This window comes from Alligator mississippiensis, chromosome 15 (genome assembly GCF_030867095.1).
Source record: "Alligator mississippiensis isolate rAllMis1 chromosome 15, rAllMis1, whole genome shotgun sequence".
NCBI lineage: Eukaryota > Metazoa > Chordata > Crocodylia > Alligatoridae > Alligator > Alligator mississippiensis.
In genome coordinates this window covers 8,999,785-9,055,833 of record NC_081838.1, presented here as the reverse complement: position 1 = coordinate 9,055,833, position 56,049 = coordinate 8,999,785, and the positions used below count along the sequence as shown (strand labels likewise).

Genomic DNA, 56,049 nt, shown 5'->3' with positions numbered 1-56,049 from the left:
ATTCACAATTAGGCGGGGAAGGAGGGCTGCGGTACCAGAGACCCTTTAAAGCAGTGGTTCTCAACCCTTTTTTGTACCAGGACCCGTTTGTAAACCTCGATGGCCAGTCCCGACCCGGTGCCCCTCGCTCCTGTTCTGCTTCATTCTGCGCTCGCGCCCTGTGCCTGTCAGGAGCAACCGTGCACCCTCGCAGAGAGCCCCGTTGGATGTCATTCCTTCCACCCTCGCTGCCTGAAATCCCAGAGCCAGCTGGTAACGCGCGGTGTGACCCTCCCCAAAGAGGCACCTCCAGTTCCCCTTCCTGGCTCTGATTACCTTTCCAGATCCCTGCCTGCCCTGCCGGAGGAGAGACAGGCGCTGCAGTGGCCGCACAAAGCAGCTTCTTCCCCTCCCTTCTGAGACACCCTTTTTCTTTCATCGTATTTTTTCCCCCCTTCCTTGGGTTATATTTGCCTGAACCGTGTTAAATAGGACGCAACGGCCTTTGGAAGCCGGCCCTTTCTGCTCCCCGCACCCTCCCCCTGCCTTTCCCAGAAGAGAGAGAGAGATCAGATCTGGGAAGTGGCACTGAAAGGCCCTAAATGCACACGCTATTTGGATGTGCAAAGGGCTGGAGCCCAAATCAGGGCTAGTGAGGAGCCAGCTGCAGCATGCAAGGCTTGCAAAGAGGCTGGGGAACTTAGGGCTGGGTTGCAGGGAGGAGATGGTTCCCGTTGCCTTCCATAGCATTAATCCTGGGTGGCAGTGTCCTGGCAGGCTCAAAGTCACCCTGCCAGTGTGGTACTGGGAACAGCCAGCTGCTAAGGGATATTCTTGCAGGCTGTCTTGTGTAAGGGGCTCTGTAGCCTGGAAGCTGGACTGGCTCCGATGACGGCCTGACAGCCAGGGCTGTAGCTAGACCCCATACCATCCATCCCCTTGTTCACTTTCCGGAGTCCCCGTGTCTCCACGGCTAGGGACAGGATGCACGGGCAGAGGGCAGCTTGTATCCACGTGTGCCCATGTGAGTCAGCATTCGTATTTGGGAGGCTGTTAGGTTGCAGCGCTGGACCACAGGGTTTCACTGGCCGACGGGCGGCATGCGAGCAGATGCGATGGAGAGGAAAGGGTGTGTGGAGGTGACTTAAATGCCCAAATTGAAACAACTGGGCTTTTTCTTAAGAAGGGTTTGCTGGGCTTGATCCCATCAGTGCAACTCCAAGCTGGGTGCCGTCGTTCTGCTCAAACATCTCCCGCGTATGGAGACCGCGTCACCACCCAGCCCGTGGGGAGCCCGTTGGTGCACGAGGAGAGGAACCTCAATCAGAGACTGGCTGTGAAAATCAGTTTTTGGCATTCATTGCTGCGTCATCAGCACAAAGGGAACAAGGGGGTTGGGTCTCCAGAGGACACTGGGCTGTGGTTTTGCGTGGCCAGTCTGCCAATGGATTTTGCATGCAGGTATCAGAGATCTCGGTGTCCTTCAGGCTTTCCAGCTTGATGACAAGCTCAGGATAATAACCGTGGATTCCTTCTGGCCGACTCTCCATTTCAGTCTTGCAAGACCTTGATGTCCTATTCATCAGACCGGTCTTTTCTCCCTTCCTCGGGCCGCGGGCTCAGTCGGTGTCAACCAGCCTGGCTGACCCCGACTACAGCAGACCTTCACCTGTTGGCACCAGCTGGGATCTGGTACAATATCCCCGTTACCATGAGCCCAGGCACTTGAATCAGCCGCCTCCATGCGAAGCCCAAGGAATTTCTCCTGTTTAGCAACTTCAAGGGTCTCTCCTTTCCCACCAAGAGTTGCATGATCCCAACGGGGATCTGGCATTTGGGGAATGCCTGGGAAGCCTCCGCTATCTCCCCTCTTAGGGTGATGTGCTCCAGCCTCATTCAGAGCCGGGTTTCAGATTAGCTTTGGAGCTGTTTTTGTCCTAAAGGCAGGTGGAAGCTTGTTAACTTGAGCTTCCTTCAGCACCAGAGGAAGGAAGGATGCCTGGAGCCTTGCAGCTCATGTGAGATAAGATCAAGAGGGCAGATTGGATTTGGCGCCTTGGCTGCTGGATGGCTCTTATTTGCATCTCTCTGAGGCCGACGCTCGCGTTCAGAAATGTTCTTTGTCCATTCCCTCACCCCGACCTATCCCAGATGCACTTATGAAGCAAGAGTCATTGCACCTAAGGTGATAGGCAATAATGTTCTTGATGACCACCGGCACAGAAACCCCCTTGCCCGCACATCTCAGTTTATTTCCTACCTATGGGGACTTTTTACCATCTTGTACCACCTATACTTTCCCCAGAGCTGGCCAAGGGACTTTGATCCCAAAAGTTTGCAGAAAAGGACAATTTTCTTGCAATCTCCCAGTTGGTCTAATAAAAGGTATCATTTTGGAACCAGGAGTTCTAGTTTTTTGTATGTCTTCTGATTTCTAATAGACCCTTTTTGGGGGATAAGATGTGTTCCTGTTGGAGTCTTTGCTTTGGTCGAAAACCCAGTTTTTCCAGCACAAAAGCAGTGGTTTCAACTGGTGTTTTTCAAGCAACCTCAGCAAGGCAGCTCGTTCCTGATTGCAGAAAAGAAAAGGAGAGAAGAAAAATCTTTTTTTTTTTGGATGTTTTTTCCCTCTGCTTTTTATTTTTCCTTTTCATGTTTTAAACCCCGTTTTTGACCAAGAAAAGCTTTTCAGCAATCAAAATCTGTGGCATTGTGGTTGTCCATAGCAATGTAACTGCACAACCGGATAAACCAACCCCCAACACACACACACACACACACACACACACACACACACACTACGTGTGGACCAGCCCCAGGACACGCATAGCGCAACCCTGCACTGTGTCCCGCTTGCCCTCCAGAAGCTTTCCAAGAACCCCGCTCCTTGCCAAAGGGTGTCCACTGCCCGGCTGCCCTGGCACGTTCTTTGATCACCACCCCTGGGTCTCACACAACCTCAGGCCTAGGAAAGCATCCTGCAGGGGAGCCAGGCTCACTGCAAACCACGCATGCACCACGCCACTGGCATCATGGTGCCTGCAGATGGAGCGGTAGCCCTGTGGTATGCCTGTAGCTGGTAGCTGCCAGCGCCAGGCCTCTCCGTGCATAAGAACGTAGAGAACTGCCATTTACTGGGTCACACCCTAGGTCCATCTTGCCCGGTCTCTTGTGTCACACCATGGCCACACCACACTAGAGTTTTGTAAACCCTTCTCCTGTCCCCTCTCAGGTCTCTTTTCTAAGCTGAACAGGCCTGGCCTCTTCACTCTTTCCTCATATGGAAGCCCCTCCATAACGCTCATCATCCTTGTTGCCCTTCTCTGCATCTTTCCTAGTTCTTCTATATCATTTTGAAGGTGCGAGGACCAGGACTGGGCGCAGCATTCAAGGTGTGGATGCTCCATGGATTGATAAAGGGGCATTAATAATTGGCAGCTAGTATCAAGCGGAGTTGCCCAGGTCCTGGGGCTGGTTTTGTTCAATATCTTTATCAAAAATCTGGAAGACAGGATGAAGTGCACTCTCAGCAAGTCTGCAGGTGACACCAAGCTGGGGGTGTAGTAAATAGGCTGGAGGGTAGAGCTAGGATTCAGAGAGACCTCGACAAATTGGAGGATTGGAGCAAAAGAAATCTCGTGAGGGTCAACAAGGACAAGTGCAAAGTCCTGCACTTAGGACGGAGTAATCCCATGCACCAGTGCAGGCTGGGGGTGACTGGGTGGGCAGTAGCTCTGCAGAAAAGCACCTGGGGGTGACAGCGGGCAATAAACTGAATATAAACCAGCAGTGTGCCCTTGTTGCCAAGAAGGCTAATGGCATCCTGGGCTGCATTGGTAGGTGTGTTGCCAGTAGGTCCAGGGAAGCGATTCTTCCCCTCTATTTGGCACTGGTAAGGCCACATCTGGAGTCCTGTGTCCAGTTTTGGGCCCCCCACTACAGAAAGGATGTGGACACATTGGAGAGAGTTCAGCAAAGGGCAATAAAAATGGTTAGAGGCTGTGAGAAGAGGCTGAGGGAAGTGGGCTTATTTAGTCTGGAGAAGAGAAGACCAAGGTGGGATTTAATAGCAACCTTCAACTCCCTGCGGGGGGGCCCAAAGAGGACGGAGCTGGACTGTTCTCAGTGGCAGCAGATGACAGAACAAGGAGCAATGGGCTCCAGTTGCAGCAAGGGAAGTTGAGGTTAGATATTAGGAAAAACTTCCTCACTAGGAGGGTAGTAAAGCGCTGGAACAGGTGACCCAGAGAGGTGGTGGACTCTCCATCCTTGCAGGGTTTTAAGACCCGAGTAGACAAAGCCTTGGCTGGGATGATGTAGTTGGGGCTGGTTCTGTGCTGAGCAGGGGGTTGGACTAGATGTGACCCGCTGAGATCTCTTCCCACCCTCGTCTTCTCTGACTCTACAGTTTCTAAAGGGGCTTTCTTCGGGATGCTGGGCTCTGTGGGCCTGATGGTGTGATCCCGGGTGTGTATGCTGGGGGGGTTGTGATCTGTCTTGGGCCATAATCTCACTCCAGCCACCTCCGCCTAGGAGCCCTGGCCAACGATTGGCTGTCGCTGCACCCAAAATGCCCATGGAGCATTGCTGTACCTCAGCCTCAGTGGCGATTTCCAACCACTAGAGGTCACTGCTGCACTGGGGGTCATGACTGCTTGCAAGGACAGTGGGGGGGGGGGAGATTAAGTGACTTGACGGAGGTCCCACTGGACATCAGTGGCAGGGCAAAGTCTCCTAAGCTCCAACCCGCACTTTTACCCCTGAGCCGTGCTCCTTGCCCACAGAGGTTACCATGGACCCTCCGGACCCAGAGCAAGCCTTGATGCCAGGTGTTGATAAGCCCCATCTGCACCAAGGTGAAGCTTATAAAACCCCGGGGAGGAGAGGAAATGGACCCTGAAGCTTCAATGAGATGGGAAGTGTGTTGTGCTATAGGCAGGAAGATACAACCCCAATCAGGAGTGGTAGGAAGGGAAACTGAGGCACAAAGAGAAGTGACTTGCCATAGCTGGCCTTGTATAGCCCCTGCTACCTCATTAGGGAGAGCTTTCCAGAGGCTTACGTTGGGCTGCAATCCCCTGTTCGCTTCTGCAGGGTGGAGGGAAGGACCACGGGAAAGCCGTGTTCATCATCGGTTCCAGTGGCAGCCTCCGGGGACTGGACCCTTGGGGGGGAAACGAGCTGATGGACCAAGCCCGGTTCTCCCAGCCGTCTGAGAGCGAACCCCGGGCTGCACCCAGCAGCACACCTGCCCTCATCCGGACTCCAGCCTCCTCCAGCAAAGCATTTCCCTGCCGGACCCTGCCGCTGCGGGAAAATGCACGTGCCCCGGACCTTTGCCCTCGAGATGAAAGGCAGCAGAGTGGATTACAGTCCCCGGCTCCCGCTCCCCCGTGGGGCTGCTCCACTTTGGTGTATACGCATCTCTGGGGCTGCAGGAGCCGGCAGTATGGTGCATATGGATCATGCAGGCGATATGAGATGGCCGGGGCAGGCGGCACGCTGAATTCGGCCCATCCTCCCTCGAGCGCCTAGTGATGGCTCAGGAATGCACAGCCCACGTGGGGCTGCTTAGCTCCTCCAGAGCGCAACACCCTGGGGAAACCCGCTGCCTCTCCCTAGCCAGGGATGGGGGCAAGGGGGAGACCGCTGGGGCTAGCAAGGGGGTCCAGGTGCAGGACGCAAGGTTGTCCTTTGGGAAGCTTTTGGTGGACCAGGATGGAAATGCAGAGACTCTTTCATCCCGTGAGCTTTGCAGCTGCAGCTGGCCTAGAAGAGAGAAAGGCAGGGGTAAACAGAGGCCTGGGGAAAAGAGCGGAGGATTATTATTATTATTATTATTCTGAATTATTCCAGCCATCGAGTGAAGGCTGGTGTCCCACCGTGCCGGGCACTTTGCAGACACAGTAAGACACAGGCCGTGCCCCTGCTGGGAACAGTGAGATTTTACCTTGTGTCACACATTAAATCAGCAAGTTTTCCTTCCTGCCTGTTGTCTGGCTGGTTGCTTGTCTCTTATTCTGTGTCTGCGCAGAGCCCAACAATGCAGGGCCTTGGTCCTGGCAGAGACCTGAAGAAGCTGCTGTTAATATTGCTACTGCTAGCTCACCCTAAATGCTGTGTGTCTCCCAAAAGCCATTTTTCATTGAGATACCATTGCCGCGGCTTTAATGAGCACCTGCAGGCTCCCAGCCGTGTGCATATTCCCCTAAACCAGTGTTTCCCAACCTTTGATACCTGGGGCATACTTTTTTTCTGGATTAAAATCAGCAGCACACTTCCCTCTTGCGTCTGAAGAGGTGTGTGTGTGTGTGTGTGTCTCTGTGCATGTGAGGGAGTGGTGGCACTGTTAATTGCCACCCCCGCCCCACCACCACATTTCCAGACCTGCGAGGACCCCCATGGACCAAACAACATGGTTCAGGGGCCATTTCTAAAGGGATGTGGCTGGCATCTGCCTCTCTGCACGCGGCTTAGAAGCAGGCGCAGCACCTCTGGCAGAGGAGCGTGGCCTGCCGGGGCCAGCCCTCCATGGAGAGCACAGCCCTTTATGGCACAACGGAGGTCACGTCAGCTGAGATCAAGGCTGGGCGATGTGCCCGCACTGAATGCAAGACCAGCCCTGTCCCAGAGCGATTGCAAACGTGACCACGAGTAGCACCATTTACTCCCATTTTCCAGAAGAAAAACCGAGGCACAGGCAGAGGTTAAGACTGTGCTTTGTAAAGCTGTCTAGGAGATTTAGGTGCCTGCTTTCCAATATTTTATTGGGGGCAGGGAAGGGGAGGAAATGATCCAATCCAAAGCATTTTGTCCAACAGGAGTGTCCGGAAGCTCCCTGGCTGACAGCAGGAGATCAGAGCAACCTTCTCAAACTGCACGATAACCATCCCCTCCCTCATCCCCAGTGCCCCAGAACCAGCTTAATCCTCTTCTGCTGCAGAACGAAGCCAGAAGCCGCAGCGGAGATGGCCCGGCCTGCCTGGAGCCAGGAGAACCAGATGCACAGGTGGAGGCAATGAAGCAAAGCAAAAAGCAAGCACCTCGGAGCCATCCGGGGCACCAGCAAGCCTCCATCCCCAGAGGCCAAACGGATCTAGGTAGCTCCCAACGATGGGCTGGAGGGGGGCGGGGGGGAAACAGCAAGTGCTTAGGGCACTATCCAGTCCAGCAGTGCTGAGCCAGCTGCACGGTTATCCTGAGCAGGGCGCTGGGCTCGGAGTGCAGGCACTTCCATGAGCACTAAGGAAATCACTTTGCTGCTGAATGGATCAGGTGGTATTAGCACAGCTGGGGGAAGCCCATTACTGTGAGGCCCTGGGGTCCTTTTTGGCCACGTGGAGATGCTTTGGGCAGTCTCTGATGCATGGCTCTGCTGCTATGCCAGGCAGAGACTGAGCTGACCTGAAGGGACGGCATCCGTCTGAGAGGAGCCGATGCAGAACAGCGGTCCCATCTCTTGTCTCACGTGGGTCCCATATCTCTTCCCCTCACTTGAGCTGAGCGGCCCCATTGGGATGGCATATTGAAGGCATGCCCTTGCCTGGTCATGAAACTCAAATGTTCCTCTCCAAAGCCATAGCGAGACACCTGAACTCCCTGCCGCTGAGTCTAGGATCCCGGTGCTCGGTGCTGTACAAATCCAGACAAACAACACAGTCCCGGTTCAAGTGAGCATCCTGAGAGGTTCTGTCCTAACTGCAAATACAGGCTGCTTTCCTGATTTTATTGGAGATCTTGTGCTATTTGGTGCTGGATCCAGAAAGCCCCCAGTGGCTAGATCTATGGGGGTGGGCTGAGACTGTCTGCTTTCATTTCAGAACGGCAGCCAGCTCTCAGGGGTTGCAAAGCAGCTTGCAGAGGGGACAGGGACACTCCTGGGAGACTGGAAAGCCAGCAGGTAAATACCTTATTTATCCACATACTGCTGGCGACTTTCCCCTGAAAATTAGCTATTGAAAATCGGAGCGTGCATTTCAAGCAAGGAAACGGATTCTGAGCAGTTGGGTTGCAAGAAAAAATCTCTCTTTTTTTCTTTCTTCTGCTTCTCAAAACAAGCTACGTGCCTTAGGGGGCTTGTGGTAGGCTGATAAATACAGTAACAAGCTGGCCTTTTCTTTGAACCTGGTTTTAAAGCCAATGTCATGATTTTTTTTGGGGGGGGGGGTGGTATCTTCAACATCTGAGTTTGGCAGCAGTGCTAGTATTTAGAGGTCCCCTAAGCCCTGAAGCAGGAAATGCCTTGTATTATCAAAAACCATTAAGCCCCCAGATTGCATTATTTTCCCAGTCCCACTGAGAACCATACATAGCGCCCGACTTTGGTGACATCCTGTGACCAGGACATCTTCAGCCCGGTCCTGTGCTGTGTCAAAAACCAGATTCTTGTGATCCATCTGAAATCCACTGCCTTTCAGGCCCGCCTTGGTAACACCCCACCTGCTCCCATCTACCTGCTGAATTCAATGGGAGGCTCCCTTTGGCTTTCTCTCCTTTCCCTACCATTCATTTATATTGCAGCGGCACCTAACAGCCGCAGCCTACAGTTCCCTTGTGTCAGGTGCTGTACAAATGCTCGGCAAATGCGGGTCCCGTGAGTGTACAGCCTGAACGCTAGGGCACTGCAGAGAGATGAGGCTCAGGCATCGGTGTATCGTTGTCTCCCTGTTGTGGCTCTCATGTGAGCCCTCTCTAGGGGCTCGTTGAAGCAAGAGGAGAAGGGAAGCCCCAGGGTGCATCAGCTGCAGAGGATGTGTTCACATTCCCAGGCTTGAAAAACATTTGCTGGAGGGCTCTGTGCTCTGCTAGGATCAGAAGTGGCCCAAGACTTTTTACGTGGGGCTGCTAACAGCCCCACTGAGCGGGGATAGATAACCCCAAGAACTCAGGGCAGGCCCCTTGCACAGAGCAGCCCCCGCACCAGAAAGCAACTCCCACACCTCGCCAGCAAGCATCACCCCCCATTTCCACTGCTGTCAACAGGCAGTGGATCAGCCCCAGGGCCCCTCCTGAGGTTGAAAGACAAGCTTAGCATGTGCCAGTGAGGCATGACAGAGGGAGAGGAGCCCCCCACCCCCGGACAGCCCTTCCCATCCCAGGAGCAAACTCCACTCCTGCATCTTCCTGCTCAGCAGCACCCCTGCCCCTTCCAAACCCCGTGTTCTGCGCAAGGGACGTTTAGCCATCAAGGTCAGGCCAGATCCTGAAGGATGGCAGCAAAACTAACCATGATTGTATTTAGTGGCAGCTACGTAACTACACCTTGTTGGCTCTTAACATCTAAAGCCCGGGTGGGTTTCCCTTTGCCCTGGTCCCATCCCTCTCAACGCAGGCCTCAGGAATGCAACCAGAACCCCTTCCTCCAGCTGTGCAGAGGGCATGGCAGCAAGCTGCGCTGCTGTGGGCATCAGCTGCCTGTCAGCAGGAGCCTGGCGTCTGGGTGCTAGGGGCTGCCCCTGGCTCTGCTGCTTGCTTTGTGCTTTGTCATTTTGAAGTGCAAGCTATTTGGACATGGGAGGGAGGGTGGGGGGGGGTGTAAGCTCTTTGGACGGGGGGTGTATGTGTAAACTCTTTGGGCATGTGTGTGCGTGTAAGCTCTTTGGATAGGGGTGTGTGTGTTTCTGTGTGTGTGTAAGCTCTTTGAGCAGGGGTGTGTGTGCATGTGTAAGCTCTTTGGGTAGGGGTGCATGTGCGTGCGTGTGTGTGTGAGCCCTTTGGGTGGGTGTGCATGTGTGTGTGTGTGTGCATGTATGTGTGTGTGAGCCCTTTGGGCAGGGGGGGTGTTTCTGTGTGTGTGTAAGCTCTTTGAGCAGGGGTGTGTGTGCATGTGTAAGCTCTTTGGGTAGGGGTGCATGTGCGTGCATGTGTGTGTGAGCCCTTTGGGTGGGTGTGCATGTGTGTGTGTGTGTGTGCATGCATGTGTGTGTGAACCCTTTGGGCAGGGGGGGTGTAAGCTCTTTGGGCAGGTGTGTGTGTGTAAGCTCTTTGCATAGGGGTGTGTGTGTGTTTCTGTGCGTGTGTAAGCTCTTTGAGCAGGGGTGTGTGTGCATATGTAAGCTCTTTGGGTAGGGGTGCGTGTGTGAGCCCTTTGGGTGTGTGTGTGTGCATGCATGTGTGCATGTGCATGCATGTGTGTGTGACCCCTTTGGGCAGGGTGTGTGTGTGTGTGTGTAAGCTCTTTGGGCAGGAGGGAGTGTGTGTGCGTGTGCATGTGAGCGCTTTAGGCAGGGAAGGCTATGCGTGTGTGTGCGTGTATGTGTAGCTGCATGTACACACATGGGCAGTGCCTGGCACATGGAGGCCCTGATCTCTGCCAGAGCCTTTAGCCACCAGTGACCCTAGCCATGAGGATCGTCCTGGAGGGGAGTGTGGCAGGCGGCTGCTCACACGATTTTGGGGTGAAATCCCTGTAGCGGGGCTGAGCGCGCTGCACAGCCCTTCCTGTTCTTCCCAGGGCAGCATCCGTGCCCAGGGCTGGTGCAGCTCTCTCGTGTCAGGGCTCTGGGGCGGTTTTCTCCCTCTATGACGATTCCTCCCGGGTCCTGGTTTGCTGGGGACGAGGACCCAGCTCTCAGGGACTCTCCTCCATCTGAGAAGCTGTGGCCCATCAGGCCAGGACAGCTTTGACAGGGCTTATTTTCAAAGCTTTCCCACATCCACGTCTGCCAAGCTTGGGAAATTCATCTATGTGCTGGCTCCTGTCACCATTTAGGTCCTCGCTCCGTACAGCTGCCAGGTCTGCCCGGGCTTTTTGGAGCGCCTACAATAAGCTAAGGCAAGTCCTGAGTGGAGACAGCTCCGCATGCATGGTACTGGAGTAGGGGTTTTAAGGACCTGCGTGGGGAAGGAAAGGAAAGCCCGTGAGATTTCTCTGCCCCGTTATGGTCTCCTGGAAGTGGGTCCCAGTGTCCAGAAGTGGGTCCCGGCATCCAGCAACACCGAGCTCAGGGCATGACCAGCGACTCCATGTGGCTACTGCTGTCAGGACCGGCTTAGCCTGGAGGTGGAAGCAAACTTTCAACAAGTCATTTCTGCCAGGGTCTGCTCTGGATTAGAAATCCTGCTCCTTTCTTTCCCCCTTCTCTGCTGCTGTTGCTTCCCCCAGGGGTTACCCAGATCTTTCCACCTCCCCAGCTGCTGCTCCCAAGCCTGCACCCAGGACAAGAGATCTCTGTTGCCTCTTTGGCAAGAAGGAGCCAGGTTAGGCTGGGACTGTCAGGGGGTGGGATCGTTCCCTTTTCAGCACATCCCAGACAAACCTGGCAGATGAGCAGGGCATCTCCCAGGTCCTGCCCGTGTGGCCACTCTGGCTCTCAGCACCCCATGTACCCCACAGGGGACCTTTTGGGGGGGTTATGCAAATGCAATGCAAATTAGGCACTGCATGGGATTTGCATGGGAGCTCCCCCAAGCTCGGGCCATGGGGATGTGGGCTCCAGGGGCGGCAGGAGCCGCAGAGGCGGAGGCTCTGCCAGTTTGGCTTGGGGGTGGTGCAATGCCCAGTGCCCCCTGGGGCCACCTATGAACGTGGCAGCGCCTTGCACCCAGGGGGGAGAGGGGGGTGATTCAGTGCTGCACCAGAATTGGGGCCCCTTGGCAGGGGTTGCAAAGCACAGGGGCAGCAGAGGTGACCCCCTGTATTGCCAGGGGATAGCCTGGGGGGGTGCAAAGAGAGATCCACCCCAGCCAGGGGAGACACACCTTGGAGCCCCTTAGTACCCCCACGTGTTGCAAAGCACAACCCCCTCACTCACGCTGTTAGGGGCTGCAATCCACCCCCCTCCGACACTTGCCTTCCCCGGGGTAGAGACCCCTTTGCAAGCCCCTTTAGTGCCTGCAAATTGCCCCCACCCCCAGCATGAGGTCCCCCTGGGGCTGGAGGTGGGGGCAGCAGGGGAGCCCGCTGGAGAGGTTGCGATGCTGTCCCATATGGGGTGGGGGAGGTCCAGCACTGCGACCCCCAGGCTGGTGGGGGAGGCAGTGTCCTGAGCCCCTTGGAGCAGGATGGGACATCCAGTCCCTGCAGTGTGCGGGGGAAACCCCACAGCCCCAGATGCTGGTGCCCAGGGTGGGGGTTTTCCCTGTGCCCCACTTTGCAAGCTGCCCCCGGGGGATAGCAGAGCCAGGGTCTGGGCTAGGGGCTGGGGTATGGGGTGGGGGGAGTCTTGGGGCTGGAAGAGGGGCAGAAGGGCTGGGGGGTGGAGTGGGCTGGGGGAGCTCCTGAGCTCAAGGGGTCTGGAAAGGGGCTGGGGGAGATTGCAGAGGGTCCGGGGTCTGGCAGGGGAGGAGATCCCGGGGGTCCGAGCTGGCTGAGCCCCCCGAGCCAAAGGGGAGACCCCCTGATCTGTCCCAGCGCTGTCACTGCCTCTGCACCAGTGACACCACATTGCTGGGACCCGGCACCCTCCGGGCAGGCAGGCAGGGCCCCTCCGCTGGGCACCCCACAACTGGGATCGGGCTGGGCCCCCGCTGCACCACTGGGTCCCGGGAAACCCATCGGGGAGCCCCGGGTGGCTGGGCCGAGAAGCCCCCTGACTCCGTGGCACAGCACCCCTGCCTCCCCTTGCCTGCCACCGCCAGCCTGGCCCTGGCAGGAGGGGCCGGGCCCCGGCCCCCCTATCCCTGACTCGGTGCCCAGGCTGGAGGCAGGGAGGAGGAGGAGGGGTCTACACTGCTGGGGACAGGCTGGAGGGCTCGAGTTACAGCTCGGCTGGGGGGCAGGGGAGGACTGGGAGCTGGACATATACACCGGCTCCGGCAAGGCAGAGCGGACAGACAACCGTGGTGCCTTGGCCCAGAGCAGACGGCGCGGGGCTTCTGCTGGGGCCGAGGTACTTTGGATTCTCGTGCTGTGCCCAGACCAAAGAGCGAAGGGGGATCGGCTGCATGACGGCTCGGTAGTGCCAGGGGTGAAAACCAACGCTCTCTGCTTCTCCTCTGCAGACCGCTGCATGTCTAACATTTAGACATGTTCAGCTTGACGAATTCAAGGACTCTTGTCATTCTCACGGTCACCCACGTCCTTTTATTAGCAGTTGTCAGATGCCAGGAGGAGGATATCCGTAAGTGGCACCTTTCTTTTGGATCTCTAGAAACGCACCCTGAAATGTGGGCAAGGGTTTTGGGGGGCAGAAATCCCTGCTGTTGAATCTGGGAGGGGGTGGAAGTATAACTGGGGTTTGCTGGGGGGCGGGGGGGGGTATGCCAGAAAAGCCAAGAGACTTGCACCCCTCCTGGCAGGCACTTGGGCATCCCAGGCTGAGGTTGATGGTGAGCACAGATGCTTTGCCCCCTGTCCAGTCCCTTCTAGGTGCCACCTTCTCCCGGCGCCGGGCACGGGAGGATGGGAGCCAGCGGGCCGCGCTGATTGGAGGAAAAGTTCTGGGTTAGCTTAGTCCGCTGGGTAGCTTTGCAAGGGAAATGCCTTTGTGACCCTCTTCTTGGGTCTCCAGCCTTTCCGCTGCTCAAAGTCTCATGTCAGGACTAAACCCCCCGCCCTGCTCCATTAGATCAGAAGCCATGACCCAAAAAAATCTCTCCCCTCTCTTCCTCTTCCCGACAGCAGCCAAAGAGTTAATGCGCGGCGTGGGATGGGGGGTGTACAGGGGAGCCAGACAAAGACAGACATTCCTAGACAGACAGGCCGGGAGCTGAGACGTTCACAAAGAGAGAGATCTTTGTGCTGCTCAGCCAGCCCCCAGCCCCGACCCGCCTCCCTCCCACTCCCCAGCCGGGGTCTCTGCGTAAGGTGCAGGGGACGAACCTTGGGGAACTTGATAGCTACCAGATTTGTGCACACTGACGGATCAGAAAGGAAATTTCTCCTCTCCCCCCTCCCCAAACCCCTGCAGAAGAGGCCACCTGGAGGATAAAAAGCATTCCAGAAACACTAGGCAAATTGTTTAACTTAAAAAAAAGAGAGAATAAGGAGGAGGGGACAGAGGGGAAAATGTCCCCATAAAGCACCAGCACTTTTTGCTCTTTAAAAAACAAAAAGTAAAGCCATCTCCTCATACAATTGAGTGCAGCCTGCCCTCCCTCCTCCCCCCCAGAAACTTCTGCGAAGTCTGGGATATTATTCAGCATAGATACTGGAAACTTTATTAGGTAGAAACAGCTTTTTTTTCCCCTTTCCCCTTGTTTTGGGCAGGTTTCCTATTGCTCAAATTCCAGCCTGCTCCAGCCTGTAAATCAATTGCAGGGCACGAGCTCGAAGGAGCGCTGCTTTGCTTCTGACTCCGGGCCACGTTCGCTGTCTCGCGACCAGCCTCGGCTTCCAGCAAACAGAAGCTCAAATTCTTTCCTCTCCGGCTTCAAAAAAGAAAAAAAAAAAAAAAAAAAAGGCAGCTTGAGCCCTTTTCAATCAGGGGCGAGCGTAAAGGGGTTGCCTTTCCTGAGTTAGCCCAAGGGAAGTCCCGCGGTCGAGGCTAGGGTATCTTGGCTCTAGCTATGTGCAGCAAAAGCTGGGTTGTTGCTTTTCCCTCGTCCTGGGGAAACTGAGGCAGGTCAGGGCAGTCATTCTGCAGAATAGCCCGACCCCGCTGCTTGCAGTGCGCCCAAAACTTAGCAAAGAGGGGGAGAGCGAGCTGCTGCCTCCCGCCTTCTCTTGCATCCCAGGCTCTGGTCCAAGTGTGTCGAACATCCTCCACGAGCGCAGGCGTCCCAGGTGTGCCGACACCTGGGCCGAGACTCTTGCGGGGAGAGACACGTCTTTCCGTAGCGCTCAGGCCCTGGAGCCCCCCGTGCAGCCGTTCTCGCCAGGTTGCGCAGGGAGCTCATTGTGCAGGTTTGTTTGCAGAGGGGAGATTGGCAGCGATGGTTTCCAGATGGAGTTGAAACGCTGCCCTTATTTATTTAAACGGGTTCCTACCGGCGCGGCGTGAATCGACCTCTCTGTGCGCTCGAGAAAAGGCCCATTCATGTCTGGGAGGGTCCCCTGGGCTCCCCGAGGCGCCCAGCCCCCTGCACAAAGGCCCCCTGTTATCTCAGTGGCGGCTGCCATGACGGCTTCCCCTTGGATGGCCAAGGCAGGCGCATACCAAAGAGGCTCCTATATATATATATATTTTTTTTATGGGTCTTTCCCATCAAGAGCCCCTTCTTTGTGCCTGCTCAGATGGGGGTCACCTTACCCTTCCCTCGCCCAGCAACAGTGCGGCGTTCCCAGCCCACCTCCCCCCGCCCCCGGGCCCCATGCTCCAGGCATGGATTGGACCTCGACTCCCTGCCTTCCTCCTTTCGGAGGTTTTGATGAGAAAAGCAGCCTTTGCCCGTGGAGGCTTAGCCGGAGCGGGCTGCTTTGCATTGGCCCTGCATTCCAGATTTGGGGAGGGGGCATTTGGAGCAGCGTCTCGGTTATGTCTCCCTCCACCCTTTTACAATTTGGGGGGGAGAGGAATTGATGAGCAGCATTGATGGGGTTTCACTGCCCCTTCTGATATGTCTGTGGGGGGACAGGGGGCAGGTCCTTGGCCCCCTTTCCACCCCCATCAGTGCAAGTCAGGAGTCTCTTGCCTGGAACGGTGGAGGTTGCAGCAGCATAGAGCTGGCGGGATCTTGCCGTGGCTCTGAGTGTTTCGGGGATGCCCATGGGATGGGATGGGGGCACATGAGCTGATCTGGGCAGTGTTTGGGGCAAAGGTGTTTTGCAGCACCCTCCCCTTGCCTCTTTGTGGCCACCCTGATTGAAGGGAGGGGGTGCGACTGGAGATTTGGGGCCTGGGGGATGGACATCCCATTGCTTACCCCCTAAGCAACGTTGGGCTTTCAAGACGGCATGAGGAGGAGACGGGAAGGCCTTAGGAGGGGCCAGCAATTGGGCCAAGAAAACCTAGAAGATCCCGACAGGGCCCAGGTCCCTGCCCGAGCGCTGTTTGCTCTGCTGCCACTCGTACAGGATTGCTGTAACCAATGCTGATATCATGCCCCTGTTTCTTTCTCTCCCTTCTGCCTACCCTCCCACCCCCCTCTCCCTTCTCCTTCCCCCTCGGCACAGAGGAGGCAGGGAGCTGTGTGCAGGATGGGCAGAGGTATAGCGATAAGGATGTGTGGAAGCCCGAGCCGTGCCGGATCTGTGTGTGTGACACGGGCACGATCTTGTGTGACGACATAATCTGCGAAGAGATGAGAGACTGTCCCAGCCCCGAGATCCCCTTCGGAGAATGCTGTCCTGTCTGCCCCACTGACCAGCCTGCCGCCAGCGGTCGTAATTTATTTATTTCCCTTCCATAAATAAATTACTGGAGATCAAAGCCAAACAGATAGAGAAGCCCCATGGATGGACGCCCAGAGACTGGGGACATGCATGGGGCTTAGCTAAGAAAGGCCACTTCTTCCTGGGGTCTGGCGTTAGCATCTCGGAGGGCTGAAATAACCGTGTGACACTGGGGGCAGAAAATATTGACCATAATCAACAGGAAACTCAGACTAGTCTCAACAGCCCCAGAGCTAAAGATATCCCCATAATTATGAAGGCTCCAAGACAGCATCAAAGCTGGCCCTGCCCTGCCCTCGTGTCCAAGAAGAGCTCCGGCAAAAGGCTGCTTTTAAATCCACTGCCCACAAATTTCTAAGGGAGCCAGGCAGCGCTCAGTGCCCGGTGCAGGGAGTTTTCTCATTGCTCATCTCCGCCTTTAACTACCGGGAGAGGAGCAGGAACAGCAGGGCAAGGGGCAGGGGGGGAGCACCTCAAAAAGGGCTTTGGAAATCCCCCTGCGGTGTCAGAACCTGCTTTGGGAATCCAGACAGGTCCAGAAATCCCTGCTGGGTTCTTGCAACCCAAGGGGCTTTGGCTTATAAAGAGATCCCTTGATATTTAAGAGACCTCGGGGCTCTGAGGCTGGAGGAACAGTCCGGTTTGCAGAAGCTCAGGAGACACCTGTCTCTGGAAAGGGCACCTGAGGCTGTTTCTTGGACTCGTACCAGCCATCCTGCCCTGCTCCAGAGGCAGCTCCAGCCAGGGTCCCAGGTGCCAGCCCCACTGCTTTGACCCCAGAGAGCAGAAGTTGCCTTTTTTAACCCTTCACTGGACACGGGCTACCCTGCTTTGTCCCAGCTCCTCCGTGCCTTGCCTTTCACGAGGTCTGGCCGAGAGCCCTCCAGGCCAGTGAAGGGTTGAGAGCTGAGTGAACGCGTGCGCTGAAGTGCGGTACGCCGATGAGGAGGAGGACGGTGACGATGCGGTTACGCCGACACTTGCTTTCTAACGCCTGCCTTAGGGCCGGGCCTCACCTTGCCTCGTGGCTTCTAGTTGCTTAACGAGCATTTTTTCCCCCCTGATTGTGTCATTCTGCTTCCTAATCAGCTTGGGCCCATTCTTGGAGGGGAAGGGGGTAGGGGTAGAAGAAGACATGCCAGCCCCCCCATAGCTTTGGAGCTATCGCAGCCCCGCACTGGGATGCCCGCTGTCCTGAACCCTTGTCTCGTTTCATCTCTTTGTAAGACTCCTTCCCTCCGTGTGTGAATCCCAGCCAGTGCCCTGAGCACCGCAGTGCCTCCTCCAGGGAGGCAATGGTATTCTGCAGGCAGTTGGGTATAAAGGAGAAAAGCAACCCCTGTCCTTTTCTCCCAATGGACCCCACTTCCCCCACCCTGGTGTCTTTTCCCTGGCCTTGTCATGTACCTGTGTGTGCAGAGAGGGGCATTTGTACGTGCCCCCAGACTTGCGATCTCTTGTGATTCTGACATTTTCTCTCTCTCTTTCATCCCTAACAGGGCAACCTGGCCCCAAGGTGAGCTTGCAACCATTTATTTATCCCCACCCTACCCTCTCCGCTGACACATTTTAATTTCATTCCCATGAGCAGCACACAGGGGCCTCTGTCACAGGGCTGATGGAGATACCAGCCCCGATGCTATCCGAAACTACCCTCTCGGAGATCAGGAGATACTCCATTAGAGACATCGGACAAGGCCTTGTCTGAACTGGGTCACGTAGGGCTGGAGCAGGAGTCTGGCCAGTCCAGCAGCTCTGATTTTAAGTGGCCACAGACTCAGGCCCCTGGGCTCATACACAAGCATCTGTAAAGGGGTACTTAAGATCGTAGGATCCCCTCCCAGTGTGGACATAACTGTCCCAGCACAAAGAGCTTTATCCTGGGATAGCATGTTCCCAGAGGTGAAGGGGGAAACAGCTGTGGGGCAGCTGAAAGCAAAGTGGATGCTGAGATCCTTTGCAGGGTACAGACACAGAGCTCTGCTATCCAGGGTGTTTTGGAGACAAGGGGGGCAGTGGGTTGGGGTGGGCTGGGAGCACGTAAACTGCTGGTACCCTCTGTGAGTGCTCATGCTGCCTGCTTTGCCTTGCAGGGACAAAAAGGTGAACCCGGAGATATTAAAGATGTAAGTTTGGATCTGAGTCCTCTGCATGCCTCCCTCCCCCTTTTCTCCCCCCGCACCCTGTCACCACCCCCAGCCAGCAGGCAGGGCATGGGCTTCTCACTGACTTCCCTATGTCTCTCTCCAATCCAGGTGGTAGGACCACGAGGGCCCCCTGGACCACAGGTGGGAACAGACTCTCTCTGTCACATTGTTTGAATATTTGCGGGAGGGAAAAAAAACAAACAAACCCTGATGTGAATCTGTTAACTGAGCTCTGCCCTCTCCTCACCTGTTTCAGGGACCTTCAGGCGAACAAGGACAACGAGGAGATCGCGGCGAGAAGGGAGAAAAGGTGCATTTCAGAGTTAAAGTATATCCAAGGGAAAGAGAAGCAGGGGAGAAAGCATTTGCTTGCTTTGGCAGTCCCCTGATTTAATACAGAAGTTGTGTTCTTTCAGCTGGATTGTAATCTCCAGGGGGCTGAGAGCTCCTTATTCTCATGATTTATTACTATTATTGTTATTGTTGTTGTTGTTACTGTTGTGGCCCAAGGACACCACTGTCAATTAAGCACCGTGATCAGATCACATAGTGCTGCCATATGAATAACTTTGCTCCCAGACACTGCTACACCCTGGTTTAATTCACATAAATAAATAAGTAACTAAATACTGGGCAAGCTGATGAATGATCACTGCCCTGTATGAGCAAGAACCAATTGTACAGAATCACCGATGGGTTATAAATAACGAATCAGCACTTAATTAATTCATGTCAATAATGCAGGCTCTGAGTTTTTTGCTTTCTGCTGTCTGTGATGTTTGGAGCAGTCTTTTTGGCTCCTGCTAAGTATCTGCCTTTCTCCCTTGCCTTCTCCAGGGTGCTCCTGGCCCCCGGGGTAGAGATGGCGAACCTGGTACACCTGGAAACCCTGGACCCCCTGGACCTCCAGGTCCCCCAGGACCCCCTGGCCTTGGTGGAGTAAGTATCCTCAAGCGGGTCTCCTTTGAACTTCATACCCAGCACATCTGTGTGCCCAGCACATCTGAGCTTACCCCAGTGCGGGATCATTCAGCAGGAACCACCTGCCTTTAGGACAGTGTAAAGGTCAGGAGTCCTAAGGGTCCTCCATGATGCAAAGTGCAAGGATAAGTTTTGGGCCCTCCAGCTGGCAGTCTCCCCTTACCATGACTGCTGTGGCTCCTGATGGGATGAGGGGGCTATGTTGAGCCAGGCATTGTGCAGCCATCCAGTCATAAAGACATATGATGCGCTGTGGCTGGCTCTTGCCTTGACACACTCCCTAGTCAATTTCACTTGTGCCCTTGTCAGTTTCCCTTGGGGGTGCTGGTCAGTTTCACCTTGTCCTTGCCTTTGCACAAACCCAAAGCTGCAGCAAATCAATGGCCCAGGAAGATCCCAGTGTTTCACTTTTGTTCCTCCTCAGTTTCACTCTGCTGCTCCCAGGCTCTAGTCTAGCTTTGCAGGGGTTGGGCAGCACTTACCACATGGTGGTGGATAAAAGGAAACCCAGGGATGCAGTTTGTTGGTCTTACAACAGCGTTAAACATTTAACTCTGCTGTGTTCCCTCTAGAGGCACATTTCTTGGTGTCCTCACATGCTGCACATTCTGCTGTTCACCCTGACTGAGGCTTCGTGTCTCTTCCAATGAATCAATCGTCCTTTGCTTTTGGGAGACATGTTGGGCAGCTTAAAAAAAAAAAGATCTGTGTCGCCATGTCTTTCAAAGCATCCTTGCTGCCTCTAAGAGAAGGTGTTTAAGCAAAAAATAATCAGAGCAAGTGACTCTAGAAATCCCTTGGCATTCTTAGTCTTAGCTTTTACTCTCCAAATAAACTCCCTCCCCAACACCCCTGGTGAGAAAGCCTGGCTCTCATTCTTATCTCAAGAACATTTTAAATGAAAGCTCAGAATATTTTTGCATATTTAGAGCAAACTGATCCTGGGCCTCAAAACTTTCCAAACATCAGATCTAATAAAGACTACGTTTTTTTTTCTTTCTGAAACATGGAAACCATTACCTACCAAGGGCTAGGAATCTTTTGGGCCCTACTTATACTGGCCTCTGTGGGGTGGGGTGTGTGGGGGGGGGTCCTTTTCCCCTTAATGATGGCAATGCTTTAGAATATCAGTGCATTTGATTATATCGAGGTCGCTGCCTGAAGTGCATGACTGATCCTGAAAGAGAATTGCACTCAGCTGTGCCCCTGCTTTTGTCTCTCTCGCAGAACTTTGCTGCTCAGATGGCCGGAGGTTTTGACGAGAAGGCTGGCGGTGCTCAGATGGGAGTGATGCAGGGCCCGATGGTAAGGCGTGGCACTGGGACCTCTGGAGGAACTCTGATTTTTAGGGCTAGGACCTGACGAGCGCCGGGAGTTGCCATCCAGCGCAACTATACCCTGCAGGCCCCATCCTGAGTCAGTGTCACTCCGCACAGCTCTGCTGATATTCTGTCACAAACTAGAGTGCATCCAAATGCCTCTAAAGTCATTACATCCAAGATGACTTAAGTGCTCTGGTCCCTGCTCCGCTTGCGAGAGCATCCCAAACCATACAACAAACAGTTTCAATAAGGCCAGCCCAGAAGGCTGGGAGAGAATAACAGAGCATTTTGTTTAAGGCTTGATCCCTGTTACTTTTGGAGCAGGGGCTGAAGAAAGCCTGACAGCAGCTACTGTTTTTCAAGATCCCACAAGATTTCCAGCAGGAAATTTCTGCTCTCCAGCCTTTCTTGGCAAGCGCTAAATGAAAGGCAGAGCTTAGTAAACATGGCTCCTGGCCAGGGCAACGCATGCTCTTTCCTTGTCCTTTAAGTGGAGTAGTTTCTCTAAATAAAAATAGCTTGTGGTGATGCACATCCAGGGAGCGGGAGGCACACAAGCAAGGAGAAGACAAGGCAGTTGCTACAAGGAAAAAGGCTGGGTTTCTGTGGGGGCTCTTACCTGGGAGCTTTCACACCTGTTTGCTCAAGGCTTGGCCCTTCCCGTCATGACTGTGATTTGTGTTTCCTCCTCCAGGGACCCATGGGCCCGCGGGGACCCCCTGGACCTCCCGGATCACCTGTAAGTACCAGCCTGTTTCTTCTCCCCTGGGGGGTTGGGAAGGCGAGAGCTGGCAGCTCTGGTTTTGCTGTTTGATGCATCTGACATGACTTCTCTGCCATGTTTCAGGGCCCGCAAGGCTTTCAAGGCAACCCCGGGGAACCTGGAGAATCTGGCGCTTCTGTAAGTAACCAGACGGGCTTTGATGCCGTCCGTGGCTAGACTGAGCGGGAGAGGCTCCGACATGCCAATGCCCCCGGGTTGCACTTGCAAGTCTCCAGCAGCCTCCGTGGCCCTGACTCCCGAGAAATTCCACGAATTCCCATCTCCTGAAGCCCCCCGCCCCCCGCCCCGCAAACGTCCCAGCAGAAACATTCCCTCCGGGCGGTTCCACCCTGACTAGTTAAAGTTGAGGGGACGCCAAGGAAAGGAACAAAGGTGTAGAAGGAGATGCTTCAAGCTGCCTAAGTGATTTGGACACCTGGCTCCCATTATAGCCAACAGGGATTGGGCTTGTAAACCCCATAGGCAGATTGGGAGCATCTCAGACTTCAGCTCCAGGGGTTAATGCTGAGTATGGCCTGTAGAAAGAGAATTTAGTCTCTGGGACAGATTCAGATGGCCCCCAAGGCCCTGGCAGCTGTGGTGAGCCAGCTCTGGCATGAAGGGTCCTGGTGTCCATGAGAGCCAGACCCTGCGTGTGATGGAGATGCCCATGGCCAGTGTGTGCTGGGTGGGAATTAGACCCCCAGCAAGGAGGGAGGGAGCACACTCAGCACCTCCCTGAACACAGAGAACTGAGGCAAAGTGACTTGATCAAGGTGACACAGGGTGGCAGTGCCAGAGCAGAGCAATTCAGGGCTAGATGAACCCGGAGGCAGGCAGGTTAGGGAGCTCCTGGCTATATACAGTGTGAGGCCTGGCCAGGGAGTGAGAGGCAGAGCTTGGATCGGGCTGGCTCTGGCTGCTGGGACGTCCCATACCAGGATGTTTCCAGTACAGCCCAAGGGGGCTGCATCAGGTTTGGGGCACAGTTAGCAAAGGGAAGGGATTCAGATCTGAGCAGGCTGGGTCTCAGGGATGCCCCAATCCTTGTATGCCATGGCTTGGCACCACTGATTTTTTCAAAGGGGCTATGCCAAATACCCAGGGATGGAGGTCATCGTGGAGCAGGGACTGGGCAATCCCAGCCGCCCAGCTGTATTTTGCACCCATCTCCGAGTGCTTGACCACACCTGGGTGCCAAGGGCCTGGCCTGCTTTGCCCTCCGGGGCTCTGCAGAGTGCTCACAGGGAAGCCTTGATGTCAGCACCTATCCTGGCTCCGGCAGCAGCACAGCATCCGCTAGTGCCCTGCCAGGCACAGCACCCACTAGTGCCTTGCCAGCAGTGTGGCACTCGTGGGAGAGAGAAACACCTTCCACTGGCCCCTGAGCTCCTCCTGGCAGCCCCCCTTCTAACTGGAGGTCTCCCTTCCCCATCAGCTGTGCTGAGCCAGGGGGAACCAACAAGGCTCCTAGCTAGAGCATTTGGGGCTTGACACTTCTAGAGTGATGTCACCAGGCAGCCCAGTGATGTGAGCACAATGACATCACATCCAGGGGGCTGGGACGCAGGCTGCTCAGGAAGGCTTCTCTTTCCTCCCCAGACTGGCTGGCTGCACTTAGCCTGTCCGGGTCTCTGAGCTGGGAGTGGAGTCACTGGAAGCAGACACCAGGATGATTGAGTCCATCCCACTCCGAGAGAGAGTCCTCTGCCTCTTGGCAGTCCCCCTCCCCACTTACCCATCCTTTGCTGAGACCCTCCCCTGTTGAGACTTTGCCCCATCTCCAACTAGTCTCTCCCCTGCTCAGAAGCCAGGCGTCCGGCTAGAAGTGCTTGCACCGCTCTGACCCTGCATCTCTCTGTCTATCTTTCCAGGGCCCAATGGGTCCCCGAGGACCACCCGGACCCCCTGGGAAACCCGGTGATGACGTAAGTTGCCTTGGACCCAGTCACATGGGACATCAAAGCTGGCTGCTCGCGGCAGCGTTGTGCTCAGGTCCCGGGCTCCAGCCTGGAGGGTGCAGGCTGGATGCGGTGCCCGCCCTGCACCATCCCCTCTACCAGCTCCGGCTCCCTGTAGTCGAGCTTCGATACCCTATGATTGCCCTGATGGAGGCTAAGGGGGTTTCTTCTCTGTGTCTCTCTCCCGCAGGGTGAATCAGGCAAGCCTGGCAAATCTGGAGAGCGTGGAGTCCCCGGCCCCCAGGTACGGACAGCAGGAGGCAGCCAGGCCTGGAGACATGGCTGTTCAGGATGGGGGACTCAGGGAATGGGGTGGAGATGGGGCTTTGGGGCTGCATGGATCCAAGGCAGGGCTCGCCCCAGCTTCAAGCCAGCACCCATTTACCGTGGGGGGGCCCAGGCTGTTATAGGAACAGGACAGTTCGGATCCAGGGCTCCGGCTCAGGCTGAGCCCGGCCCCGTGAAGATCCAGCCCCTTTACCAAGCCCCGTGGGTCACTCTCCTCTGGCTCTGTTATACCACACGGCCCTGCAGGCTACCCTGCTTATGCTACACATTCCCCACCAGTGGTTGCCCTCTATAGCCTTAGATAGCCCCATAGGTCACCCCAGATGTGGCCCTATATATCATTCTAACCTGGGTCTATATATTCCCCTATATGGCTCTGTGTATTACCCCAGAAGTGTCTACATAGTGCCCTGCTCTGGCCCTGTATGTAACTCTAACCTTATTCTATGAGTTACCTTATATGACCCTATATATTACACTGCATGGCTCCATCTGTTACCTTAAATGACCCTGCCTGTTACTTTAATCTGGATCTCTATAGCCACCTTTTTGTCCCTATGTTACCATACAGAGGTTTCCATGTTACATGATATAGGCCCATCTTATCCTATGCGACCCCGAAGAATCACAGACAACGAGGGCTGGAAGGGACCTCACAGGGTCACATTGGGTCCAACCCCTTGCTCAAAGTAGGACCAGCCCCAGCTAGTTCATCCCATGTGCTAGCCTAACCTGGATCTATACGTCCCTCTGTACGGCCTTACGTGTTACCCCGCTCTGGCCGTACGTGACACCCCGCTCTGACCCTGTGTGTTCTCCGCTGGGCTCCACGCGTTACCCTAACAAGCAGCCGTACGTGGTAGCTGCAGGTGGCTCCAGGAGATTGTAGCAACATCCCTGCTGAGCCCCCATGAGAAACAGGTCCCTCAGTCCCCTTCCCTGCCTTTCCCCCATGATGACCTCCCCTTCTCTGCTTTCAGGGTGCTCGAGGCTTCCCCGGGACCCCCGGCCTGCCTGGAGTCAAAGGGCACAGGGTAAGTGGTCGCCCCGGCCGCCTCGGTCTGTCTCTCATCTCACAGTTGTCCGGAGTGTAAATATTGTCTCCTTCTCTTCTAGGGCTACCCTGGCTTGGATGGAGCCAAGGGAGAAGCAGGGGCCCCCGGTGCCAAGGTGAGCTAATGCCCCAAATGACGCTGATTAGCAGGGGGAGGTCGTTAGTGCTCATTGTTAGGGTGGTGAGGGGAACTGGACTGATACTGCCCACTAGAGGCTGCAGCTTGAATAGCAGGAGGCCTGCGGGATGAAGGAACATGACCAAGTCAGTGGCAGAAGCAGGTGTGGGGGACAGCCAGCCTGGGGACGTGGGGCAAGAAGGGGCCTCCCAGGTCAGCAAGGCAGGCACCGTGCCCCCTCCACCTACCAGCTCCTTTTTAGCCGAATTTGGGGTTGAGCTCTCATCATGTCGGAGCCTCACCGCTCGGGCGTTAGCTCCACTCCAGCCAGAGACCAGGGAGAAGGCAGAGGAGAGAGTGGCAGATAGAGCTGGAATGGCTGGTGGGAGAAGACAGAGGTCTAGATAGACAGGGTTTGGGGGCTGGATCAATTAATGAGTAAAGATGGGTCTGGACTGATGGATGCATGGATGGAAGGGAAAGTGTTGGGATGGATGGGTAGAAGGTAGGCACTGAGATGGATGGATGGATGGATGGATGGAAGGGAGTATGTTTCAGGGTTGATGGAGAGAGGGAGGCAAGGAGGGTGAGATGGACAAGGAAGAGTTGGAAGGGTCGATGGTTGGATGAATAGACAGACAGTGATATGCATTGGGGTGGATGGATGGATGGATGGATGGATGGATGGATGGATGGATGGATGGATGGATGGACGGACGGACAGACAGATGGACGGACAGACAGAGGTGCATGCACTGAGACTGGTGGATGGCAAGAGGGTTACGCCTTGGTGTGGAAGATGGGGAAAGCGGGGGGATGTATGCCAAGATGGACGGAGGCTTGGCCATGGGAGTGGGTGGACAGCTATGGCTCTCGGTGTCCCCAGCAGGGTCCAAGGTTAGTGGCAGGGCACCGTGCAGGGCTGGTCCGGGCCTCTGTTGCTGGAGCTCAGTGCAGAGAGGACGGGCCATGGTCCTACTGGTGTCCCACATCCTCTGCCCCTCTCCTCACTGGATCTTGCCCACCAGCCTCTTTCCATCTCCTCCCCTAGTCCTAGTAGGACCCCTTATCCCCATGCCCCCATCTCTAGCCCCGCATCTTCCCCCAGCCTCAAGGTGCCCCCAGAGGTGGATTCTTTACCTGTGTGGTTCACCAGTGGGTTCAGGGCGGACTTGGGCCCAGTCCGTGCTTCACCGTAGGCCCAGGCTTGAGGCAGGCTGGAGACTCACTCTCTGCTCCTTCCCTTCCAGGGTGAAACAGGATCAGCTGGTGAGAACGGCTCCCCCGGTCCCATGGTGAGTAGGTGTCACATTGAAACCTGGAGGCAGTGCCGGGGGCTGTACACACCTCTGTTGAGAGATCCTGGCTCTGGGTGTGGTACACACCTCTGCTGAGATCAGGGCTCCATGCACCAGGTGCTGTACAAACACAGAGCAAACGATCGGCCCTGCCCAATGAGCCCTTGGTCTGAACAGATGAGACACAGGCAGAGGGGAGCCCCTGGCCTAGGGTCACCCCTCCCCTCTGCAGCCCAGCCCCACCGAGCAACATGGCCTTGGAAGGCAACACAGCGCTGACTTCTGTTCCCTTCCTCCAATCCACTTTCCATCAGCAGCCGGGCACAAATCATCAACCTGCCATGCTCAGTGCTGTACAAATGCCTTGTGGGACATAGCCCCAGTGCTAAAGCATGAACAGTCTCATTAGACTGCAGGGGAAACTGAGGCACAGGGGTGGGCAGCGACCTGTCTGGAGCTGCGCCAGAGGCCTGCACTCCCCAGGGGAGAGGAGCAGACAGCTCGCTGCACTGCCCTCCTGACTCCATCTCTGGGCAGGTGCTGGGGGCATTGCCCAGCACGGGGGCTGACTGATCTGCGGACAAAGGTCCTTCTATACCACCAGAGGTGTCCTGTTGAGGACAAGACCCCCTGATGCAAAGGTTCTGGGGACAGCACTGGCTTGCGACTGCTCTTTGCTTCCTAGCAAAGCAAATTATAACCTAGAGCAGGTGCAAGGCTGCTCTAACACACACTGGATCCAAATGGCTGGAACAGGTTGACGGCGAAGCAGGACCCCCCCCCCCCCCCCCCCCATTTCCAGTCTCTCCCAATCTTTCCGATGTCACTAGAAAGACTCAATGTCCCCCAGCACCTCTGTGATGGCCAGCAGAGCCTCACTCTCTTCCTTATTCTTTCCCAGGGTCCCCGCGGCCTGCCCGGTGAGAGAGGACGTCCCGGCCCCTCCGGCGCTGCTGTGAGTACGATGCTCCTTTCCATCCAACATCCGTGTCCCTGGCAAGGCTGAGCTTCCTGTGCAGAGAAGCAGGCCGTTGTCTGGACCCTTTACCCAGGCAGGGGCTGGCTGAGAAACAACCTTATCTCCTTCCCTACCACACACCCCTCTTCCCCTAAATTTAGCCTTTGAAAATTGGGGTGCACATCTTCAATTTGCAAACCCAAATCAGGGCAGTTTGGCTAAAGGGGGGAGTCTCTGCTTCATTCGTTCTCTCTTCCCCTGAAAAATGATGTGTCTGACTTGTGGGCGTGTGGTATGCGAATGAGCGCAGTCCTTTTTTCTTCACCCCTCAATGAGAAAAATTGGATAATCATGGAGAATTCGGGCTGGCAGGGACCTCAGGAGGTCATCAGGACCCAACCCCTCATTCAGGAGGGATCAGCCCTGTCTAAACCATCCCAGACAAGTGTCTTCTCTGTCCATGCAGGGTTTTATCCTAGAGTCCTTAGCCCCAGAATGATTTAACCCCCCCCCCCCCCCAATTAACGCCGGGGAGATTTCTTTCTTCCCCACAAACCCCTGAACATTTGCAAAGTGATTTTTTTGGGAGCTGGCTGTTCAGACCTAAGTGATTTGGAGGCATGAGAGCTGCGGAAAACCATTCTCTGCCTTTGGAAGGTTCCTCGTTAAGTCCTGGACCCTCTGTTAATTATTCAGACAAGCCCCACCTCCAGTTGGTCACCCTGGCGAGACCCCAGGAAACATTCCCAGCTCCCCAAGGGGAAGGGAGCCGAGGGGCGGGCTTTGTTCAGGGTGGCTTTGTGCTCCAGGAGCACCTTGGCCACAAGCTTTGCACCTTGTGGATGCCACGTGCTGTAGGGTGACAGTGGCAGATGTACCTGAGTGACTTAGGAGCCCAGAGCTCCATTTTCAGGTCTCTCTGTGGGAGTTTGGGACCCAAGCTGGTGGGAAGTAGATGCTTGTGGATGAAGCTTTGAGTGCCTAGGTGGTTTAGGAGCCACGGCCCCTAGGGGCTTAGAGCAGGTGCAGGGACACACGTCGGGCAGCAGATGTGCAGGTCAGTTCAGTATTCAGCCCCGCAGATGACACACAGAGCTGCTGAAACCAGCACCGGGCTCCGGCAGGAGGATGGGATGGGGGCCGTGCTGCAGGGGTCAGCTGAGGGGCAGGATTCGGGGCAAGCCCCTCGCATGATGGCAGGGCCCCATGTGCTGGCCTGCTCCTGCGGCCCTCAGGAAACTGAGTAGCCAGGTCCTATGAAATCCATTGGGGTGTAGCTCCTAAATCACTCAGGCTCCATCCGAATTCCCAGCACACATACAGACAGCTGTTGGAGATCCTGCTTTGCTGCTGCCGGGCTCTCCAGGGCCCTCCCAAGTGCTGTGACTTACCCTGGCATATCCCCTGCTGCCTCCCTTCTGGCCACCTCACCAGGGGAGGTCAGTGCCCACAACCCTGGCACTAGGCAGGGGCTGCCCTGGGGGTCTCGGGTGTATTGTACCACGTGGGGCACTCCCTGCTTGGCTGACAACAGTGAGGGAACTTTCCCCCTGCCCTTACAGCCCTATTGCAAGTGAAACAGTTTGTAGGCACCGTCACACTGGAGGAGATTTCATGCTACGTGACACTGTAGGTGCAGTCATTCCCGGTGCTGCATTGGAAAGCTGTAGGTACAAGGCATTCGGCATTGCTTGGTGAAGTTGTAGGTACAGGTGTTGGGGGTGTTGCACTGGAAAGCTGTAAGCACAAGGCACTCAGCATTGCTTGGTGAAGCTGTAGGTACAGCACTTCCCAGGGTTGCATTTTAAAGCTGTAGGTAAAAGGCATTAGGCATTGCGTGGTGAGCACTAGGTACAGCTGTTCCAAGTGTTGCATTGGAAAGCTGTAGGTATAAGGCATTCAGCATTGCTTGGTGGAGCTATAATTACAGGAGTTGGGGGTGTTGCACTGAAAAGCTGTATGCACAATGCATTTGGTTTTGCTTGGTGAAGCTGTAGGTACGGCCATTCCCAGGGCTGCATTGGAAAGCTATAGGTAAAAGGTGTTAGGCATTGCCTGGTGAAGCTGTAGGTACAGCTGTTCCAGGTGTTGCATTGGAAAGCTGTTACAATCTGTGCAATGCTCTAAGTGCAGATGCTCTGGGTGTTGCTGAGCCAAACAAGTGCCAGAGCAGCAGGTTGAACAGGGAGCCCAAGGCAGAGAGCGGAGAACAGAGCAGCAGATCAGTTGGGGGGCACAGAGCAGGGAGGAGAAAGCAGAGCAGAAGCTCAGGCAGGCTCAGAGTGGCATTTGGAGGGCACGGGGCTGAATTGGTGGCACGCCTACCAAAAAGGTTGCCCCCCGCTGTTTTATCGCCCTCACGCTGGATTGAGATTTTTGGCGTCCTGGACAAAGCAGGAGCAGGGCAGGTCTTAGCCGAACATGCTCCGTACTTCCTTGAGACGTCCTCCTGGATCTTACACTAGTGAATCTCCAGGTCCTGGAGTCACGGGAGCACGTGCGAATCTGACCTGGTGCTTCAAATAGCAGCACCGTTGGAGGCCTGGGGGCTGCGGGGAGGAGCCCGAATACGCCCGGCAGAGATGATATGAGCCCAGAACATAGAGTGAAAAAACCCTCACAATATTTAAGGCGCTTCCCTCGGTTTGGAGGACTGTTTTTCATTGCTGAGAGGGGCCAGTTCAGGGCTCCGCTCCTCTGGTCGCTGCAGCAGAGCCCGACAGGAGACGGCCGCCTGGCTGTGTAACCCGGCCCCAGGGCTCAGCCAAAACGGGATGCGGCTGACAATAGAGGGCTTTGTCTGGCCAGGGCTCCTGTTGTTTCCCTGTGACTTGGCTCTGGGGCCTGATAGCACGGATCCAAGTCTAATAATGTACTTCTCGGCAGGGCAGGCTTTCATCCCCCGTGCCCCTTCTGCTGCCTTCCCCGGGGTAATGAATTCCTCGTGGGCAGGACTGTTGTACGAGATGAACCCGGCAAGGCTGGGGCCCCGATCCTGTTATGCTGATGGAGAGCCAAGTCCGGGACCTTCCAGCCATCCTCGGATATCCATGCATCCGGGTCCTGTCCCCCAGGGAAATCTGCCCTCAGTTCCCTGCTCTCTTACCAGCGCCTTGCCTATTCACAGCCCTATTAGAGATCTCCCTCCGGGCCAAGTACTCATCTCTTACATGGTAGAGTAGAGCTGGAGAGATTCCTGAGAGGTGTAAGGCAGGGTCCGGGTGTCCCCAGGCAAATCTTACTCCTGCTTTACGCCGCGGGGGGTTCTCGGTCCTATTGGCTGGGCTGGTCCATTGCTTTGCCGGCCTGAGCCCGTGCAGTGCCCCCGAGCGGCTGCAGCCGGGTGCGCCAGGAGCGCTGTGCTGCCCTGAATCCAGCAGCCGGCAGGGCGTTGCACCGGTTCCCTTCCTCTGCTTTCCCCCCCTCTGACTTGCCTTGTGCTAGCACTGGGACAGCCTGGCTCAGATCCAGGCCCTCACCGCGCTAGGTGCTGCACAAATGCACACTGCTCCTAGGAGAAAGGCGGCATGTGGACAGGCCTGCCCTAAGCCACCCAGCAGCGGAGCTGGGAAGAGGACCCAGGTGTCCCAGGCTGGTGCTCCACCCACTAGGCGATGGTGCCGGTTAGCCTGGATCACTCCTGGACCGGTGGTTGTTTGCTGATGTCCGCTGTCTCCTTTTGCAGGGTGCTCGTGGCAACGACGGCCTCCCCGGCCCCGCCGGCCCGCCTGTGAGTAGACTTTGCTTTCCCCCTGAAACATCTCGCTTTCTTCCTTTCCAATGGGTCTGTTCCCAGGTGATTTGACTGAGCCCCAGGTCACGGCCTGTATTTGAGGGGGTGAGAAATGCTTAAAGCAGCTTACAACTATCCAACCCCACACCCCAGGTCCTCTTCATCCACTGCTAAGTGCAGGGGCACCCTTTAAGGCGGTCTGTTGTGGCAGTGCCCCCAGACAGCTCCTCGGGACTAGGTGCTAGGTGCTGGACAAACACAGCACTAAATGCTCCTCCTTGCCTCAGGCAATTTGCCCCCCTCATAACATCCAGGAGCAGCAATGGGCAATAACTGGGTAGTATGGTATATCTTTAAATAATCTACGAGTCCTTTAACGGCACTCACTGTGTTCTGCGTGGCTCCTTAAAGTGCAAAAGGGCTGGTGGTTCCCACCTCTGGGCTGTTCTGGGGCACTCCTTGTCTGACCCTCCTCTGGGCTGTGAGACCCCCGGTCCAGCCATCTCACCCCAGAACCAGTCCCTATCCCAGGCTCTTTTTCCTAGGAGGGTCCTCATGGCATTTTTTTTTCTCCCCCAGGGACCTGTCGGCCCCTCTGGAGGTCCAGGTTTCCCAGGCGCCCCCGGCTCTAAGGTAGGTACCGGTTCCTCCCGCCTTGCTCTCTGCACCCCTCGCAGAGCGCTCCGCTCCTCCAGCAAAAGGTCTGAGCACCCAGGCCTGTTCTCAACACCGCCTGCCGCAAGGCAGAGGCCAGAGGGTCGTTCTCCCAGCTCCAGGCCCCTCTGCTCTACCTGGCCCAATTGCCATGGGCTGGGGGTGGGGGTGGGGGGAAGATCAGTGCGACTTTGTTAATGACCAGCGACCTCGTTAGGAGTGGGGGAGACCCCTGAGAGTGGGTGGGGGGCAGGGGTCCCCAAAGGCCTGGACAATGCCCAGAGACCTGGGGGTGGAGGTGATGGTTCACAGGGCCTGTCTCTTCTCAGTGCTACACACGGTGAGCAGCTAACAGGCTAGGGGCGGGAGGGGAAACTGAGGCACGGAGCAGGCCGGGGGGCATGCCCAAGGACAGCCGGCTGGGCAGTGGCGGAGGCTTCCTGGGGACTCGTCCTACAAGGCCGTGCCCCAGCTCCATTCGTCGTGCCACTTCCCAGGGCTTCCCACGGGGCTCTGACCTTCTCCTCCCTTCTCCGCTGCAGGGTGAAGCTGGGCCCACCGGTGCTCGTGGTCCCGAGGGTGGCCAGGGCCCCCGGGGAGAATCCGGCACCCCCGGCTCTCCTGGACCTTCTGGAGCCCCCGTAAGTAACCTGCCCCCCTCCCCTGCCCCTCCTCACGTATCTCACTCCACGGGTAGGGAAACTGAGGCATGGGTCAGCTCCCCGAGACCCAGCCGGCCCCTGCCTCGCACCTTCTCCATGGGCACGGCTTCCCCAGAGCTGCACCCTGACCTGCTCTTTGCTTTCAGGGGAACCCCGGGACCGACGGCATCCCCGGAGCGAAAGGATCGGCTGTGAGTACGCCTGGGCCGCAAGGGCCGGGGGGGCAGGATCTGGGGGTTGGGGGTGCAGGGAGCAGGGAAGAGGGTGGCAGCCTCTGGGCTCAGGTGGTTGGGGGGGGTCCCTCTCTGCCCAGGGGACATGGGCACACGGAGATGGGGGACCTGGTGGCAGAGTGTACGCAGTGGAGGACAGAGCAAAACCCTCCTGGCTCCTAAATCTCCTCTCCCTGTGCCACCGGCAGGGCGCTCCCGGGATCGCTGGTGCCCCTGGCTTCCCTGGACCCCGCGGGCCTCCCGGGCCTCAAGGAGCTACAGGACCTCTGGGTCCCAAAGGTCAAACGGTAAGAACCGGCCAGCCAGGCTCCTGGACAGACGGCTCCGCCCAGCAGCCCCAGCTCCTCCCCTTATAACAGACTCCACCCAGCAGTCCACTGACTCCGCCCCATTGCTGCAGATCCCCCTTCTAGCTCCTCCCCTCATCACAGACTCTGCCCCGCAGCCCAATGGCTCCACCTCCTCTTGCCAAAGACTCCACCCAACTACCTCCAACTCCTTCCCTGTGCTACAGACTCCGCCCAGCAGCCCACTGGCTCCACCCCCTTGCCAAAGGATCTGCTCAACAGCCCACTAGCTCCACCCCTTTGTTGAAGACTCCACTTAACCTTCCCTGGCTCCGCCCCCTTGCCATAGACTCCGCCCAACAACCCTGGCTCCTGGCTCTGCCCAGTGGTCCATGCCACCCATCCCTGGCTGTGGTCATGGCCCCCCATGCCCCGCGTGTGCCACTGCCCCTCTCCCAGGGACAACTGCTCCTCTGTCCATGGCTCCTGGATGTGCCGGTGCCATCCCCGGGGGCGATGGGCGAGGGTTCAGGGGCACTGAGTGTTTTCTCTTGCTTTGCAGGGTGAACCTGGCATCGCAGGCTTCAAGGGCGAACATGGCCCCAAAGGTGAAACGGTGAGTAGCCGAGCCCAGCCGGAGCCCTCTGCTCATCTGTGCCAGGTCCCGTTCCCAGATGGCCCAGGTTGCTCCTTGATACCCGGGCACCGAGGCCTCCCCCGGGCTGATGGGGAGCAGGGGGCAGCTCACATGCAGGCTGCGCTGACCCCACAGCCGGACCCAGCCCGGGCTGCAAGGAGCAAGGCGCTTGCAGGGACCCCCAGGTGTCCTGAGTCCCAGCTGCAGCCTGGAACCCCATGGCCAGGACCTTGTCCAGGATGGGGCCTTCCCAGGACAGCAAGAGCCTCTTTGCAGCTGCTAACGAGCCTGTTTCCCTGCCGAGCCCCTCTCCTGGCAGCCCGCATGGCCCCGGGCTGCACTGGGGGGGTGGGAAACAATAGCCCCTCTGTTGCCTTCCACCCAGCCTCCCGCTTCGCCCTGTCGAGAGCATGCCCCCATCGCCTCATTACCCAGCCTCAATGGCACGGCCGGGCTCAGAGCCTCTCAGGGCGATGGCTGGGAGCTGGCAGGGACACTGAGGCACCAATGCCACAGGGCACAGCCTGGGTTTCCTGGCTCCCAGGCAGTACCCTGCTCACCAGGGAGGCAGGGGTGGGGTGAGGGGGTGGATTGACCTAATGCTTGTTCTCCCCCGTGTCTCCCTTCAGGGCCCCGCGGGACCCCAGGGAGCTCCCGGCCCAGCTGGCGAGGAAGGCAAGAGAGGTGCCCGCGGTGAACCGGGTGCTGCTGGACCCCACGGGCCACCTGGAGAGAGAGTAAGTGACGGTGGCTCCTCCCCCCGGGGTCACCCCATGTGATAGCTACTGTCCCCATATGGCACAAGCCCTGCAGCTCTTAGCAGCACGGGGTCCTGGCTGGCTTGGTGCGACGACCACGACTGTGCAAGCTGCAGCCACGTGACTTCAGCTGTCACAGAGCACCCCGAGACATGGGCTGGGATGGGGGAGATCCCACCTTGGCCCCACGGCCTGGATGTCCCCCTGACCCCGGACCTTCTCTCCTCCCCAGGGTGCCCCTGGAAACCGTGGTTTCCCCGGTCAGGATGGTCTCGCTGGACCCAAGGTGAGTGGAGCGACTGGTCTGGAGCAGCGCACAGAGGCTGGGTGTGGGCTGGGGGAAGCTGCGGAGGAAAGGGGGCAACGGAGATGGCTCCAGACCCAGCCTGGGGGTTCGGTCCCATCTCCCCAAATGCCGCCCCCAGAGGTGTCTGTCTCCAGAACCACGTCAAAGCGGCCCCGATGTAGAGCAGTGATGCCCCCAGCCCCACTCTACCCTCCCTCAGCCCCCAGGCACCGCTTCCAGAGTCCCCGTCTTTCCAAGCATGCCTTGCTCTGGGTTTGGCATCACCATGTGGCTGCCCTGGCATGTTCCCTTTTGCAGCCTACCTTGTTTTCGGGGTCGGTGGGGAGGGGGTGGTTGGCTGCAGCCTCCGTCCCAAAAAAGAGCCACAGCTGCTGCAGTGGAGCCAGGCCCAGCAATACCAGTTATCCCCATTGTGGGCCATTGATGGGGGCTGGAGCGGGCCAGCTCAAGGGCCACTGGGGCCCAGCGAGGCTCTTCATGGGGGTTTATCCCAACACATGACACTGGGGCTGTATCGATGGACTCGGACCCCCCGGCTATGCCCACCACGGGTCTGTCCTTTGGGAGGAAGCCAGGGCTGAGTGCGAGCCTCCTCCATGGCTCAGGCCAAGGCTGTCCCCAGTCAACCCAGCCATGGGAGGCCAGGCTGGCACTATGCCCCCACACCCAGCCACTGGTGCCTTAGTCACACCAGCCCAATGGCCATCTCAGCTTGGGACTGGGAGTCAGTGGGGCTGGATCATGGCCCAGCCCTCACCAAGCTAACCAGCGCTTCCTTCCACCCCTGGATAGGGTGCCCCAGGCGAGCGTGGCCCCGCCGGCCTGGCCGGACCCAAGGGAGCTAATGGTGACCCCGGCCGTCCCGGAGAGCCTGGCCTGCCCGGCGCCAGGGTAAGTAGTGTTGGCGTTGCTCATGCTAATGGAAGGTCTCCTTGGCCAGGCTCAGGCTGAGTTCCCAGTGCTGAGAGGGTTAAGATGCTTGGTGGGGGGCACCCCCCAGTTTGCAGGGCATCTTGCTTGGTCCCATTGTAGTTTTCAATTACCGTATTGCGGTGAATAGAAGGTGCAGTGGCTGATGCCCAGGACATCGTCTGTGTAAAACTGGAGCTCAGAAGCCAGTAGAAAGCTCTTCTGACATGCCACAGAGACTCGGTCCGGGTCAGCGTGCTTGTGCTTGGCACATTCTTCCCTGCTGGCACTGAGGGTCAGAGGGGTTGGGTGCACCTCGATTGTGAAGGTGCCTTCTCTTCCAAGGAACGCGGTACGGCTGGAAGGAGCCAGGAGGCTGCTCTCAGCCTTGGGGGGCAACATAGGGTGGGGGGACTCCTGCAAAGGGTCACCCCTGGACCCGGCAAATCACCCCTGGATCCGTCTCCAGGCCCTGGTGCATGGGGGGCTGCCTCCCAGGGGAAGAGGAGGCTGTGTAAGAGCAGGAGCTGGTGTGCCCCAGGCTCATGGGTTCAAATCCTGCTCCCTCCCCAGTGGCTGGTCTTTCCGCTGTGCTGCCGTGCTGGACCCTCCCAGCAGCCTGCACCTCAGCAAGGAGCCCCAGGGGCTCGGAGCTGATACCATTGCTGTCCCTAACATGTGCTTGGGAGAGCACAGGGTATTTATTCCCTAGTATTCAGCTCCCCTGTGATACACTCCAAGAGCAACTATGGGCTTCCTCTGAGACCAACCCCCCCCCCCCCCCCCCCCAACCTTGTGCTGGGCATGGCGCCTGTCACCCTCTGCTCCACTGAGGTCCTTTATACAGGGGGGAAACTGAGGCACAGAGCCTATGGAGCAAAGCATAGACACAGAGCAGGAAAGTAGCCTTCCCCCAATCACGTGAAAGAGCTGGGAATAGAGCCCAGGAGCCCGGGTGCTCGTTTCCCCCCCATGGCAAGTAAAAGCCCAGGCTGGCCCAGCAGTTCGAGGGGGTGCTGTGAGCCCAGCTGAAGGCCTGAGCCAGGCACAAGCACCCCCAGTGCTTCCCTGACCTTCTGCCTCCTCCTTCCAGGGTCTCACTGGCCGTCCTGGTGATGCTGGTCCTCAAGGCAAAGTTGGCCCCACGGTAAGTGCTGCAAGTCCCTGGGTGGCGGGGCATGGGATGTGGGGAGGGGGGCGTGGATGTATCACTATACCTCTTTGGGGGCATTGGATGTTGGGGGGCTGGGTTAGGGGCGTGGTGGGGTTCAGGAGGCAGGGGGAGAGCAGAGCTCCTTGGGAGCAAGGATGGCAAAGGGGCTTCATGTGCTGGAGGCAGCGAGCAAGACCCAGCCTGCTGACTAACCAGTCCCCCGTGCCTCCCTACAGGGTGCCCCTGGCGAGGACGGCCGGCCTGGCCCCCCTGGCCCACAGGGTGCCCGTGGCCAGCCTGGCGTGATGGGCTTCCCTGGCCCCAAAGGCGCTAATGTAAGTATCCACTCCCTTGGGTAGCGCGAGCCAATGGGCAAAGCGAGCCACGCTGGTGGGGAGGGGAGAGCCCGGTGGGGGGGAGGCAGGGGGTGCTCACCTGGGTGACCTGCATGTCCCAACCCATTTAGTGCCATAAGGGCCCCGTGCACCCAAGCTATGGGCACCCCGAGTGGTGCCTGCCCAGGCCCTATGTAGATCTATGGGCTGCTGTCACAGGCCATTCACTGGGATGTCTGGCTCCAGCAGGACTGGGAGGAAGGGGAGGCTGTGGCAGAAATGCCCCCGTGCATCTAGATGCCTCGGCTCTGCCAACCCTGCTCCCCAGGGCCCAGCAGCAGCCTGCGCCTCCCAGAGCCATGCAGGCTTCACAAGCATCTCATCTTCTCTTCTCTCCTAGGGCGAGGCTGGCAAAGCTGGCGAGAAGGGGCTGCCTGGTGCCCCCGGCCTGAGGGTAAGTGGCTGTTATTCCCGGCCCCCTTGCACACACATCCCCTTCTGGTTTCCCTGGATCCTGGCCGGCAGCTGTTCTGGGGGTCCGGTCGCCCCAAGGTCCCATCCCTGGGATCACAGCAGGACTGGCCCGCAGGGAGGAAGCAGAGGGGCCAAAATACCTTGAAGTCACCTGGACCACCCGACAAACAGCCCTGTAGAGACAGTTCCCCCAGCAGCTCGGTGCAGTTAGCCCTCAGAGGGGAAACCGAGGCATAGACACTCACCCAGCCTCTTGCACACCAAGCTGGCACCTGAACTTGGCCCACTGGAGCAGGCTTCTGATTTGAAACAAGAGGCGGGCACTCAGAAGTGCCGTTGATCTGGGGGAGGGAATTGGCTGGGGTGGAGGATGGAGAGACAGGAGGATGGGGGGCAGCTGAAGGGCCGGGGAATGTGGATTTCATGGGAGTTTCTTTCCGTTCCAGGGTCTGCCTGGAAAGGACGGTGAGACAGGAGCCTCTGGTCCCCCTGGACCTGCCGTGAGTATCTGTCATCTCCTGAATCTGTCATCATAAGGAACATGGCAGCGAGGCTGGTGCCTGCAGCCAGGATGGGAGCCGGACCTGGGCAGAAGGGTTGCCCAGGCCCCTGCGGGTGGGAGGGACAGGGCTGCATGTCCTGTAGAGGTGCTGGGCTTGGACCCCCATCCTAGACCCTTCCCCAGGGCTCTCCCTCCCAGTGCCCTCATGCAGGCATGAGTTGGCTTGGCACCAGCCTGTGCCCATAGCAGGGGGAAGTTCTTGAGCAAAGTCCCCTAAAAAAGGCAGAAACTGGAGGGAAACACCTGCGCTGCCAGGGCATGGGTGCCTGGGTCCATGCCCCTGCCCCCACAGGCCTTGGCCCCCTACCAGCAGATACCAACCCCATCCCCTCCCAGTGTCAGTACCAGCCTCTCACCCTTCCCCTTCCCTTTGCAGGGGCCTGCAGGAGAGAGAGGCGAGCAAGGTGCTCCCGGGCCCTCCGGCTTCCAGGTGAGTCCCACTGTGGGTGTTAACCCTTGGCAGGTGGGGTGGGGTGGGGGCAGCCCTGCGTCCCAGCTCCAACCTCCCCGGGCCCATTGCACATCTCAGGTGCGGGCTCTATTGGCCACTGCAGACGTGGCCTGATCTCGTGCCGGGCACTGGAGCATCTCCCAGCCCAGAGGGAAGGGAGAGGCCTCAGCACCGATTGCAGCCCATGGCTCATGTCATTGCCTCCTTCCTTGCAGGGACTGCCCGGCCCCCCAGGCCCTCCCGGTGAAGGTGGCAAGCCCGGTGATCAGGTGAGCTTGTGTCCCTATGGTGGGTAAGTGGGACCCGGTACCTCCTGTTCTACCTGCTGCCAGCTGGCCTGTGCCTACGGGCTGTAGACCGAAGTCCTGGATGGGCTCAGATGCTGCCCCACGGTTGGGATCGGGTCTCTCCATGGCCTGGGGTCCCCTGGGTTGGGGTGGAGGTCTCCCCATTCAGCCAGGAGCACTGGGGTCAGTGAAGATGTCTGACTCAGGGCTCAGAGCAAAAGGGAGCTGACGAGTCCACCTGGATCCGGGCTCCAGGCAGGTGGAGCGAGGTGGCTTCTACAAGGCACCAGGCTCCACTGGGTCCCGTAGCTGCTGAATGCCGCTGGCCGGGTCCCCGTGCCCCTGAGGCCTAGCCAGCCTTCTGCTAGGCTGCTTGGGGCCTCCCCGCTGGGGTGAAGCCGGCATCAGCATCCCCTGCCCCGGGCCTGAGGCGAGCACCCGGCTGGGGCAGATGTCCCCATCCCTCCCGGTGTCTAACCACCTGTCTGTTCTTGCAGGGTGTCCCCGGAGAAGCTGGTACCCCCGGCCTGGTCGGCCCCAGAGTAAGTAGAGTTTCCCCCGCGCGGTCGGGCTCCGGGAGGGGGATATCAATGCCCCCCTCGCTCCTACATCAAGGGCACAAGAACTGCCATGGGCTGGGTCAGAGCCTAGGTCCATCTTGCCCAGTCTCCGGTGTCACACAGCGGCAGAGAGTGGAGGCTGGAAGGGAGTGACCTGGCTATGACCAAGGGGTTGCCCCCGGTCCTCTCTCCCTTGCAGCCTCCAGCATTGAAGGTCTAGGACATCCTGCTTCAGAGGCCCCTCGCTCCCCTGCTCCATAGCTCCTAATGCCCCTTTCCTCCAAGCATTAATTAATTTAACCATCCCCAGCTACAGGGAGGGCCAAAGGGCTCTGGCCTGTCACTGTGGGGGCTCCTCACTGTTTGGGGCACCCTGTGAAAGCCCTTCCCCACTTCTAGCTGGGTGATGCAGCCAGCTCTGGGGAGGAGCACAGCCACCCCCTGCTGCCACTGCTCTGCCCTGTGCCTCAAACCACCCTGTCCCTGGGGATCATCCCGGCTGGTCCCCAGTTTCAGCCTCCCACTAACAGCATCTCCTTCCTCCCAGGGTGAACGCGGCTTCCCAGGAGAACGGGGCTCCCCAGGCTCTCAAGGTCTGCAGGGCCCTCGTGGGCTCCCAGGCACGCCCGGCACGGATGGGCCCAAGGTAGGTGGCTGGCATAATGTGGTCGGGGGGGCTGTCTCCCTCCAGGGGCTGGTCCTGGAGAGACTGTGGGATGAGTGCTCATGTAGGGGATCTGGTCCTTGCTACCGCCTGGCAGGAGCCTGGCTGGGGGGAGGATAGAGGGGTCACACACCGTGCCCCACACAGGCAGCCCTGGCTCACCTGGCTGCAGCGGGGAGCTGGGGTCATCAAGTCCAACCCCTTGCAGGTTCCCTGCCTGCTCAGCCCCCCCGGTGCCTCCAGAATAGCCCTTGCAGAGAGCCAGCAGGGGTTGGGGGTCATGCCCCCCTTGCCCTTCCACATCCCCAGGCTGATAGAGGAGTGTCCTGGGCACTTGGTGACCTTACTGTGCTTCTCTGCTCCAGGGTGCAACCGGTCCAGGTGGCCCACAAGGTGCCCAGGGCCCACCTGGCCTGCAGGGGATGCCTGGAGAGAGAGGAGCAGCTGGCATCGCTGGACCAAAGGGAGACAGGGTGAGTAGTGCCCCTGGTGGGGGGCTGGGCACCCAGGGGCAGGCGCCGTGGCCAAGGCAGGGCATGGGGTGAGGCCACACCACTTACGTGATCTCAGTGCAGTGAGGCCGGTTTACGGCAATGAGGGCTTGGCCCTGGTGACTGTAATAGGATGACACCAGTTTGTACCCTCTGGAAATTTGCCATGGGAGGTCTAGCTGCTTGCAGAGGGCTCAGGGGTCACCAGCTCAGCTGCTTCCAAGGGGCTCTCGCTCCATCACATCAACAGAGAATATGAACAGGATAATTCCCTGCTGCAGACCTGGACCCTCTGCCAGACGAGCTATTTGCACCCTGCACCGCTGGTGCCAGGTCATTGCAGAGGGTAACTGGACTGACTGTATCGGCCTCTGGTTGATAACTTCTCCGTCTTCTTCCCCAGGGAGACATCGGTGAGAAAGGCCCTGAAGGTGCCCCTGGCAAAGATGGCTCACGAGTAAGTACGGGGGATTGGGTCCAAATGGGACAGACCCAGGACACTGGGTGGTGTGAGCAGGGGGGGCTGGGAAATACCCAACAGCAACAGGAGGGACAGGCGGAGAGCTGCAGCTGTGCGGTGGCGGGGCAGAGCACTACAGCCGGCAGGGAACAAACTGGCACAGGGTAGCAGGCAAGGTGTACTTGGGGGGTAGCGATTACTTAAGGGCAGTAGCAGCCTAGCAGGCAGAGCTGTGACAGTTGGACTGTAGCCGCGTTGTGCTCAGAGAGCTGCTACACTGACCTGATAGCGGGCAAACAGCAGGAGCAAGAGACTGCTGTAGTAATGCAACAGGCGGAAGGCCGGGAGTCCTGCTGCAGCATCAGACGACTGTTGCAGAGCCGGCTGCAGCTGTATTGGAGGCCAAAGCGTTCGGCAGTCAAGCCGTAGCAGGGTGGCAGGCAGAGGGAGGTAGCAGCTGGGCTCCAGGCTGTAGCAGTGTAGGAGTCAGACTGTAGCAAGCAGACAGCTGTAGCACTGTAGGAGTCAAGCTACAGCAACACAACAGTCTGCAGGGCTGCAGGAGGAGGCGGCTGGAGCAGTAGACAGCAGTGGCAGCTCAACTGTAGCAGGCTGGGAGCTGTAGGGGTGTTGTCGGCGGTAGCAGGCAGAGAGCTGTAGCAGTCAGGCTGTAATGGTGTAGTCACCGGAGACCTACCGCACCATAGTAATAGCAGGGAGCTGGTGGAGGGCTGTGGCCGGTGGGTGGGGGTTACACCAGGTCCCTCTCATGTGTCCTCACTCCCTCGCCTCTCTCCCCCAGGGTCTGACAGGTCCCATCGGTCCCCCCGGCCCTTCAGGTTCCAACGGCGAGAAGGTGAGAACCCAGGGGCTCCAGGGTAGAGGCAAACACTGGGGGAGTGGGCGGAGCTTCAGGGGAGAGGGCGGGGCCTCTGATGAAGTAGGGGGAGCTTGTGCATGGGAGCAGGGCTTCGTTTTGGGGAGCAGCTGGGGGCATGGAAGGGGGTGGGCGGTGGGAGCTGGGGGTGGAAGGGATTTGGGAGCTGGGTCTTGGAGCTGTGGGAGAGGTCTATAGGCGGAGCTCAGGATCTGGGTGGGGCTTGGGGAGTGGGAGGAGCATAGGGCGATGTGGGTGTGTGCAGGGGGCGTTTTCCTCTCCCTTTGTGTGTGTGGGGGGCAGAGGGCACTGCCCAGGGGTGCCCCTTATGCCCTGCTGCCCCTCACCTCTCTCCCTTCCTCCCTTTTCAGGGCGAGTTGGGTCCCCCGGGCCCCTCCGGTGCTGCAGGTGCCCGCGGTGCCCCGGTGAGTGCGACGCCAGGAGCTTTCTTGGTGGGATCCAGCTGGCCTGTGCAGCCCCTGGGGTTTGTCCCAGAGCCGAGGAGCTTGGACAGCCCCCGCCGACAATGCTGGGGTCCCCGGGCTGGTCTGGGGGTTGCTCGCAGACCTCAGGGTAGGGGGTGGTCTCAGGGATGGCTGGGGGGTCTCCTGGCTCCCTTGTGCTGCCGTTGTCTTTCTGATGGTGGTGCCAGGCCTGGGGAGGTTGCCCCCAGCATGGAGAAAGGCGATGTTCAGACATCAAGCAGTCACACCTTTGCCTTCCCTGGTGGCTGAGGGGCTGGGGTCCCATCTAGTGGCCCCATGGGTGGTAGGGGGGTGCTGTGGGCTGTGTGGGCACCAGGTTGTTTCCTCCTGACCCTGTCTGTTCCCTTGCAGGGTGAGCGTGGTGAGCCCGGTGCTCCTGGCCCTGCTGGATTCGCTGGACCCCCTGTAAGTACAGCCACCTCCGTGGCACCCAGCGCCCTCCTCTGCCTACGGGAGCGCGGGGTGCATGGCCCGTCCTCCTGCGGCTGTGGAGCCTCTCCTCACCACGGGCCCCCTTCCTCTCTCCTCCCCCACACAGGGTGCCGATGGCCAGCCCGGCGCAAAGGGTGAGCAAGGAGAATCCGGTCAGAAGGGTGACGCCGGTGCCCCAGGTCCACAGGGTCCATCTGGTGCTCCTGGCCCACAGGTGGGTAACGCGGGTGCATTCGTGGTCTCCGCGGGTGTGGCGGGTGCTGGGGTAGGCAGGTCCTGAGCTTCTGGAAGCAGCTGGGGGGACACGGAAAGACTTTGCAGTGACAGATGGGGTCAGGACAGAGTCCTGGGGGGGCTCCCCTGGGCCTGGCATGAGACCCCGGAGTCTGGGTCTGGATCTGGTTCTGACCCTACCTGGGATCAAAACCCAGTCTCTGGGCCTGGCCTGATGCCCACGTCCCCGCTGGGGGAGCCAGCCCCTGGCCTGTGATGGGGCTGGGTGCTCTGAGCTGTATTGGCTTCCCCCACTTCTCCCCACAGGCCTGGTCTGAGGGGGCAGGAGACCAGCAGGGTGGGACGTTGTACTGGTGCACCCAGTTCTCCAGCAAGAGGGGGCCGGGCACTGCAAGGGCAGAGATGGGCAGGAGAAAGAGGGTCTCAATGCAGCCGTTGCAGCCAGATCAGACTGCTCGTGGGGGAGCCATCTGGTCCCAGGCCAGACAGGAGCTAACCTGCTTCCCCTTCTTTCCTCCCCAGGGTCCAACTGGTGTGACAGGTCCTAAAGGAGGTCGCGGTGCCCAGGGTCCCCCTGTAAGTACCACCGGGATCCGTCAGCACTTTGGAGAGGGGCAGCCTGGCCTGACTCCGTGTTGGGGCTGTTGATGGAGACACCGGTGTCACCACAGCCCAGGCCAGGGCACTGGGCACATGCTGGGGACACCCTTTCCTCAACCCAGTCTCAGCCCATTAAGTTGCACTCGACGTGCCCGAGGAGGCGGTCGGGCTGGACCCTGGCCAGCTGGCTCTTGCTGATCCACACGGTGCTGCCGGGAGTGGGGGCCCGTATTCTCATCCCCAAACACCACGACCCATGTGTCGGCTAACACGTCTCTGTCTCCTCTCTTTGTCTAGGGAGCCACTGGATTTCCCGGGGCTGCCGGACGAGTCGGACCACCCGGCCCGAACGTAAGTGCACGGGCTTGCTGGGGAGATACAACCTCTGCGGGACCCCGGGGCTGCCATCTCGGGAGCACGTGCCAACCTCTCTCCATTGGGGATGGTACATTCCTGGGGAGGGCAGATATACCCATCGCCGTCCATTGACACAGCTCTTGCCAAGAGAAGCTGGGCTAAATGGGCCCACTGGTCTGAGCCAGGCAGCTGTTCCTAGCTCCTGGGTTGGTTTCCATGTTGGGAAAATGAAGGAGAATGGAATTGAGGCCCGGGAGCAGTTCCCAGCGAATGCATGGGGGGTCCCAACATCTTGTGCATTGTAGTAAATGTGGAGGCAACCGTGGGATCTTTAGCCCCAAACCTACAGCTCTGCAGCTGCCATAATTGGTGCACGGGTCATTTGTTGCCTACACCGCAGGGACTGTGGGGTCCATCTAAGCCCATGTGAAATGCCCCCCAGGGGCTTCTTGGCTTGCTCTTTGATTCCTAGAGGGACCAGGCTCAGTCTGAAGGCTGGCACTTGCACAGAGATGGGTGGCGAGGGGGGTCCATGGCTTGTCCTCTGTCCTCTGGGGATGGAGCAGGAGGTGGAGCAAGGGGAGGTGGAACCAGTGAGCAAAGCGGGGTGTCCCCCCAACCTCACTACACCCCATGTTTCTCTTCCAGGGTAACCCAGGCCCCCCTGGCCCGCCTGGCGCTTCTGGCAAAGATGGTCCCAAGGGTGCCCGTGGTGATGCAGGTCCATCTGGTCGTGCTGGTGACCCTGGTCTCCAAGGTCCTGCTGGTCCCCCCGGCGAGAAGGGCGAGTCCGGTGATGACGGTGCTCCTGTAAGTGTTCCCGCGGGCCCTGCTTAATGCCATGGACCATCTCCTCGGCTTGGGTCTCACCTTCCACCCCTGTCTTCCAGGGTCCTGATGGTCCCCCCGGTCCTCAAGGCTTGGCAGGGCAGCGAGGTATTGTGGGTCTTCCTGGCCAGCGTGGTGAGAGAGGTTTCCCCGGCCTGCCTGGGCCTTCGGTAAGTAACTTCTTCCTATCTCCAGGCAGGATGAGCCATGCCCCATCCCCATACTCCCAGAGTCTTGGCCCAAGTTCCTCCACAGAGAGGGAATGAGGCAGAGGAACGAAGACAGTCTTGGGTAGCAGCAGATCGGTGGGTCTTGAGCTGCAACAGGCAACACTGTTGAGTTGTCCCCTCCGTCTAGCCAGGGGGAAAGGGGTAAGGCTGGTCACAGCATCCCCTAAACAGTGGATGTTGGCAGAGGACGAGCTGCTGAGGATGGCGTGGGTAGAGGAGGAAGTTGGTGGGCGAATCTGGGTGTTGTGGAGCTTGGAGCAGGAGTACGCAGAGCCCATAGGTTACTTCGGCAAATGGAGATGAGAACTGCACTTGTGTAGACAGACTTCCTCAGCTCCTGCCCCCACAGCTGCTAGTCACAAGCTCTGCTGAGGTGTCCATGGGGTTTCTAACCTTCCAGAAAACCCCAGGTAGACTTATTCAGGTGGACTTCTGCAGCTCCCTTGCTTGTCCACGGCTAGGCTATAAGCCATCTGAGCCCATCCTCATTGCTAGAGCCCACCAGCTCCAGGGTGCATCTGCAGCGGTCTCATCTTCCTGCGCCTAGGCTCTGTGTCCTTTCACAGTTGGGCTTTTCTCTGTAGCTGTAGGGGACAGGACTAGGAGCAATGACCTCAAGCTTCAGCGGGGGAAGTTGAGGTTGGAGATGTGGAGGCACTTTCTGATTATGAGGCTAGTCGAGCATTGGAAGAGGCTGCCTAGAGAAGCAGGGGAATCTCCAACCTTGGAAGTTTTCAAGAGCAGCATGGACAGACATTTGGCTGGGATGATTTAGTCAAGGATGCATTAGTAGGAGCGTTGTTAGCAGATCAAGGGAAGTGATCTTTCCCTTCTATTCGGTGCTGGTGAGGCCACATCTGGAGTCCGGTTTTGCGTCCCCCACTACAAAAAGGATGTGGACACATTGGAGAGAGTCCAACAGAGGGAAGTGAAAATGGTTCAGGGGCTGAGGCACAGGACTTGTGAGGAGAGGCTGAGGGAACCGGGCTTATTTAGTCTGGAGAAGAGGGGGGGATTTAATAGTAGCCTTCAGTTCCTTGAAGAGGGGTTGCAAAGAGGATGAAGCTGGGCTGTTCTCAGTGGTGGCAGGTGACAGAACAAGGAGCAATGGGCTCACATTGCAGCAAGGGAGGTTTAGGTTGGATATTAGGGAAAACTTTCTCATGAGGAGGGTGGTGAAGCACTGGAACAAGCTCCCCAGAGAGGTGGTGGCATCTCCATCCTTGGAGGTTTTTAAGACCCAGCTAGACAAAGCCTTGGCTGGGATGATCTAGTTGGGGCCGGTCCTGCTTTGAGCAGGGGCTTGGACTAGATGTGACCTCATCAGGTCCTTTCCAGCTCAATTTTCCTGTGATCCTAAGATGCTCATAGGTTGCTTGCACAACATTCAGCATTGGCCCAGAGCGGGTTGTGTTACGGAGCCCGTTTCACTCGGGGGTCACTGGATTGTTTCAAGCAGGTGCACCACGGGGAGAGCTGCTTGCGTGGCAGAGCTCGCAGGTCTGTTGGGTGTTGTGAGCCCTGAGCTTCCAGCCTGGGGGATGAGGACCTCCACAGACCCATCTGCGAGCCCTTTGCCAAGACTTGAGGGGCACTGATGTGTGGCTGGACCTTTGTCCAAGGCTGGATTTCACTTGGCCGGTGGGTCCAGACCTCTGTAGATTTTCCAACCCCCTCAGAAGCTCTGGAGATGCTCTACACGCATCGACCCTGCACCCCTTGAGCACAGAGGTCCCGTTTGAGGACTCATGCCCTTCGAGGCCTGGGTCTTGTTTTTGTCTGAAAGTCTGAGTTTTTGTGGCAGAAGCTGAACAAAGATTTGATTTTTCTTTTTTGTGGGCTCTGGATTATTTGTTGAAAAGTCACAATTTTCAGTAGAAAACAGACACCTTCAGCAATGAGTTTGTTGCATCCAAGACCCTCATCTAGTGCGGGAAAATGTTTTCAAGGGACAGTTTCCTGCCAGTTGTACCCAGTCCATCCCTGCACACAAGGTCCTTATAGCATTTTTGGAATCCCTTGGCCAATGTGACTCCTGGTTGGCACGACAGACCTGGCCACTATTTTGTGTTGCCTGTTTCATAAGTGCCTGGTGTGGCCACCTTGGATTTGGCAAAACCATTCTCCTTGCCCTGGAGATATCAGCTGGCAGCTTTTGGGCAGGAAGGAGCTGCATGTCTTGACACAAACCCTGCCAGTATTGAGGGACTGACCCCTCTGTTGCGATGAGTCAGAAAAGAGGATAGTTCAGTCTGGGCCGTAGGAAGGAGAGTGTCTAAGAGGGGAGCTGTGCGGGAAGTGGCTGTGCACAAAAGACCCCGTATCACACGGGGAGTTAACCTTTCGCAGCTTGACTCATGTCTCTGTCTTGTAGGGTGAGCCCGGTAAACAAGGAGCTCCTGGATCTTCCGGTGACCGAGGTCCGCCTGGTCCCGTGGGTCCCCCTGGTCTGACCGGTCCTCCTGGTGAAACTGGACGTGAGGTAAGCAACAAAACTGGCCCCAGCACTGGCATTTTGGAAGCAGGCTGAAGGCAAAAGCCAAGCTAGGGATGACATGGTCACCGGTGGAGCTCTCAGCCTCATCCCATTCCAGCCTGAGAAGTGAATATCGTGGACCCCAGACCCAGCATGACATGGGAAGGACTAGGAATTGGGCACCACTAAGTCCAGTGCCCCGAGGACAGCCCAGTTTCCAGTTCTTTTTCCTGGGAAGCTTTTGCTTGGCCAGTGAGAGCCTGTGACCAGCTGCTTTGCCCAGCCCACCATGTCCCACTTTGTGTCTGGAGACGGCTCCATGGAGATAGCTAACATCTCTGACCACCTCTTCTGCTCGTTCCCAGGGCAGCCCTGGATCTGATGGTCCCCCAGGCCGAGACGGTGCAGCTGGAGTGAAGGTGAGTTCAGCAAAGGGAGGTTTCCCTCTCCAGTGCGGAGGTACCGGTTGCTCTTCTCCGAATGTTGCCCCCACCCTGAGTCAGGGCACCCATGGCTGGGGAGTCTCATTGGGTGCCATCAGATCTCCCACTACTGTTTCTCCAAGCTCCAAAGCAGGTCAGACAGGTTGTCCCTTTCCAGTTTGGCCACATACCATGGGCATCATATCCTGGGCAAGCTGCATCAGGGAACTACTCCTGTGTTGGCACAGACGTTCACCTGTGCCTGGCAGGAGTGAGCCACTACCTTCCCTCCAATCCCAAGCAGCTCTAGGACGTTTTCAGCTTCCCGAAGGCTGTCCCTGCCCCATCCACGCCATCCCAGGGTGCTTGCCATTTGCACACCCCATCCAGGCAAAGGGCAGAGGCTCCCTCTGGACCCAGATAGAAGAAGCAGTAGTGCCACCTTGGGCAGGCAGAGCCACTTCCCTGGGCAGAGTACAGGTCAGGGAGGGGCTGGGCCTTTATAACCACGTCTGTCTCTGGCAGGGTGATCGTGGTGAAACAGGTGCCGTTGGCGGTCCTGGTGCTCCTGGCGCTCCTGGTGCTCCAGGTCCCGTCGGTCCAACTGGCAAACAAGGAGACAGAGGAGAAGCAGTAAGTACCTGGCATCTCTCACCCCAAACTGAGGTCCTCCCTAGCACCAGAGAGAGCAGAGCATCATGGCAAGGGCTCATGTTCTCACTGGGGACCATCTGGAAGCCAGCATGGGCACTGTCTACTCAGAAGGACCCTCTCCAGTGCAATCAGTGCTTGAGTACTCAGGAGCCCTGTGTCTAGTACAGTGTGGGCATTGAGTACTTGAAAGTCCTGCCCAGAGTAGGGGGAAGGCTCTGCATTTTGAAGCGGTGCCATCCAGGCAACAAGGTCTTGGCTTGTCTTGCTGGGGCACGAGAATTTTGCAGAGCAGATGCTCTGGATACAGGTATGGAAAGGAACTGCTGGACTTCTCATTTGGATGAGAGCAGGGGAAGTCGTTGCAGGGCAGGCAGGCCGAAGGTCAATGCATCTTGTGGGCGATGGAGGTGTTCTCGTCCCATTAGGGAATGCTTGCAATAGCCTGTGATTGATGCAGCCAAGCAGAAGAGCTCTGGTAGCACCTGAAGCATCCTTTCTACCAGCTGCAGAAGCAAGAGAGTATTTAGGCTAATGAGGGGGGCAATTGCCATTTCCCCAGGCAGACAGAGAGGGAGGGGATTGACCTCTGCCATCTAGCCATCGGTCCCAGGGCTGGGGTGCAAGCCACTCTGGTAGATGCCCACGTTCATGTACCATGAGAATGAACTGGGCGCTCAAACCCTGTGGCACGTTACAGCAGGAGCCCTCCTCCGCTGGGCACAGCTTCTCACCATTAACCCTCTTCTCTCTCCCCAGGGTGCTCAAGGTCCTATGGGCCCCTCTGGTCCCGCTGGCGCCCGGGGCATGCCGGTGAGTAGTCCATACCAGATGTACATGCCCGCTGCCCAGAGCAGCAAAATGACCTCAGCGCTGGGTGATGCCTGCAGCCCAAGCAGGCGCTTAGTGCCTCTGCATCTCAGGCTGCTACATGCCTGGGGGAGGCACAGGCTGGGCACCCCTGGCCATTAGAGGCACGGGGCTGGCTTCAGCTTGGAAGGCACACGTGCCTGCTGGGAGTGGGGTAATGCGGGGTGGGCTCTGCGTGGTGCTTTGTACAGTGACTGCAGTGCGGTACAGGGGCTTGCGTTGTTGCACGACCACATTGAACCCACCTGTGCACTGCAGCGTGGGGCAGGGTGGACCTCACTGTGTGCTCAGCAAGGCCTTGAGCACACATCCATCATGCCCTGTGGCATGTTGAGCACGTGTGCGTCACGTCTTGTGGCATGTTGAACGTGTGTGTGTGTTATGCCCTGTGCCATATTCAGTGTCTGCATGTCATGCCTGGCAGCATGTTGAAGGTGTGTACCTCATGCCTCAAGCATGATGAACGTGTGTTTGTCATGCCCTCTGGCATGTTGAATGTGCACGTCATGCCCTGTGCTGTGTTGCAGTGGGCGTCATTGTAGCACACCCTCCTGTGTGCTGCGTGAGGCCCCGTGTTGCATGCTCAGCTGCACTAGGGTCCGCACTGTGATCCCTCCTGCTGACAGCTCCTCTCCCTTCCTCCCTTCCAGGGTCCTCAAGGTCCTCGCGGTGACAAGGGTGAAGCCGGAGAGGCTGGTGAAAGAGGGCTGAAGGGTCATCGCGGCTTCACCGGCCTGCAGGGCCTGCCTGGACCCCCTGTAAGCACATCGTCCTCCTCCTGGGCAAGCCCCTGGCAGGGCTGGGGGCTGTTCCCAGCTGGGCAGGGCCATAGGGTGTCCCCTATTGCTGCCCCTGCCTGGCTTTGGGGGGCCGGGTCCCCAAGGGAAGCCCTGCACATGCTGAGCTCTGAACTGTGGCTTTGCTTTCTCCCCAGGGTCCTTCTGGAGACCAAGGTGCTACTGGCCCCGGCGGCCCTGCTGGGCCCAGGGTAAGTCCAGGTCCGGGCATGGGGTGCAGTGGTTGGGGCAGGGGGAGCGGGGTTTGCTGTTCTGGGTAAAAGGCCTGAAGAGCAGCAAGGTGCAGAGCAGGGCATCGCTCTCTTTCTCACAAACATGCGCACACGGTCACACACACACGTATAGTGTATCTCATACACATACATACAGGCTCTCTCACACATGCACGCACCCACCCACCACCTACCACACACGCAAACCACCCCCCACCACACACACACACACACACACACACACAGGCCCAGCTCTGTCTTCGGTAAGAAGCCTCCACAGTCTTCAGGGACAGGCCATTTGGTTTCTGATAGGACCAGCTGGTTCCTGCCTTCCCCCCGCAGAGCAGAGCCCAGGTGTAAGCCAACAGCAGACGGGGAAAGTGGCTGCTGGGCTTCTGCTCCCCGTTCTGGGATAGCCGAGGAGGTCTGAGCAGCTGCGTGTAGTGTAGCAAGCTCTGTGCACATGGATGTGAGCGCATCTGTCTAGCAGATGGGACTAGAATCACTACTGTGTGTGTCATGCCCCCTATACCGCTAACATCTGAGGGTCTCTCTTACCCCATGGGGAATCTCCAGTAGGTGTTAGCCAGGTCAGAGATCACCCCTAAGCTTGGAGGGGGTCGCGGTACGCAGCAGGGGCCAGGCACAAAGTCCAGGGATTTGTGATGCTCTTAATTAGCCGGCTGTGTCGTTAGCACAGGGAGCTCCTGTTTGCCTCACACCGCCTGCTTGGCCTGACTCTCACCCCTGCGCTGTGACTTTCCTAGGGTCCTGCCGGCCCTGTCGGCCCCTCTGGCAAAGATGGCTCCAACGGCATGCCCGGCCCCATCGGTCCTCCCGGCCCTCGTGGGCGTAGCGGTGAACCCGGTCCTGCTGTAAGTACCCGGCTCCTAGCAGAGCTGCCAGCCCCTGGCGCGGGGCTGGAGGGACTTGGGCACCACCCCCAGCTGCAGGGTCAGCCCTTGGACCCTCTGGGAGCGCTCACTCGGACACTTCCTCCATTGCCCCAGCACCCCCAGTTGCTCCATCACCACCCTCCACCCCAGGGAGTCTCTTCGCCAGCTGCCCCACTGTCCCACTGAGCAATGTTGGCCCAGTCCACCCCTGTTCCCATCGGCCTCCACTGTCAGGGGCTCCACTTCCCTGCAGCTCTGTTACCCGAGTCCACCCCTTGCAGACCCCCCAACACCTTTGTGGCTCTCTCATTTTCAACCTCCAGGATCCAGTCATTGTCCTATGTCCCATTTATCTCACCGTGGCCTTATCTGCCCCCGAGAAAGGGAGAGGTGGGATGGGATGGCAGGGGGCGAATGTCAGCCACACTAGGTCAGAGTCCTAAACCTCTCCTCTCCCCAACCCAGGGTCCTCCTGGAAACCCTGGCCCCCCTGGCCCTCCTGGCCCCCCGGGCACCGGTATCGACATGTCAGCCTTCGCCGGCCTGGGCCAGGCCGAGAAGGGCCCCGACCCCATCCGGTACATGCGCGCGGACCAGGCCTCGACTGGTCTGCGGCAGCACGACGCTGAGGTGGACGCCACGCTGAAGGCCCTCAACAACCAGATCGAGAGCATCCGCAGCCCCGAGGGCTCCAAGAAGAACCCAGCCCGCACCTGCCGCGACCTCAAGCTCTGCCACCCTGACTGGAAGAGCGGTGAGTGCCAGGCGCTGCGCCATGGGCTGGGCTCAGGTGCCTCTGGCAATGCTGCTCCTGCCCTGTAACATCCCAGTGCTGCTCCAGTCCTGCCCACCTCCTGCTGCAGAGCCCTGTCTTGCCCCTATGCCAGCCCTAAGAGTTTGCAAGACCCCTCTCTCCAGCTTCCTCTCCCCAGAAGATTTCTGCTAGTGCACTGCAGTCCTGACAGCCACTCCCTGGGGTCACCCGCTGCACAGCCCTGCAGCTGCTTTACCCCCTTTTTGCGCCCGAAGCTCCAAGGTCTGTGTGTCTCCCACCCTGCAGGTGACTACTGGATCGACCCGAACCAGGGCTGCACCTTGGATGCCATTAAAGTTTTCTGTAACATGGACACTGGTGAGACCTGCGTCTACCCCAACCCTGCCAGCATCCCCCAGAAGAACTGGTGGACCAGCAAGACCAAGGAGAAGAAACACATCTGGTTTGGAGAGACCATCAATGGGGGCTTCCACGTAAGTCGCCACACTTCAGCATGCCCAGCCAGCCTGTCATGGTCGAGGAGGGGTGGGGTGGTCTTGCTGAAGGGCTGGGATGGGAGGAGGATGCCTTTTCGTTGTGGTGCCTGAACTTTCCTAAGTGACTGGGGACTTTCAAAGACCCAGCTTGAGACCACTTTGAGGCGCCAGTTCTGAAAACACAGGCTCCAGGTTGGAGCTGGGCGACATTTCCTGTTAGCCTGCATGGAAATTTCCACTGAAATTTCATCCCTATCCCACTCCCCCACCTGCAAAGGGGGGCAAAAGTTTCCTTGAAACATCAGCATCTCTCATATATGGATGCAAACAGATATCCTGGAATGGGAAGGGGATGCGATTTGTCTCCCCGGTGGTAGGGAGAGCAGCATATTCATCTACCTGACAGTTGTCTGTCTCGTTTAAGTTAACTGTGCTAATGTGAGGATGAGAACGGCAATCAGATATGTAGATATTCTAAGCTCTTGAGCATAAGGGCTCCAGCTTTCATGGGAGCCCAAGTGAGTTAGACACCTGAACAGCCTTCATCACAAGTTTAAGGCCTGAGATGAATTATCTTCCATAACCTTCTCTGCCTTCACAGCCGACACTTCAGCTAACGCGGCTCTAATCCTTTCATCTTGCCCCCTTCCAGTTCAGCTATGGTGACGACAACCTGGCTCCCAACACGGCCAACATCCAGATGACCTTCCTGCGGCTCCTGTCCACTGAAGGCTCCCAGAACATCACCTACCACTGCAAGAACAGCATCGCCTACATGGACGAGGCCTCCGGCAACCTGAAGAAAGCCATCCTGATCCAGGGCTCCAACGACGTCGAGATCCGGGCAGAGGGCAACAGCAGGTTCACGTACAGTGCCTTGGAGGACGGCTGCACGGTAAGTGGACGGGAGTGACCGACGCTTGGGGTTTGCATAACAGGACGCCTGCAAGGCCATGCACCAGTGTGCTTCACTGAGCATTAAATAGTGAGCCCAAGAAGTCTCACTCGCACTACTTCATCCATGGAGAAACTGAGGCACAGCGATTTAGGGCTAAATCTTCCTTGCCAGGAATAGAGAGTCGATTCCCAGGAGTTCACCTTAAGATTTTTTTAAAGGGACCCTGCCACTTTGTGTGTTGCTGTATTATCTACAGCCACTATCTGTGATTGGGGCCCTATTAAGGAGGGCGCGGGGCACAGACACACAGTAAGATGTAGTCCTTGCTGCAGTCCTGAAGAGACGAGACATAGGAAGGGGAAACCGAGGCACACATCCACGGTGCTCTGTCATCCGAGCCACAACATAGGATGGGCAGCCGGTTTTGAGTGGCAGCATCCAGTAATTCCCACTTTCTGCCTTCCTCTTTTCCCAGAAACACACCGGCAAATGGGGCAAGACAGTCATCGAATACCGATCACAGAAGACCTCGCGCCTGCCCATCGTTGACATTGCTCCTATGGACATTGGTGGAGCCAATCAGGAATTTGGTGTTGACATCGGTCCAGTCTGCTTCTTGTAAAAAAAAAAAGAGAGGAAAAGAATCGGTGTGTTTTTTTTTTAAATCCAGTCCAATACCATAAAGCAGCCCCCCCAAGGACCTGAGTACTTTCCAATCACTTGTACGACTTCTGCACTGAGTGGCTGAAACAACCCCCAACTCCCATCCATCCACACACTTGCACGTTGGGCAGACTGCAGAATAAAACCATGGTGTTATTTATTTATTGTCTTCCTGGAAGACCTATTGTTTAGGTCAGGTGGAGATGGGAATCTAACTGGCAGGTATGAAGGCCCCTTCCCACAAAACAGACATCCCAAGTAAGATACAGGTATAAATAATCCCGCTCCCCTCCCCTCCCTTCCCCGTGTATATCTTCAGCAGGAGTGCTATGTATAATACAACAACAACAAAAATGGTGCTATTCTTGTAAAACACGTCTGTATTTTTTAACATCAATTGATATATAAAAAAAAAAAAAACTTTGTTGGAAAGTACAAGTCGATCTGAGCTTTGTTTGATTTTTTTGTCTTGGCCTTTGTCTTCCTTCTCCATTTGAGAACTTGTTATTTGACTGCTTTCCCTCCCCCCCATGACTAAAATAAAGGAAGTTTTAGGGTCAAATCTCAAGCTTTCCTGGTTTTAAGCTACCTCACACTAAAAAAAAAAAAAAAAATTAAAAAGGAAAAAAAATTGAAACACATCTTGAAGCGACAGGAGCAGAAAACACAGGCGCCTTGAGATTTCTAGGAAGGGAATCATGATTTCCATGCCAGCCGCTCCTCCCCGCCGGCGCGGTAACAGGCCTGATCGAGGTACTGCTGGGTCTTCGCTCACTTGCTCTCTCTCTTCTGTGGCTGACATAGTTGGAATAATTAAGGAGGATGAGCCAGGTAGTAATGCAAGGTTGGGGGCAGGGTGGAGGTTGGAGATCAAGCACAAGAGCTGCTCTGTGTGGCATCTCATCTTCCCCAAGTCTTATGAATTGATATGTCAACGGCTGGAGGGCGCCCGAGATGCACAGGAAACCTTTGGCAAGAGGAAAGACTTGGGTGACAGCCGCTCAAAGTTTTTCCTAACATTTCCTTTCCAAAACTAGGCAAGTGAATTGACCCCTAAACCTCTCTAACTCTATCCCCGGCCTCTTCAGGATCCTTGTAAGACTGGAGGGGAAATGGGGGAAGAGGAACCCACCCGCAAACAAGGAAGCTGTACTAGTTTGTATATGTAAAATAGGGTTTAAAAAAAAATTTTGATCGCACGATCCTGATTCGAAGTGTGGGAGAATTTGTAGCCACTACACATACCCCCCGACTTTCTGTGAAAGACCTCTGGCCCTTCTCTTGGCCCCCCCCAAACAGACACTCATTTTTCCGCACTAAAGGTAGAATGCTTTTCCTATTAAAGAAAAAAAAAATTAAAAAGACACCTTTGTGGAATTTGTTTGATTTGTATTCATTTCCACCCTTGGATGTAATCGTTGTTGAATGTCTTATCGTATCTGGGCGATTTGATGAGGAAGCGAAACGACACAAATAAAACTTTTAATTAAAAAAACAAACAAACCAGAAACCAACCAGAACGGCTCAGTTCCTGATTTAAGCATTAAAAATAACCCATCTGTCTTCTAAAAGCAACTGCAAATTGGAGGTGGGGGTGGGCAGGGGAAAAAAAAAGAATCTGTTGATTTAGTTTTAAACTACCTTGCAAAGTTAATCTTAATTAATCCAATGTAGATGCGTGCTTAAACTTTGGTGGGAGCACTTTACTGGAGGGTGTTGCCGTGGTTCTGCAAGTCCTGTTCAGGGGTGGCATTTTGCTTCAAGCCCCAGCTGGCAAAGGCAAGTGATTAGAGGGGAGAATCTCGGTTTCCATTTTGAAGAAGAAACGCTGTACTGGAGACGGCGCTCTGTGCTGTCAGGAAGCACGTTCCCAGTTCGAGGGTGATTTGGCCTCAGAACAGGGGAATCTATCCCTGGAGCTACAGAGACATACACTTGACTGAGATGGTTTAAGTCTTGAATGAGCCTGCCTTGGGGAGGGAAGGGGGGGGGGTGCTGGACTAGATGAGACCTCACAAGGTCCCTGCCAGCCCTTCTATACTGTGAATTTAGGCGCAGAGAAAAGGATTCAAACTAGTTAAGTAAGATTTTTTTTTTTTTTTAAATCATGATTTTCATAACCGTGATTCACAATGCTGCACTGACTAGGGCTGCAACTAGTCTGCTTAACT

The 56,049-nt window shown here is 57.2% G+C and overlaps 1 protein-coding gene across 2 annotated transcripts; it reads left to right on the top strand.

The window, feature by feature from the left end:
* The first annotated feature begins 12,714 nt into the window (after positions 1–12,714).
* Positions 12,715–55,392, top strand: COL2A1 (collagen type II alpha 1 chain). 2 transcript variants are annotated; one of them, XM_014610052.3, is made up of 55 exons: positions 12,715–12,809; positions 12,922–13,040; positions 15,974–16,180; positions 17,692–17,708; positions 18,286–18,318; positions 18,448–18,480; positions 18,596–18,649; positions 19,177–19,278; positions 20,548–20,625; positions 21,337–21,381; positions 21,490–21,543; positions 23,280–23,333; positions 23,557–23,610; positions 24,635–24,688; positions 24,771–24,824; positions 26,077–26,121; positions 27,026–27,079; positions 30,768–30,812; positions 31,395–31,448; positions 32,012–32,110; positions 32,278–32,322; positions 32,553–32,651; positions 33,214–33,267; positions 33,918–34,025; positions 34,279–34,332; positions 35,146–35,244; positions 36,356–36,409; positions 36,652–36,750; positions 37,151–37,204; positions 37,671–37,724; positions 38,163–38,216; positions 38,453–38,506; positions 39,022–39,066; positions 39,632–39,730; positions 40,114–40,221; positions 40,643–40,696; positions 41,502–41,555; positions 41,948–42,001; positions 42,413–42,466; positions 42,600–42,707; positions 43,250–43,303; positions 43,625–43,678; positions 44,333–44,494; positions 44,575–44,682; positions 47,117–47,224; positions 47,584–47,637; positions 48,166–48,273; positions 49,051–49,104; positions 49,812–49,919; positions 50,096–50,149; positions 50,938–51,045; positions 51,532–51,820; positions 52,127–52,314; positions 52,970–53,212; positions 53,691–55,392. In XM_014610052.3, exons 2-55 carry the CDS (start codon positions 12,947–12,949, stop codon positions 53,835–53,837), a joined length of 4,473 nt encoding a protein of 1,490 aa, XP_014465538.1. In that variant the 5' UTR covers positions 12,715–12,809; positions 12,922–12,946; the 3' UTR covers positions 53,838–55,392. The 2 variants fall into 2 exon arrangements, with proteins under 2 accessions (XP_014465538.1, XP_006273402.1); XM_006273340.4 differs by lacking the exon at positions 15,974–16,180 and having other exon boundaries at positions 12,745–13,040.
* Positions 55,393–56,049: the final 657 nt, after the last annotated feature.

Bases quoted from the DNA above. Each gene is read 5' to 3' on its own strand.
- COL2A1 (XM_014610052.3), top strand. From the start codon at position 12,947: ATGTTCAGCTTGACGAATTCAAGGACTCTTGTCATTCTCACGGTCACC. The intron at 27,080-30,767 runs GTGAGTACGATG...CTCCTTTTGCAG, and splicing joins CCGGCCCCTCCGGCGCTGCT to GGTGCTCGTGGCAACGACGG. The intron at 48,274-49,050 runs GTAAGTACCTGG...CTCTCTCCCCAG, and splicing joins AAGGAGACAGAGGAGAAGCA to GGTGCTCAAGGTCCTATGGG.